Here is a 72,089-nt window from a genome sequence, read left to right on the forward strand (position 1 = left end):
TAATTACCTAAAGAGCAGTTAAGAGTCAGCAAAATTACTATGAGCCTGGAGTCACATGCAGGTCAGAAGCTTTCATTCCTGAAGGACATTAGTAAACCTGATAGGCTTTTCCCTAATATTTGGCAATGGTTTGATGGCCATCAGTAGACTTCCAACTACTGTGTTGGGATTTGAGCCAAGATCTCCAGGTTATTACTTTGGTCCCTGGATTAATAATCCATTGACAATGCCACAAGATCACCATTTTCCCTTGAAGGGATTGTATTCATTTTAGATCCATGTTGGATTCATTTTTTAAAATCATCATTATTAATTTTATTCTTAATTAAAAATTACTTGGGACCATAAGTTTTAATATTGTATACTGAAGGCTCCATTTCAGACAGATTTACAACTTGGCTAGTGCATGTAACTTAAATGTTATAAATTCACCTCCCACACTTTCTGAAAGATAAATTATTGTTATAGAGTCATAGAGATGAACAGTATGAAAACAGACCCTTCAGTCCAACACGTTCATGCCAACCAGATATCCTAAACTAATCTAGTCCCATTTGCCAGCACTTGGCACATATCCCTCCAAACCCTTCCTATTCATTTAGCCATCCAGATGCCTGTTAAATGTTGTATTTATATCAGCCTCCACAACTTCCTGTGATAGCTCATTCCATACATGTACCACCCTCTGCATGAAAATATTAACCCTTAGGTCCTTTTTTAAATCTTTTCCCTCTCACCCTAAATCTTCGCCCTCTAGTTATGGACTCCTGCAAAAACAATTCCTTTCTCCTTGCATGTACAGTTTTATGGAGGTGAACCTCACTGGAAATCAACAAAGTATCATTTTTGGTGAATATCATGGAGGGCTTCTCTCTGCAAAGCCCTAGGTAGTTTTCATATACTGACATCCGAAATTTGCCTCATAAACCATGTACCATTAACCGTGCCCTTGCAGTGCACTCGTATTCTTCCACTTGGCAGAAACAGAAGTTTTAAATGCTGCCAAGTCATCCCAGGATCCCTGACCCTGGTGCCATTCTTGTACCCGAGCTGTGTACCCAGCCAAGCTCTGGCAGTCAGGAGTTGTCCTTCACCCATGAACACAATTGGATAGCAAAGATAAAACTGTGCTACTCAGGGCACAAGTGTGACATGGCTTATACTTAAGTGCACATTTGCACGTCTGACGCTGTTTAAGCACCAATCACATAGCCTACCCAACTTTAGCCAGATCCCATCTTACAACCTTGTGAACACAACTGCTACCATTCCACCAATGCCCTGTGTACCCCAAAGTCTTATCATTATTCAGTTTGGGACCATCACATATAGGAAAGTCATCAAATACATCAAAGCTTCCATTTTAATCAGCAACAGGAAAAGTGAAGGAAAAAAGAACAAAAACAAATTGCGTTTGTTTCTGGGAACAGAAAAAGATTGTTTGCCTTTTGAGCACCAACAATTTTACAATCAAAGAATGATCACTTTCCTCAGCAGTCATCTGCTGGAACTGGGTGTCAGTTAAGTCCTGCTAGGTTTGTGGTGCCCTGCACGGCTGTGCTGTATCATGCAGGAGGTGATGTCCCTATTGTTGAATGACCACCCATCATCCTGCTTGGAAGACTGCTGCCGATCCCCAATGTTGTCAGCATCCATCACATCCCCACCTCGCCTTCTCCAGTTGTGCTGTTGTGGAATCCTGACTTTTGTGTTGAGAGTCCAGAGGCTGCATCCAGTGTGGAGAGGCCTAGGCCCTGTAAAATGACGCAGGGAGGACCTATCAAGGTACAGAATCTTAAGCAATGCCCGTCATTAGTCTCCTGGAGTCCTAACTGACCTAATTAGACCCCAATGTGGGGATTGCCACAGAGCCTGTGTCCCTTTGAAGGTCCCAATACAAATAAAAAAGTCAAAAGAGCTTCTAAAAAAAAATGCTGCATTACACTCCAGCTCTTACCATTTGTCCAAATTGGTGGTGCAAGAAGAGAATGATATCAATGTCGATGTGAACATTCTAGATGCAAATCCTGCTTTGAAGACTGATGTCAATCCCCCAGGTTGTCACCATCCATCATATCCCCCCCTAGCCTGTTCCAATTGTGTTGCTGATGCAAATAAATCTGATCATCAAGCAACTGTTTAGCACATGGTCATTGTAAATTATGTGCAGTTGCTGGAAAAGCAGAAACAGGTAATTGTGCAACAGAAATTCTAGCAGCAGGTGCTGATGGTGATCGTGGGTATGGTTTAAGGGATCTGAACAGTTTGCTGGGACCTCCTCCAGTAGATGGAAATCATGCTGAAGTAAAAACAATGACTGCAGATGCTGGAAACCAGATTCTAGATTAGAGTGGTGCTGGAAAAGCACAGCAGTTCAGGCAGCATCCAAAGAGCAGCAAAATTGATGTTTTGGGCAAAAAACCTTCATCAGGAATACAGGCAGAGTGCCTAAAGGCTCTCTGTATTCCTGATGAAGGGTTTTTGCCCGAAACGGCGATTTTGCTGCTCCTCGGATGCTGCCTGAACTGCTGTGCTTTTCCAACACCACTCTAATCATGCTGGAGGGCATCTGGAACAGTCAGATGGACTCTCGTTGAAAGAAGAAATGTTGTCTTTGAGAGCTGATGAGAATGAGCAGCACAGAGACAGGATTCCTCCACTAACTATAATCAACAGACTTTGTTCCATGTGTCTTCAATGAATACTCCTGGGCAGCACGATGGCTCAGTGGTTAGCACTACTGCCTTACAGTACCATAGACCTGGGTTCAATTCCCACCTCGGGCAACTGTCTGAGTGGCATTTGCACATTCTCCCTGTGTCAGTGTCGGTTTCTTCCGGGTGCTCTGGTTTCCTCCCACAGTCCAAAAAATGTGCAGGTTAGATGAATTGGCCATGCTAAATTGCCTGTAGTGTTAGGGGAATGGGTCTGGGTGGGTTGCTTTTCAGAGGGTTGGTGTGGACTTGTTGGGCTGAAGGGCCTGTTTCCACACTGTAAGTAATCTAATCTAATCCTTGTTTATCCTTAAATTCTCTTGCTGTTTATAACGATCAGATGCCATTAGAATAAAGAATCCCTACTTCATTATCTTTGGGCTGTTCACGTATTACAATCTGATATTATATCAGCAATAGCCCTTTTGTCTGCAGAAGTTGTCAGAAACAAAAGATGCCCTCCAAAATCGACTATGCTAATGGGTGATGAAGATTCCATCTCCCCCATCCGATAACTATTATGTTCTGCTCTGCATGCTTGTGTGTGTGTGTGTGTGTGTGTGTGTGTGTGTGTGTGTGTGTGTGTGTGTGTGTGTGTGTGTGTGTGTGTGTGTGTGTGTAATGTTTTTTTTAAATTCACTTGTGAGATATGGGATGTGGGCATCATTGGCTGCAGCAGCATTTATTGCCCATCCCTAGTTACTCTTGTGACAGTGCTGGTGAGCTGCCTTCTTGAACTGCTGCAGACCATGTTCTGTAGGTAGACCTATAATGCCACAAGGGAGGGAAGACCAGGATTTTCACCCTGTGACAGTGAATGAACGATAATGTATTTACAAGTCAGGATGATGAATGGCTTGGAAGGCAAATTGCAAATGGTGATATTCCCATATATCTGCTGCTTTGCCTTTCTAAATGGAGTGGTTGTGGTTTTCAAAGACTCTGTCTCAGGATCTTTGGTGAATTTTTGTAGTGCATCTTGTAAATAGTCACACTGCTGCTACTGAACATTGATGGCAGATATTTGTCGATGTAGTGACAATTAAGCTGGCTGCTTTTTCCTGGTTGGTGTCAATGTTGTCAGAGCTGCAATCATCCAGGCAGTTGGGGAGTATTCCGTCTCATTCCTGACTTGTGCCTTTGGATGGTGAACAGGCTTTGGTGAAGGAGGAGGTGAGTTACTTGCTGAAGTAGTCTTATCCTCAGACCTATTCTTGTAGACACTTTTTGTATAGTGAATCTGGTCAATGGTAACTCCCATGATGTTGATGGTCAGAGATTCAGTGATGGTAAGACACTGTATGTCAGGGGGAGTGGTTAGATTGTCTCTGTCTCTGATTGGAAATGGCCATTGCCGAATGTGTGGTGCAAATGTTACATGTCACCTCTCAGTCCTTATTGAATATTGACCAGCTTTTGCTGCATTTGAACAAGTCTGCTTCAGTATTTAAGGAGTCGTGAATGGTGTACTCATCAGTGAACACTCCCACTTCTGACATTATGGAGGGAAAGTCATTGGTGAAGCAGCTGTAGATAGCTGAGATGACCGGCTCCAACAACCACAACTACATACCTTTGCGACAGGTATGAATCCAACCAGTGTTGAGTTTCTCTGATTTCCATTAACTCCAGTTGTCAAGAACTACTTGATGCTACGCTCATCAAACAGAACCTTAATGTCAAGGGTTGTCACTGTAACCTCATCTCTGGAATTGAGTTCTTTTGCCCATGTTTGAACCATGTTTTTAATGAGCTTAGGAGCTACAACCCTGGTGAATCCAAACTGGGCATTACTGAGCAGCTTATTGCTGAGCTGGTGCTGCTTGAAAGCACTATTGATGACACTTCTAACATTACTGATGATCAAGACTGATGGGGCGGTAATTAGCTGGGTTCAATTAGTCCTGCTTTTTGTGTACAAAACATACTTGGGACATTTCCACATATATCATGATATATAGCATAATCCTCATCAGCCATCCTTGTTACTCATTGAAAAACCCACTGTTAGTTAAACAATGAACCCAATGGCCTCCTCTGTGCACCAAACATGACTTCCTGGATGAATTATATATGACAGGTTGCCTACATCAGTCATCTGGTACTAAGACTATCCCTGTCATATCCTGAGTGTTGAGAGTGTGGTGCTGGAAAAGCACAGCTGGTCAGGCAGCATCTGAAGAGCAGGAGGATCGACGTTTCGGGCAAGAGCACTTCATCAGGAATTCAACTCTGATCTCCAGCATCTGCAGTTCTCACTTTTTCCTTTTTGTGCTGAATGTTCCTGAGCTTGATGAGGGATGAGATCGGATAGGTGTCCTAATATTCATTACTATCTGTGGTCTGTTCTGGAAGGTCTCTGCATGTGGACTTGAGAGAGAAGGACTTGGTAATTGTGTCTTAGGAAGGATATTATTAAATGGGGAAAAATTATCAGGATGTTGCCAGTAATGAAGGGTTTGAGATACAAAAATAGATCAGAAAGTTGGGACTTTTTTCACTGGAGAATAGGAGGTTGAGGGATGACATTATTGAGGTTTACGAAGTCATGAGGGGCATGAATAAGGTGAATGACAAATGTTTTTTTTTGCTTCCTTGTATTTTTGGAAGTCACCCTTGAGTGGGGGAGTTCAAAACCAGGGGGTATATTTTTAAGGTGCAAGGAGAAATATTTAAAAAAGACAAGACGGTCAACATTTTTTACACAGAGTGGTTCGTGTATGGAATGAACTACAAGAGGAAGTGGTGGATGCAACTACAGTTACAATGTTTAAAAGACATTTGAATAAGATAATGAATAGGTATGTTTTAGAGGGAAATGAGCCAAATGCATGTAGGTGGAACATAGTTGATGTGGACTAGTTGGACTGAAATGTCTATTTCCATGCTGTCTGGGTCTATGACACTATTTCAGATAGATGCGCATGGTGGCTCAGTGGTTAGCACTGCTACCTCACAGCGCCAGGGACCTGGGTTCGATTCCAGCCTTGGGTGACTGTGTGGAGTTTGCACATTCTACCCGTGTCTGCATCGGTTTCCTCCGGGTGATCCGGTTTCCTCCCACAGTCACAAAGATGTGCTGGTTAGGTGAATTGGCCATGCTAAATTGCCCGTAGAGTTAGGTGCGTTAGTTAGGGGGAATGGGCCTGGTGGGTTACTCTTCGGAGGGGTGGTGTGGACTAGTTGGGTTGAAGGGCCTGTTTCCACACTGTAGGGAATCTAATCTAAATGTAGTTGTTGTGGAACAGCTTGGTTGCAGGTGTGGTAAGTTCTAAAGCACAGCTCTTCAATACTTTGACTGAAATATTGTCAGGGCCTATAATCTTGAAGTATCCAGTGCATCCAATCATTTCTTGACATCACATGGAGTGAATCAAACTGGCTGAAAACTGATATCCATAATCTGCAATCAGCTACCTTCTTGACCTGCTGCAGACCATCTGGTGTAGATACGTCCACAAATGGGGAAAAAAAACTGTGGATGTTGGAAATCTCAAACAATAACAGAAATTACTGAAGAAACTCAGCAGGTTTGACAGAATCTGTAGGGAAAGCCGTGTCAGCATCTCAAGTCCAGTGACCTTTCTTCAGAATGAATCCAGTTTGAGGTCCAGTTCTGAAGAAGGATCACTGAATCTGAAACATTGACTCTGCTTTCTCTCAGAGATGCTGCATACCCAGAATGCTGTTGAAGAGGGAGTTCCAGGATTTTGACTCAGCACCAGTGAAAGAACAAGGAATTTTTTTCCAAGAGAGGATGATGTACAACATGGAGGGGAACTTGCAGGTGGTGGTCATGAGTTTCATAGGTATTGTCTTGGGACCCTTGGAGAATTTCTTCAGTGGATCTTGTAGATGGTACACACTGCTGTGGCTGAACATTGGTGATAGAGGGAGTGATTGTCTGTGATTGCTGTGCCAATAAAATGGCTGCTTTGGCCTAATCTGCATTAATTTCCTTTTTCTCATTATGCAAAAGATCTAGGGTCTCTGTATAGCTGAATACCCAATCAGAAAATCAGAATGTAGAGGACAAACTCACTGCAACAGCATTAAACAATCTTCATTCTTAAAGGTATGTACTGTGTTAATAATGTGAAAAAATATGCAAGGGGGAATAATCTACTTGAAAACAAAGTGTACAGAATGATCACTGACTAACATACAACATAAACAAAACTAATATAACCTGAGTTATTTAAAAACACCAAATGCTCTTGAATCTTTCTTATATTATTACAAACTTGATAAAGATCTATAATTTTCAAAATTAAATTTTAACTGTTATTAACCATTAAGAGCCAAAATAATTGTCACAAGATTTCTTGTTTTCAACAAACATTTTACTGTCCAACCATTAAATGAAGTGCTACTAACATCACACTATATTTTGTCAATATTTATATTTTAAAACCCAAAATCTCAACAGCACACACTCAATGCTATCATTATTCCCATGTAAGAGTTCCCTGCTACTTCAGTCCCCTGAGACATCACCAGGTGTGCCATAGCTCTTGGGAATTCACTTGAGTTTTCTCAGTGGCCCCATCACTTTCTGAAGTATGGAACCTCTTTGGTTGAGGTTGGGGTGGAGGGAGCGGGTGACTTTCTTGAAGCTGGACAACCCCTTTAATTTACCTTCAACATCTTATGGTTATACACTCCCAGCTCAAGCAACTTGGTTTCATGGCTGCTTTACAGATTCTCACTCTGCCTGGCTTAAAACTACCACCAAGATTGGCTGCTTGTTTCTTTGAAAGATCACCCCCCAACTCCAAAGCAAAAAGAAATCTCATTGCAATGTGCTGTTTCCTGGGTTGTCCCAGATAGATTTTACAATTATTTTGTACCCAATTTCCAAACCTATATATTCTGGGAAATCATATGAAGAAAACTGTAGACAATCCATTTCCACTGAAGAAGTTCAGAGAGATAGCCCATTACCTAGTTTTCAAAACTTTGCATTATGACGTTATAAATTAAACATAAGCCACAGTTTAATTTGCAATTTCTTTACATCTGTTTACAGCTTCTGAAACCAGATGTTTTCATTTTCAAATGAAAGTATGCACCTTAAGCTTTATGATGTTTGGAATTAGATATGCATAATAATATCCTGACAAAGAGGTTTGCTGCACGCATACTGGTTAAAGTGATTATTACTTTATATTTCACTAGATTCTTGATGTAATAATGTATCTTACGTAAGTGTTACAATTTCTGTTTCTATGTATTGTATGCCCCTTCTTTTGGTTACTCATGTATTAATTCAGCAACTTTCTTTGACCTCATGTCTGGGAGAGCTGTTGCATAAATTGTTACTACCAACACTTTGATTATTAAACCATTCTTCTAGACACTTATCTGGATTCTCTCTCCTTTAGTCTTAGACACATAGTGTGGGATAGGCTTTGATATCAATAGTTTATGTAAGAATATAAGTATTTGGCACAATGCTTAATAAATACAAGTTGTAAATGTTTGGGTATTTTGTTATATCTCTCATAGATGTGTTTTATCATTGAATGCAGTGTAACTGGATTGATGCGTTTGTACATATGATACTTAGTTAGAGCATACATTGAAACATAAGAATGAAGGAAAATGAAAATATCATTCAGTCATCCAGCTAACATTTTCTTTTATAGATGGTCCGGTGACCATTTTCAAATCTCTTCTATATTCCTTAGCTGAATCAAGAGCCTGTCCAATTTTCTTTAAACTACATTTACTGTCAAAGACTATTCTTAAAGTAACAGGTCAAAATATGATGATGTTGCTCCACAATATGATTAGTTTATAACTTCTTTGATCTCTTGCCATGACTTTAGGTTCTGCAATCATTTTATTGATTATTTTCAGTATGTTAAAAGCCTCCTCTGTTTTTGTTTTAACTAGATCAGGCCTTATTTCTTCTAAACCATTTCCATGTTTAAAAAATAAACACTTGGGGATCTTCTTGGCTGGCGTTCCTTGCATACTGCATATAAACATGGTGAATGCTTCTATAATCACTAGATCACTAGAAACACCTCCTGTTGCAGGTATTTCTACATTCTCTTCAAATTTACTATGTACTACGTGATACTCTATGATGACACCCTCAATTTGGACAACTTTCATGGGTGAGCCCATATATGTGACAAATCTGTAGTGAAATGGGCGCTTTGATACATAAATGCATCTGGTTTTAATGTATTTGGATAGATGTAAGCCAGGAATCCAATTTAATACCAACTGGATTTGATTTCAAGCATTTTCCATGACATATTTTTGCCACTAAGCAGAACAGATTTCATCACATTGATGTCCAATGCATGTTCTGCGCTGTGGAATTGAGAATAAACTTGCAGGCAATTCAAGCAGGATGTTTATATGAACCTAATTCTAATCACTGTGATACGCAGCTGCATGGAAACTGACAGCATGGGTGTTTGTACTTCACAGTAAGAACAGTCAACAAATGTGCAGTGTTTGCATGGTGCATTTTAATGTGGAACAGCTGAAATCTGGTACAACACTGAATTAGCAGCTGTCATGTGAATGGAGCCATAGATAACTTATTAGGCTGTTTGCTTGATACACAAAGGTGGCTATGTAAGCATTGAGATGTATCATTATATGTTAACATGGTTTGTCTGCATGCCGTGTACTTACACTAATAGTAAAGTAGGTTCCAGGCAATGATCTGCATATGTTCCTATGTGACTTGCATTAAGCATTTTTGTTGGTCATATTGCACGGTAATGTTTTGTGTTTGTGATTAAAGAATTAGAAACCCAAAATAAATTATTTACAAATCTAAATGTGAATTGTACAGTGTGTCCTATAAATAATTATTTGTTTAAGTGAGAAGAAAGGGTGACAAAAACATTCGGAGGAATGCATGATTTTCTGACTGATTCCATATAGTCCCATGCAGAAGGATTTGTGAAATGTTACACAATAATGAAAACACCAACTTTCAGAACCGTATACTGATGACTAGTCTGCTGTACTTGCCCTCTGAAGATACAATTTATTTTGGTGCCATTTCTCTGATTTTTCCCTGCAGCCTTCTTTTATACTTTTTCAGATAATGATTCAGTTACAATTTGGAAGTGTGAATTAATCCTAACTCTGTGACGGCAAGCAGTCCAGTCCAAATCCTCACATTCAGAAATACAAGGTTTTCTTTATGTTTCCTTTGATCCTTTTACCTATTGTTTCTAATATGTACCCCATGGATCTCAATCATTTCACCAATGAGAACAGTTTATCTCTGCCTACTGTCCAAACCCTTCACAATCTCAAAGACCCCGATAAAATTTTGTTTCAACTTTCACTTCTCCAGGATAACAGTAGCAACATTTTTAATCTTCCCATGTAACTGATGTCCCTCAAGCCTGGAATAGATTGCAGCCATATTTTCTGCTCTTTCCATAATACCTGCATATCCTTCTGTTATAATCCCAGTTGATGGTCCTACTGAACAAGAATTAAATCTGGCCTGATAGTTTTTTTTGTTTACTACATTTGGTAGACATTCATAGAAACATAGTCACAAGGCTGTGCAGTTTCTTTAACAACAGAAAGTTACTACACAAGAAGAAATAGACAAATCCAAGATTTCTAAATATTGAGAATATTTTAGGAAAAATTATTAAGACACATATCAGAACAAAATTTTCAACCTCACTACACCATCACTTTACAGAAATTCAAATCCAGAGAGATCCTTCGTCTATGTCACATCTTAAAGTTTGACTCAACTGATTCTTAGGAGAAAGTGAGGACTGCAGATACTGGAGACCAGAGTTGAAAAATGTGGTGTTGGAAAAATACAGCAGGCCAGGCAGCATCCGAGGAGCAGGAGAATCGATGTTTCAGGCATAAGCCCTTCTTCAGGAATGAGGCTGGTGTGCCAAGCGGGCTGAGATAAAAGGTAGGGGGGAAGGGAATTTGAGGGAGAGATGCTGGGAATATGATAGGTGGAACGAAGTGAGGGTGAGGGTGATAGGCCGGAGAGGGGGTGGAGGCGGAGAGGTCATGAAGAAGATTGCAGGTCAAGGGGGCGGTGCTGAATCCGGGGGTTGGTACTGAGATAAGGTGGGGGGAGAAGAAATGAGGAAGCTGGAGAAATCTACATTCATTCCGTGTGGTTGGAGGGTTCCTAGGTAAAAGATGAGGTGCTCTTCCTCCAGGCATCGTGTGGTCAGGGTCTGGCGATGGAGGAGGCCAAGGACCTGCATGGCCTTGGTGGAGTGGGAGGGGGAGTTAAAGTGTTCAGCCACGGGGAGGTTGGATTAGTTGGTGCAGGTGTCCCAGAGGTGTTCCATGAAACTTTCCACAAGTAGGCAGCCTGTCTCCCCAACGTAGAGGAGACAACTTTTACTAACACCTCCCATCCCAACCTCAAATTTACCTGTACCATCTCAGACTCTTCCCTCCCCTTCCTAGACATCTCCATTTCTATTTCGGGCGACCAACTCAACACAGACACTTACTACAAACCGGCCGACCCCCACAGCTACCTAGATTACACCTCCCCCCACCCTGCCTCCTGTAAAAATGCCATCCCATATTCCCAATTCCTTTGCCTCCACTGCATCTGCTCCCAGGAGGACCAATTCCACTACCGAACAACCCAAATGGCATTCTTCTTCCAAGCCCGCAATTTCCCCTCCAACGTGGTCGACAATGCTCTCCACTGCATCTCCTCCACTTCCTGCACCTCCGCCCTTGAACCCTGCCCCTCCAATCACCACCAGGGCAGAACCCCACTGATCCTCACCTTCCACCCCACCAACCTCCGGATACATCGTATCATCCTCCGCCATTTCTGCCACCTCCAAACAGACCCCACCACCAGGGCTTTATTTCCCTCCCCACCCCTATCAGTGTTCCGGAGAGACCACTCCCTCCGCGACTCCCTTGTCAGGTCCACACCCCCCAACAACCCAACCTCCACTCCCAGCACCTTCCCCTGCAACCGCAAGAAATGCAAAACTTGCGCCCAAACCTCCCTCCTCACCTCCCTCCAAGGCCCCAATGGATCCTTCCATATCCGTCGTAAATTCACCTGCACCTCCACACACACACCATTTCCTGTATCCGTTGCACCCGATGTGGTCTCCTCTACATTGGGGAGACAGGCTGCCTACTTGTGGAACATTTCAGGGAACACCTCTGGGACACCCGCACCAACTAATCCAACTGCCCCTTGGATGAACACTTTAACTCCCCCTCCCACTCCACCAAGGACATGCAGGTCCTTGGCCTCCTCCATCGCCAGACCCTGACCACACCTGGAGGAAGAGCGCCTCATCTTCTGCCTAGGAACCTTCCAACCACAAGGGATGAATGTAGATTTCTCCAGCTTCCTCATTTCCCCTCCCCCCACCTTATCTCAGTCCCAACCCCCGGATTCAGCACCGCCCTCTTGATCTGCAATCTTTTTCCCGACCTCTCTGCCCCCACCCCCTCTCTGGCCTATCACCCTCACCTTCACCTCCTTCCACCTATCGTATTCCCAGCACCCCTCCCCCAAATTCCCTCCCCCCCACTTTTTAGCCCGCTTGGCACACCAGCCTCATTCCTGAAGAAGGGCTTATGCCTGAAACATCGATTCTCCTGCTCCTCGGATGCTGCCTGGCCTGCTGTGTTTTTCAGCACCACATTTTTCAACTGATTCTTCCCAATTCTTTCTTGTGAACTCTTATTACATGAATATTCACAAAACTGAGAGCTTAGGTTTTCTCAGTGGTTTAATAATCTGCAAATTTCTGATCAAACTCTTCTGACTTGGACGTTGCACAAACCAATCTTTATACTGAGGTAACTTAGTCCCTGAAATATTCTATTATCCTTTCTAGAAGCGATACTATATTGTGATTCGGACCTTGTCAGGTCTCCTTCAACTCTGCTCAAACACATTCACGCTTTAGGTTTGCTGAGCAATAGTCCATTCTTGATTATCCTGAAGCAAATAAAAACACACTGTTGACTCTCAATTTTTACACTCTCTATCATAAACCCAACATAGCACTAACTATCTTCTATTAACACTCCAGGTGTCCTTGCTCTCCAACATATATTGGATTTGGTGGATGTTCATCTAGTTTGCTTTCCAGACCCTTCCTAAATACATCAGACACCCACATGCCATTAGTTTGAAATCCAAACTCTAAAAATTACGTGTATATATTACATCCATATATAAATTACACACCTCTCATCACACTTCCTAGAGTGTAATGCCCAGAACTGGACAGAATATTGCAGTTGAGTGTTTTGTACATGTTTAACATAATTTCGTTTTGTACTTTGCATCCTATGCTAACCAGTAGGTAATGTAACTCTCAAATTGTCCTGCCATCATCTCTGATTCTTGCTCATGTGCACTCAGGTCCCTCTGCTGCTACAACCCGTTTAGAATTGTACCCTTTAACTTGTGTTGTTTTTCCCTGTTGTTCTTACCAAAATGAAACATTTCCCAGTTTCTTGCATTAATTTTCAGCTACCACAGCACGGTGGCTCGGTGCCTCACGAACGCCCCGGACCCGGGTTCAATTCCCCTCTCGGGCAACTGTCTGTGTGGAGTCTGCACATTCTCTCAGTGTCTGCGTGGGTTTCCTCCGGGTGCTCCGGTTTCCTCCCACGGTCCAAAGATGTGCAGGTCAGGTGAATTGGCCATGTTAAATTGCCCGTAGTGTTAGGTGTATTAGTCAGGGGTAAATGTAGGGGAATGGGTCTGGGTGGGTTGCTCTTCTGAGGGTCGGTGTGGACTTGTTTCCACACTGCAGGGAATCTAATCTAATTTATCCTCTGTCCTTTTCAAATTCTATATGATCCTGCTCATGAATTACCATACTTCCAAGTTTCATATAATCCTCAAATTTTGAAATTACATATACGTTCCTAATAATCTTTTTCAGAGATGCGATGACACACGCTGGAGCGGATAGAACTTGAACCGGACGAAAGTGAGGTTTGCAGATGCCGGAGATTAGAGTCGAGAGTGTGGTGCTGAAAAGGCACAGCAGGTCAGGCAGCAGCTGAGGAGCAGGAGAATCGACGTTTCGGGCATAATCCCTTCATCCCTCCTCGACTCTCCTGCTCCGCGGATGCTGCCTGACCCTGCTGTGCTTTTCCAGCACCACATTCAGGACTTGAACTGGACCCAGAGATAGGGCCACTACCACTGCACGAGCAGAGACCCTCGCCAAGGTCTGGGTTAATGAAGGGCAGACATCCCAACACTGATCCTCCATTCCAACCCTTCCTCCAGCCCTTTACCCGTCGTTCCGTGTCATTCCGTTAATTTCGAATCCACGATGTTCTACTTCCCTTTACTGGATAATTTAGCGTGAAAACCACACCGATATTTACTGTCATTCCCGAACATGTTCGTGCACTCTTTTCACACCGCAGATTATTTTAAAAAGAGCTGTCGAAACTGAACATGCACAGGAAATGACCGCAGACACAAGTATGATGGTTCTGAATAAAAATCTATTTGTGCCTTATTTTGGGTGAAAGCGGCACCGTTCGTAGTGAGAATGGTGCTCGCAGAGAATATGTGAGAGTCGCTGTCAATCTGAGGTGACCAGGGGCATAATGAGTTAATCCGCAGCCACACATAAGCATGGGACGTTTTCAGATGAGAGCAAACCTCAGCCACTCAATGCAAACAGCTGAAATGTCTTACTGTTTACAAATACTATTAGACCTGGAAAGGGCATGACGCTGAATAGCGCCTCGCCTCCCAGTACCAATAGCTTGACACCCGAGTGTTGGTTCTTGTACTTTGGTACTTATTATTTTGTAACAACAATACTGCCCCTACCTAGCATCTCCGATCAAACCAACAGCAAGACAAAAGGAGTCCGAGCAATATTACTGTAGTAGCGATTTGCGACTTACTTTCACCTCAGGTCTCATCCGACCCAAGGTGTTGTGAGAGAAATAAAACATTTGACCTACCCCAAGGCTGGTCATCCTTTAAATAAATGTTCCGTTTTGCAACATCGTATTCCGCAAAACAAAAACGATTTAAGTCATAATTGTGCAGCATTTTGAAATATGTTAGGGTAAAATAACTTCTCCGAAGTTAGCACAAGGATCGTTAGCTTCGAATTAAGTGCAACGCGAATTCTTTCGGCGTGTAAGAAGCAATGCTTAATATTTAACGTATGGATTCACACAAGGTACAATAACAAAGAAATGGAACGAGTCCACTCATTTGGTTAGAATACTTATCGAACATAACAGCATTTAATTGCGATGTTAGTGTGTGCACTAAGTATAGTGCTTTTACTGATTAATAAAATTTCTGACTGATAGTTATTTACACCGTAATTCACTTTTAAACTATATTGTCATTCCCGGTCCATTTGTAACTTCACAGAGTATTCGTTGAAAACAAACTCTGAAGCATTAATTAGTAAAAAGAAAATTCGTTAATAAACCGATTTGTTTGCAAAAACGAAATGCCCCGATACGAACACCCGTTGAAATATTGCTGAAAACTGAAATTAAGAAAGTTCAGTTCCTTCGACAGAAACTTGCCAATGGCATTACTGTTATTGAGAGATCTCATTGTTGATATGAGGATGACAGGTACAGACGTGAAATAAACGTAGAGGATAACTCCGTTGTGCATATCAAAACATTTATTATATATATACATATAACTGTACAGTACATTTAATACAGGTAATTTAATTATCACAATCGGTAACAAAACAAGTCATTCGTCAGTAACGGTTCAGTTGCCAAGAGCATTTTGTTTTAAAAAAAGATGTATTGATGAGATCAAGTAGCGGTGTTGCTAATGCTTTGATAATAAATAGCCGTTCAATTGTTAAGAAGAGCTCGAAGTTTTATAAAGAGGTGGTTATTCGGCGATTAGAATGAAACAATTTTCTTTTTATTATTATACAAACGAAAGAAATAGTTGACTTGGCTGTTTGAGTCTCTCCAGCCTGACATCCACAGATTAATGTAATCTAATACCTACATTGGGAAGGCTCTGTGATGAGTTCGCGCTGGGAGATAGTCAGACTTGAAAACTATCCGGATAATCCTAAAGCAGTCAGTAGCTTTGGCCATAACATCAATGAGATCCTAATCCACTTACTAACCCTAAGCATTAGTGTCAACAGTGAAATTCGGCAAGTGTTTATGGTGTAGAGAAAATATTCTAGCCCAGATCCGTACACATCTATCTCTTTTCAAAACAATTCGCACGCTATTTTTTTTTTTTACACACAGTAAACAGTTTGAGTAATGTCCTAGTGTGGAGTTCCTTCGGTGACTTCCAGCATCACTTGGGAAACCTGGCCTGGTGACTGGGTGCACTGAGGCTGGAGGGAAGGCAGTGAAATCTGCAGGCCGCGCAGGCACAGGGAGAGCCGGCCCACTGCTGGAAGCAAGGCTGATCGTCCGGAGTCAGAGGGCACTTGATGCCGGGGGATGAGTGGCGGGGGCTGCCGAGGGTCAAGAGCGAAGGGGCGGCCCCGAGCAGCAGCGAGCCCCCGGCGGCGGTCAGCACGGGCAGCTGGCCCAGGCGCGTCGCCGAGCCGCTCCGGCCGTACATCTCGCCCAGCAGCCGCTTCATCTCCTCCAGGGAGCTGGTCAGCATCAGGATGTAGTTCCTGGCCAGCAGCAGCGTGGCGATTTTGGAGAGTTTCCGCACCGAGGGGCCGTGGGCGTACGGCATGACCTCCCGGAGCGCGTCCATGGCGACGTTCAGGTCGTGCATCCTCTTGCGCTCCCGGCTGTTGATCTTCTTCCTCAGCAGGAACTGCTCGTCCTCGGACAGATCCTTCTTACTCCTCGACTTGGCCGACGGGGTGGGGCTGGGCGACTCGTCCGGGGAGCGAGAGCGCTCGGCCGGATCGACCTTGTGAGGGATGTTATACAGGGTGGAGGTGACCAGCAGCACTTCGTTCGGGGGCGACTTCAGCAACTCGCTCATGGTCTGAAGCCCCGAATCCTTTTCGGGAAAGAATGAGGAAGTTGGAGGGGAGGCGTGGAGGCAGAGTGGGGAAAATAGACCAATGGAATAGGTCAAACAAACAAGTCTGCAATCGTTTCTCTCTCTCTCTCTCTGGTGTGCACGAAGCTGGAATTCGAACGGACTGAGAGTTTCAACCGCTGAGGATTACAAGCTGTGTTTTTTTCCCCCCACCCCCGTTGGAGATAACTTCAGCTCCGGCCGCTCCCAACATGAACCTGGAGACAAGCGACAAGAGTGAAGGTATTTATCAGGGAATAGAGCAGCTTCAGCCAATTGCGAGTGCGGAGCCAGCAGCCACTCAACGCTATTGGTGCGTGGTTCTCTCAATGGGAAGTCTCACCCTGTCTCCCTCTGTCCCCGCCCTCCCCCTTGTCTATCGATATCTTAATCAAACTCTCCAACTTGGTCAAAACCCTTTTTAACTGTTTGCTCCGTGTATATTGCGAACTCCCTTCAGCCTCGTGGCTGTGTGCCTTTTAAAATGCGCGTCCTTTTCACTGCCCTGTTACTTCTGCATCCCTTTGAATGTAATTATCTATTTCACAGAGAATGGGCGGCCATTCGGGCCATCGGCTAAGCACTGGCTGTCTGCGTTCCACTTCCTTTCCAAAGCTGTTGATTAAAAAAAAAGCCCCGAATTCACGATCTTCGTCGCCCGCGACCTGGATCATTAGATATTAAATTTTGTTATAAAATCAAATACATCGATGATAATCATATTTCTTGTCATTTGTATAAATGTCAGAATTCCAAGACGACGGCTTTTCTGCCTTCATGCCTTCAATTTAATTGACACGTTAGAAAGTAAGATAGTATTAAACAAATGAGTGTTAATAGTTGTTAGTTCTTGTCAGGCTACTTTGCAGTTGAATATGAGAATGTCAATGTTTATGGAGATTACCTGATCATCTTTGGAGAGCCCCAGGCAGTTCATTGGGAGCAACTGGGAATGAATGTATTAAAACAAAAGCTGAAGTACTGCGGATGCTGGTGATCTGAAATAAAACAAAAACAGTAGGCGCTGGAGAAATTCAGCCGGTCTGACGACTTCTGTGGAGATAGATACAGAGTTAATGCTTCCAGTCAAATATAACACCTTCCAAACCACGCGCTGCCGTTGTCTCATCCTTATGGAAATGCAGAGAGATACAAAACGAAAGGGAAAATTTGCATTCCAGGGGCACTGTCACATGTGAAAATATACCGAAAGAAAGGACAAAACTGACATAATTCATTGAGTCATACAACACGGAAACAGACCGTCCGGTTCAACTCGTCCATGCCAACCAAGTTTCCCAGACCAAACTAATCCCACTTGCCTGCTTTTGGCCCATATGTGTTTTAAATGTTGTAACTGTACCCGCATCCACCGCCTCCTCTGGCAGTTTATTCTACATATGAACCACCCCTTGTGTAAAAAATTTGCCCTCCGGTGCCTTTTAAATCTTTCTCCTCTCACCTTAAAAAATATTCTCCCTGGTTTTGAATTTCCCCATCCTAGGGAAAAAGACCTTTGTTATTGAGCTTATTCAAGTTCCTCATGATTTTATCAACCTCAACATCCAGGTAAATCTTGTCGGAACACTCTCCAATTTAATAATATCCTTCCCATATCAGGGCGACCAGAAGTGGAAATAATTCTTTATCAGTGTCACAAAATAATAAACTGGTCATCTTTTTTTAAATGTGGATTATAGCCGAGTACAGTACTTCATGAAAAGATTTCCCATGTGGCATTCTCTATGGACCAGAACATACTACATTTAAAATGCAACCCCTAATTATATATGGTAAGAAACATACTGAGTTCTTGTTTAACTAATAACGTAAAAGCAAAGTGTTACTAAAAACCTAAAATAAAATAGAAATGCTGGGAAAACTCTGCAGGTTAAGCAGTATTTGTAGTCAAAGAAAGGATTTTCGGATCATGGACCTTCATTGGAACTGATAATTACAGTATTGAAAACGCCCCCCAAAAAAACCCTGTCTGAGCTGCGGTCCTCAGCAGCATCACAAAAAGACTGACTGACCTGACTGAGCATAACTCACTGTTCACACAGTGCATTCACACAGCGCCAAATCTCAGGGACGTGCTAGCAAACTGAACACCAGTCTCACACACACACACACACAAACAGACGCTTGAGGTGATTCCACAGGGTTTCTTCATCTCAACCCTCGTTTTACAAAATACCTGTAAAAATTAAAACATATTTAGTCATAACAAGTGAGATGGAAGTTACCCATAGTGCCTTATTGTGACAGTCACGATAGTAATTTCACCAATTTGCTTTTAAAAAACAGAAACATTAAAGGGATAAAATTGTAGATTTATATTTTAAATAAAATTCCTTCAACTATTTAGTGCTGCGTCTCTGTGTTAGTGGTGTGTGCGTGTGGATGGATGGATGGGTGTAACAGCCTGTGGCAAAATGAAGAGAGGCCCCAGCGATAAACCACGGGGCGACCTACCAACGGGACCACGAACAAATGCCGAGTGAAATATTGAACTAAAATATTAGCGCGATTAGTGACCCGTGCTGAGGGTAGTTGAAAATAATCCTATCAAACGCATAACAGAGAATAGAATTATTCTGATGTCTGTGTGAGGATTTATCTTAGATAGGGTGCAGAGAACTGGCTAAGCAAACAGCCGAACTTATTATCTAAATAAAATGTTGCATCTATACCATAGAAATGTGCCTCAATTAATCTGTGGACAACGGCTAGCGTTAGAACAGGCGTCCGGTTTTCTAAACCATCGACTGCGAGTCTCAATTCCAAAGAAGCCGACCCAGAGCGAGCATGGTTATTAATTGCATCTCCAGCCGCAGTTTATTTCTGAGGAAACGGAGCAACTGGCAGGCGGACAAGCTCCTTGAAAAGATTCCCGTTTCCTCATTTCGAGAGAAGCCGTCTCTAATGTTGGGCGCATTTAACCTGAAAGAGAGAGAGAGAGAGGAGAGAGAGAGAAGCAAGCTTTTGAAAGGCACAGAAGAGTGAGTGTACTGAGCGTGAAAACAAAGGTGCTAGTGAAGTCACTTCCCTGCATTGGGTCCAGCCATCCGCTTTCTCCTTGTCCCCATTGAAGGGACAGAATGCCACAGGAAGATGGAGAATTAAAGAGAACAAATCATCAATGCACTGTCAGAGAAGAGAGGGGACCACATGAGCGGATTTCTGCTGCACTTTCACTCCCCGTCTCCTTCACAAAGAGGTTTCTGATGAATTATGGAATACTTCAGGCGCCAGTAAATGTAACTTCGGAAGATGCCAAATGTACATGAGGGGAAGCAAAAAAAAATGTTTGAAAAGCTATGTCTGAGATTAAAATCGGGGATGAAAGCCCGGAAAGCAGCTCATAGCCAAAGTAAATAATAAAAGTATGTAAATAAATAAACGTATTTAGATAGCCACCACCGTGGGTGGTTAATCCGTATTTCAATTACTATTCAGTCGTTTTAATACCACAAACGGGAACATTGAAATGTACAAATAAAATGTCACGACTTGCCGATGCTGTCCTTCAGCAATTAAAAGGTTTTAGATTTTATTTTTCAAATTTATTATTGTTTTCCTGAGGTCATTGAGGAGAAAAATAAGAGAAGTCAGAAGCTGACCGTAAGTGGGGCTGTGCCCACGCTGTGTGAAAGAAAACATGTTGTTAATCTGTCAGTCATCCGACAATGTGTTGAACGTTTGAAACTTCTGTCTGTCTTTGGACAATAACGTGTTTACTAGAGAGCTGGTGCTTTTGTCGCTAGCCGCGGCTGCTGCTTTACACTTGGCGTATTGAGATATTGTCAATACAGGGAATAGGTGCCATTGCCTTATGTCAAGAACGTTCTGGGGTTTTTTTTACACAACTTTGCCCTAAATATACAATTCCCATTAATTTTATTATGTTTAATGTTTGTTGGCAGCACATCTTGGCGCCCAGGTTTGAAATGCATTCAGCTGCCAGAAATCTTGTTAAGAACTGACCTTTCCAAACCTGTAATATTCAAACAAAACAGACCGACGATTAACAAGTGGGGTTAGTTTAGTCTGTGAACTGGGTCGTCGTGGACTAGTTGGAGAGAAGGCTCTGTTTCCATGCTGTATAACTCTGTCTAGACTTGCAGGGTCAAGTTTCAGAAAGTACACGTCGCTTTGCTCCATGGATTGGATACCCCATGGCATTGAGTGGACATACCTGTGACACCCTTGATGCGTGCCTCCATTGGCTGTACCTGTCCCCACCAAAAAATGCATCCAAAACTCTTTGAGTTCCCAACCATCAAATGTAATAACTGCATTCAAGAAATGCAAACAACGCAACATGAGCAATGCCACTGCACACTCACTAGTTCTCATTTAAATGCAGAGCACCTCCATCCATTCATTTCGAACAGTTTACCCTGCACTTCTTTCTGTTCGTAATGCCTTTTCCACTTTAGCACGGAGTATGGGGCCATCAATTAAGGTTGCCTGCTGAGAATTCACAAGTGAACATTGAAAGCTTTGCTTTGCAGGCAGAATAAACTGTATAGCACATTGTTGTTTGATATTCTAATGGTGGAGGTGCGCGGATAATGAAATCCAAACGCTATTTCCTGCTAATTGTTTTTACATCGAGCTATTATACAGTAGGCATTTTGGAAACACACATAAAGACTCGTGTGAATCTTATTTGTAACACTACAATACCGGTAGCCACCACGTGCACACCATGGCACTAGTGTGTATTATCTATAGAATATATTACTCTCACAGATTGTGGTGACATGTCCTTTCCCCAGTTGTCTATTATCGCAAAGGACAAAATTAGCAATATTATGGGAATGCCAACACATGCAAGTTTAATACTGACCTGATGTCTACATACAACACTGCTCTTCTAAACTGCTGGACAACAATCCTATATTTTATGACCCAACAATATAAAGATTATATACCACTTCCTTCTCAAGGTTGAAAAAGCGATAAGCGATGGTCTTGTGATATTGCCGATATCCTATGAACAAAAATAAATTAGGCAGAGTATTATATTTACTTATTAACATTAACCACCACTGAATCTTATCAATGAGTCAAAATGAAACAACTTGAAGCACCTTTTACATTCCACAACAAAATCCAAAGCAAACGACAGTCTACAGCCAATTAATTATTTTCGAGCCACAGTTATTAGGCATTCGGGCAAACACAACAGCCAATTTGTACAAAACATAAATCAAAGAACTGTGGGTGCTGGAAGTCTGAAACCAAAACAAACATTAGCAGGTCTGGCAGCATCCAGTGACCCTTCTTCAGAACTGATAGCATCTGGGGGAAAAAACTGGTATTTATCATGAAGACTGAAATGAGGGAGGGAGGGAGGAAGTGGGGTGGGGGAAGGTGGCGAACAAAAAGGAAGTGAGCTGATAGGGGGAGAAGGAGCCCAGAGACAGAGAGAAAAACAAAGGTATTGATGCTACCAAGCCAGGGAAGAAGAGAAATAATGGGAACTATGAGTTGTTGAAAATGAGGTAGCTATGCTGAAAATAGCCCATGTCATGACAGGACCTGGGTGTGGTTTTGGGTAAAGGCAAGGAAAAAAGTGTTCAGGCCCTAAAATTATTGAACTCAGTATTGAGCCCTGAGAATGCGGGGTCTTCAAGTGGAAGGTGAGATGCTTCACGCATTGATGAACCTCACTGGAGCACTGCAGAGACAGAATTTGATAACCAATTCATACAGTAATGCTCCGCAAACAGCACTGAGATGAATGACTAGGTAGTTTGGAATATTTTCTTTAATGCTGAAGGACCCTGGATATACTCTGGGATCTTCTCAATCTATCTCAGTCGATTGGTGAAGCTTTGGGTTAATATTTCATCCTTGACAGAAATCTTCTCTCAGAGTTCTGATTGAAAGAACCAGGGGAGTCTATAAGTACATGTTGACTGACTTGATGGATTAAGAGGGGCTTTGCAATGTATTCCCAAACGTGTATTTTCACTTTTGTCACTCGTTGAACTTTATCATGGATATTTCTGCATTGTTGAATTTACTGCTGAGTAGCTACATGTTGCCTACATACCAATGCATGATACTATGTGAGAGAAGGTCAGATTCTATGAGCTGCTGAGACCATAATTATGTATAATTAGTATTAATGACTTGAATGAAGAAAGTGAATTTAGAATCCTCACAGTGTGGAAACAGGCCCTTCCACCCAACAAGTCCACACTGACCCTCTGAGGAGTATCCCACCCAGACCCATTACCCTACAATTTCCCCTGACTAATGCACCTCACCTATACATCCCTAAATACTATGGACAATTTAGCATGGCCAATTCACCTAACCTGCACATGTTTGGACAGTGGGAGGAAACCAGAGCACCCAGAGGAAACCCACATAGATACAGGGAGAATGTGCAAACTCCAGATGGGCAGTCACCCAAGGCCGGAATTGAATCTGGGTTCCTGGCGCTGTGAGGCAGCAGTGCTAACCACTGAGCCACCGTGCCACCCTGAATGTACTGTAATGAATAGCTGTGTCCAAAAACATGTAATGAATCATTAACCACATAACACCATGACAGCTGAATTGTGAAGATGCACCATAAGCAGCCAATGTATTACCTTAACTACTTACTTTAGATCATTGAACATTTACCTGCAGGCAAGGGGTTAGAGACAGTGCTAATTCTCCCTCCGTCTTTCATGTATCAGTGAGGACAATATTTCTTTCCCATGGGTACTGGGCAGTTTGTCTCTTCTCTGCTGCATTCGGTCAAGGAATACCTGAAGACTGATTATCTGAAATGTTGTGCTCATTTCTCCTGTATCTTTAAAACTCACAATTCCCTTCTTTTACTTCAAGACCTGCTTTAAAACTACCACATCTGTCATCCATTCCACACAACGGTTATCTGTGCAAAGTTTTTGAGAACCGGGGTCTTTATTTTGCAATATGTTCTAGCTGCATTGTGTTAAAAGATATTTTGCCAGCATATCAACAACAACTTTTATGACAACCCTAATGTAATAAGACAGACAATATACAGAGGTGTAAGATAACCTATGCTTCTGACTTTATATCTTCTCCATGGCCAAGATTGTTAAGATATGATGCCAAATTTTCAAACGGTCATTTTCAGCCTATGATGTTGGCTGGTAAAGGGATAGCTCAGCAACAGACCTTTGTAGTGAGGACCATATTCTACTATTGTGATGCATATGGTTTTACTTACACTCTAAGATATGCTCTAAAACTAATGGCATTGATGGATATTTTAGACAGGCTTGATTAATTTGTACAAAAAAGTGTTCACCAGACAGTCCATGAGGAACAAAGTTGTAATTAAGATATATTTAGCATTTAAATTGAAAGTTTATTACAAATAAATTTCCTTAGAGGTCCATTTGGTTTTCCAGTGTTACATATTTCAGTTAATTATCATAATTTTTAAATCTATTTTAAAAGTAAAAAAAATTGTTTGTCATTTTTATCCAGGTACCAAAAACAATGTCACATGCTGAAGGAAAATTATTAGGAATTTATTTTTATGGTTTCCACAATTTACAAATGGAAATTATCCTTGCAACAAATTAGTCTGGATGTTTATACACAATGCAGCATATTAAGAAAAATAAATAAATTAAACATTAGCTATTTAATTTACAACATGGTGGCTTTGCTTCTTGTTGTTTGTATGTGTAATCTCTAAATATTTATTCCTTACAATGTTGTAAATGTATGATATATTTCTAACTTAGATCTCCATGGTTATAATGTGTGTTAGAAAAGGCAGGTGCAAGCATTGGGAATGCAGACAGCCGCCTGCTATCCCATCCCCAATATCCCCTTGGAGATAATGAGAAGTTTACAAGCTGTTAATAGAGTGGAACCAATGCTGTAAGAATACCCCTTATAAAACATATGCAGTCAGGGGGCTGCAGGTCTTTGGGAGAACCTCCATTTGGCCAGTTTTCATGACAATACTGAAAATGGAATTGAGTCAATAAGGCTGTCACCCTGTCAGAGACACCTGATTATCACCATATTACTATTCTGTTTGTCACACAGATGTCTCCATATATTATTACTAATTATGTTATCATACAGATCTGATTAATGTCAGAGCCCCTAGAGTGATACCACAGGCAATGGCAGAACCTTTCTACGTGCTGCTCTTTACATAGATCCTGGGAAGTTAAAAGCACATTGATTTCTCTTTCTTGGTTTCTTCTAACACAGTTAAAATTTATTCTGCACAGCAGTGTTTTCCTTAATTTGTGTGTGTTTAGAAGTTAGCTCTTAGCTTTATGAGTTGTAAGATGACATCAGCCCACAAACGATCAGATCAATGGACCCCTGTTGTGCTGTAATTTCTGTATTCAGGAGGGGAAGGCAACATTGCTGACAAAAATGACAACTTCTGGCACAAATTAAATTCAACATGGACTAATAGATTCAACTAATTCACAAGGCTGTAGCCCACTCAAAGGCTTTAGAAACTTGATTGTTTTATAAAACTGCCTACTCTAAGATTAGACCACAAAGTTGGAAGTGCTGTCTGTTACATTGTCTCTTATGAATTTGTTTATATACCATTAGTGTTTTGAATATGTTTTTTAACAGTTCAAGATTGCAACTTATCATGCTCAACAATATTTGAAAAGCTGGCACCATCTCATTTCCTTGTCCTGTGATATTCAGAAAAGAGTATTCATGCATTAGAAATACTATGAGGGACTTCCCAGCCCTTCTGCCACTGTGACTGTAGGTTAATGCTTTATGATTGGTGTGACTCCAGAGTAAAAACTGAGAGATGGTGGGGAAAGTGGAGTTGCTGAGCAAGTTGTTTAGAACTTGACTGCAGCAATTCAAGAAGAAAGTTCACCTCTAACTTCTTAAGGGCATCTGAGGGCAGGCATTAAGTTCTGGCCTGGCTAGTGTTGCCCATGCCCTGTGAGTGAATTAAAAAAAAGAGGGCCAAGCAAGTTGAAGTAGCAATGCTGTAGGACATCTGGCTCAGACACCAATCATTTTGTGGGATTAGTTTTTGGCAGCAGTCAGGCCTTACTGGTTATTCTCTCAGATTGTGCCCATGAAGACCATACATAAATCTACAGCATTGTTCCTTCCACAAAAAAGCTTAGTTAAACAGTAGCAGAGTGCATTTTAAAATGTCAACAATGTCAAATTATCTAGATTAGCCAGACCAGAACTCAGACACACAAAATACCTACAGAGTATATATTCAAGCAGGGAGTTCAGTCGTGTTAAGATTCCAGCTGATGTTATTGCTAGACACGTCAGATCCTAGACTGGATCCAAGCTTGATAGTTCATGTGTATTATTAGTTTAATTGCTACGGATATGAACAATGATCAAGAATTCAAAAACATCAACCAGACTACGTAATAAGTTTTGTCCTTGGTTCGATCATTTAAGATGGGTCTCCACGTGAGGGAGTTCCACTAGGGTTGGAATTTTAACATAATGTGTTCTCAACAGCAGAACAGGAAGTGGGCCATACTTCCACACTTTTTTGATTCCTACAGGATTTTATTTAATTTAAACTCTGGTGATGATTCTTGGAAGAAAATTGCCATCATGTGAATAGCCAGGGTTCTTTATCCTAGGCTGGAGGAACGCAAAACTAGAGGGCATAAGTTTAAGGTGAAAGGGGAGAGATTTAAAAAGAACCTGGGGGTCACATTATCATGCAGAGGGCCGTGCGTATATGGAACAAGCTGCCAGAGGAATGGTGGAGGCTAGTACAATTACAACATTTAAAAGCCATCTGAATGGGCACATGAATAGAAATAATCAAAGGTTTAGAGGGATAGGGACCAAATACTGGCAAATTGGGTTGGTCAGATTGGGATGTCTGGTTAGCACAATTGAGTTGGACTGAAGGGTCTGTTTCTGTGCTATATAAATCTATAATTCTATAACTTTGTTCGTTTTATTTAGGTTTTAATAAAGTGGTCTTTAACAGGAACATGTAATGTTGTAGATTTTGTTTTAACAATGAAACAGAAGTTTATTAAACAAAATAAATGAAGCTGTATTGAAATAAATCAGTCTATTTACTTATAACACAAATTCCAAGAGCAAAACGCACAGTGTATATGTGATCCCTTCATCCCAAAACACTCCTTTACAAGTTTTAAAAAAACACTTCTCCAGTAGCCAATAACAACTCTTGCATAGTATTTACACCAGAATCTCTTTCTTTAACACTTTAGTAGGTTGAAGGTACTTTATTCCTGAAACTATTATTCACTTGAGTTTAAACAAACTGAGCTTCAAGACCTCTTTGTTGTTTTTATGGCAACCATTCCATTCTGGGATGACCATTGACTTCTTATTATAAGGTAATGTAGTTTACCCTATTCTCCCTTTCTCAAGAGAACTACTCTATACATGCAACACTATGCAACACAGAAAGACTGAAACAAAGAAAATAGAAACAGGTGTAGACAACTCAGCCCATTGAACCTGTTCCACCATTCAATATGGTCATTGCTAATCATCCAACTCAAAATCCTGTTCCAGCTTTTACCCTTTTGGCCCTAAGAGCTATACCTAACTTCTTCTTTCAGTGCTTTGGCATCAATTGGTTTCTGCGGCAGAAAATTCCACAGGTTCACCACTCTCTGGGTATAAAATCTCTCCTTGGCTTAGATCTAAATGGCATCCCCCATATCCTTAGATCTGGCCGACCCCATAACATTAGACAGTCACAGGACTTCACAGAGTTGCTCAAACAAAGTAAAACTGAAACACAAACTATTCCTTCTGAGCTAAATGTGTATCCCCTCAGCTTAAAAAAACAACTCAGGCATACATTTTCTAACAAATTTTAGAACAAACTTTCTACCTTGCTAGGTTATAGAACATCCTAAAGTAAAGAAGAACCAATCAGCTGTCAAAGGAACCCTTGCAAACTGTTTCTAAAGAAATCACCATGAGCACAGAAATATTTACAAATTGATTATTAACTCCAAATGCACAGACATATGTTGCTAATGATTAATTAAAAACCTATTAAATCCAACCTTAATATAAATGTTTGAAAAATACATAACTCAAATAGTTTGTATCAGTTTATATCACATGAGTTTGCGTTCAGTAAGCAAAGCTTGTATGTGAGATTGTAATTTTAGTATTCAGTTGTTTGTCCAATTTGGTTGCTACATACCATTAGTTATAATCCGGTTGGAGATGTGGTATTACATTATGAAGCAGAGGACCTTCTTCGTCTCCACTTCAATGAAAAAAAGATGAAACAAAATCTATTATTTGAGTTAAACAGAAAGCATGAGCTAGAATATTTTAATGTGTTTGATGCATCGTGCTATGTTTTACAGTACAGCTGATAAAACAAACAAAACTGTTGTTCAACAAACACCTGCCAGCTGACTTTGGCTCATTTGATTCATTAAAATTCCTGTAGTCTTCTTGGAAGAAGGGCATGTGGAGTAGGCCGAGGCTATGCTACATTCTGGTAGTTATAAAAGGCAAGTTTCATTTCATTCTTCATTTCAGTCTTTGTGACACATGCAGCTGCCCACTGGCTGAATCTTGCCAGCATTTGGCCTTTTATTTGAGCATGCTACCAAAACCTATTTGTGATTTCTTTTCTAGAAGGGTAGGACATTTAACTGGCAAAAACATTTACTCATTATCCTGCTGGAACAGCGTGCTCAGTTAAAGCAATAAAATTACAATCATGCCACTGATAGCAAGCAAGACTCCCTTGTATTTTTTTTCCAGCGCTGCATCCCAACTTTCTGCAAGTAAAGTCTGTTTGTACACTTTAAGAATTTGCAGGAAACAATATAAATAACATGGGTTGGAGCTGGTCCATCATTTGCCTTCAAAATCTGAATCCTGCTTACTCTTTCTTTCCTTTCAGTTTTTACTTCCCCCACTTCTATTTCTATTGAGACAGCTCTGAGGAGCATTGAACTGCAGAGATGACAAAGATCATCATAGTATATCTGATTTACTCAGAATTTATAAAACAAAGGACCACATTATACATTTACACGTGCTTAAACAATATTTATGTCTTTCTTATTATTGTTTGATCTTTCTTGTTATGTCCATTTCCACCCTGACTTCCCCTGTAAAGATAGACTTTGGATCAGTCATTCAATGTTAATCTTTTGTTTTGTCCTACCATCTTTATTATCATCTGTCCTTTGCCTTTTGTGCATTGAAATATTTTGTCACTTAACCTGTCCTGCTCTCCACCCTACCATTGACATTCCTGAATATTCCTTTTCCTTCTTCCACAGCCCTGTACAAGTTCAAAATTTATTACATTTATAAGTTTACTCAGTTTTGATTTCTGAAAGCTTTGTGGACATTTGATAAAAATAATGATGTGAAATGTTAATTCTATTTTTCTCTTCAAAAATGCTGCCTCATCTGCTGAGCACTTCCAACATTTTCTATTTTTATTTCAGATTTCTAGCAACCATTGTTTGCAACTTTTGGATGTCTAAAACCTTGTCTGGGCTTTATTTGCCATCTGGGAAGGCACTCTCCTGGAGAGTCAATATAGTTTCAGAGCAAACAGAGGCCACACAGGCTTGGCACTTGTAATATTGAAACATAGAAAATTGGAGAAGCAGTAGGACATTCAGCCCTTTGAGCCTGTTGGCCATTCCACATGATCATGGCTGATTGTCCAACTCAATACTCTATTCACACTTCCTCCCTTTATCCCTAAGTCCTAAAGCTGTTTCCTTCTTGAAATCATACAATGATTTGGCCTCAACCACTTTCTGTGGCAGAGAATTCTGTAGGCTCATCACTCCCTGGATGAAGAAATTTCTCTTCATCTCTGTCCTGAATAGTCTACCCCATATCTTAGATGGTGACAACTGTTCTGGACTCCCCAGTCATAGGGAGCTCTTGTACTCAGACAGGTACAAGAAAAATGTAGTAAACAAAATAAAGGCCTATGTGTCACTTTCACAGATTTGACCAAGCAATTCCACATTGAGATCAGAGATGCAAATTGCAAAATCCATGAAACACTTGGATACTCCATGCATTGTTCGTAGCGCTGATGAAATAATTTCATAAACTTCAATAAGTCAAACACAATAGTAATCTTTTTTGAATCTCCAATGGCGAGGAGCTGCATGCTGGCCCTGGCCTTATTCACCACCTCCTTTAGCATAAGGTTGCAGAAGGATATGGAAAACCTTGACATCAAGGTTTATATATTTTCCAGACTTTTGGAGGTCATTTCACTCTCAGGTTTCTTATGTCTCACATAGTGACACAAGAGAAAACTCATCAGTGAACTTCTTTTCTCTGTTGATCATGTTGTTCTGATCCACAGTCAGTCAGACCTCCAATGTACAATAGCATATTTTCCAAGATGCTGCAACTCTTTGGACTAAAAATCAGTTTAAAGAAAGCTGAATTCCCACATTGACCTGTACCCCAAGCAGAAAATAGACCACCAAGCATTGTCATTGAGGGAACTAAACTGGATGCCATCAAGCAATTGTCCTACTCTTTTTTGAACATCTCCTTTGAGACACATCTCTTTTGTTGTGTCATAAGCAAGAAAGTGGACAATATGCTTTCAAAAGCAAACAGAGCATTCAACAATCTCTCCCAATTAGTGTGAAGGAACCACAGCCTCAGGACATTGTTCAAACACAAGGTATACCAGCCATTCTGTATGGCACCAAGTCAATGGCCCTGTACTGCAGACATATATGGCTTCTGAGCATCTCCATTAGTGCTTCATTAGCTGTATCCTCAAGATCCACTGGCAGTACCAAATCAGAAACATTCAAGTTTTGAGGAAACAGCCAACATCACCAGCTTCAATCCATGTTCCTGCAGTCCAGATGGGCAGCAGATGCATGTCCAAGTTGATGATCTGACCATTGGTAAATGGAATAAGAGGCCTCAGGCAAGCACTTCTTTCCTGAAGGAGTCATTTTCTGTGTCCAATCTAGACGCCTCACCAGGGAAAAGAGCAGGCCATGGATTGTGCCTCTGGCGATGCTATATCGCTAGTTCTACAGTTACCTTTGAGACTGAGCGAAGTAACAGCACAAAAGAGAAAAGCCCACAAAAGGTGGATGGACCCAAACAGCCCCTAGTACAAATTGACCAGCTTTGGGAGAATTGGTAGGACAAATAAGCATGCAATGATGAATGCAGCCTTTATATCATATTCGTGGGCGAAAAATGTCAACAAAAAGACCCTTAAAACAATTAAAATGTTTTCCTTTATTTTCAACCCAAATCAATATTTCAGCTGTATTTAATATTATCTTTTTGAAATATAATGCACATTTTTTAACGTCCAAAGGCTCTAACCCTGTGGGCTACACGGACAGAAGGATGTCCGGCTGAGAGATACCTTCCTGAAAATGTAAGGCACCGTCCGGCGAGATTTCTTCATATCAAAGTTCTGAGCACCGTCTCCGTCTTTAAATTCTCCTCCAAAAAACGACAGACGGGAATATACACAAATAAAATCCACATGATGTCCTTATTAATACATGTTGTCACACTTGCCAAGTAGATTAGCGAATAATCCAAACTCTGCAATGGACTGGAACATATGGATTGATGAAACGCAGGGTTGTCACAAACTAATCTTTCAATTAAATTACTGCAAACACACACGTACAAAGATATATGTTTTGAAAATAATTATAAATGTACATCATTGTCACGCTCAAATTGCCAGTCTAACCGATTGGTTTTCCTATTATTGTCACATTTTCTTGAATAAAATCCGCCTTAAAAGTTTTAAAACCGACTCAATCCAGTCACTTCATTTTTTTTAACTGAACGTACTTCTGAAGGACATTTAACCCGTGTTGAAAGGAAATTAGCATTTTTCACACTCTGTAAACGTGAATAAGTTGTTTGCAAACCGGTCCTTTGTATTGGAAGTAATATGCGATATAGTACACCTTGGAAATGTTCGATTGGCTGGCAGAGATTTCTGTTGTTAATACATTGCTCGTTCTCTCCGAGCATCTGAATTAAGATCTGACCGTACATGAGCAAACGAGGGGATCCCTCTCTCTTCGGAACAATTATCTTAATTTTGGAACGTGTAACTTCAGTGCAACTGGGTTGTTCTGATATCAGACAGGACTGTCCTTATACATTTGTTGAAGTTGACAGCCCCGCGCCGTTCACAGTTTGGGGTAGGTTTCAACACAGATTCTTATGTGTAAGGCAAGAAGGTTTACACAAACTGACCATCTCCATTTAAGTGATTATAACTAAAGTTGGTATAGAAAATGAACATTCATTTCAAAAAAAGGGGGGAAAAAAACTCCGATACGTCCACTATGGTTAATAGAAAGCTTCTAAAGTTATTAGTGATCCCAAGGATCGGAAATCCACTCAGTTAATTGGCTAGGCCTGTTTTCTTTAATAATTCCACAGGGACGTCTTGTATCATTTCCTAGGATAGCTCATAATCCTACACGGAAACTTTGGGCGTTTACTTTCTGTAATCTTAACCGAGAGTCTTAAAGGAAGTTTTATTTTCTGCTGTCCAGCTGTCTAACTTTACTATTAATATCAATGATTGTGTATGATTCAGGAATCCGTATTCAATAAGTAATTCAAGTGCACTACCAAGCAGTGTAAGAGTTACTCATTTCAACAAAATTGTCCGAGTGGGTTTCACGCCATTCCACTCCCAAACTGATAATGATAGTCTTGTGCTGACATTTCAAATGCATAAAATATTGTTGTATATTCTCTGACATTAAGTGTCACCTTTTTGGGGAAGCGATAAAAGTGCAGATCCATAAAGAAACAAATATCTCCTAGAAAAACTACATTGGTAAATTTGCTGTGGTGAGATATTTTATATTTTAGAAAGTGGGCACACAGAAAACTTTTTGGAAGGTTCAATAACGTGACAGATGAGCAAACTGATATCGAAAACATTCCTTTCACTTCTTCTTAAAAACATCACAAAACAGCTCAGAGACTATGGTCAGTTTGTCTTCTAACTTAAAAAAAACTGACATTGATGGATTTTCTTCTACATGGGACAAACTAAGGAATATTCAAAGCTAGGGACACACTTCTGGTTAAAGAGGCAAAGCCATGCAATCAGCCCTAAACAATTGTATTGACTTTGGCAGGACTAGAAAATGATGGATGATGCGACAGACTTCAGATTTGGCAAACAGGAGAGTTTAATCCCCCTTTAGGCTTGCCATGTGCATAACACTGAGTCCCCTGGTGGGACGGGGCACTAGAACAAAGTGTCAGGGTGGCCCAGATAATAATCACATGATGCATTGAGGATTAAACTCTAAGGCTGACCCAATATTCATGAGTTGGGGCTAATACTGATGTGAAAATGATTCTGAGGAGTTTGTCAAGACATCTCCAACAAGTGAAGACAAATGACAGAAAAAAATTCTAAAGTTAAACATTAGAATGAGTGTGAATGGACAGGACTAGAGATCAGTCTGAATTTGTTGACATCCATCATGGTGGCCTCCTTACATCTTCGACTCCCATGTTACATCTTCACCCTATTTCACAACTTTGTCTCTACAAAGTTCAAAGAAAAGTATATGTAATTTTTATTATTGTTCAATAGCTTTAAGAAATAATTGTTCAAATATGTAACTGTATATTTGTCATCATACCTTTAATAGTTTCTAAGTTTGCATTATTCCAGGACTGACAAAAAACATTTATTTCACAGACGTAGGGAAAAGCAACAGGGTTAATATGTCAGTGATTTTTGTCATTCTTCCCATATTGATAAATGATTTATGAATTATAAATCACATATTTTTTAGTGACAGCATAATTCAATTTGAATAATAATACTACCACACAGAGACAAAATTATTTGTATTTGCAAGTATTCTTATTTTATGATTTGTACATTAAAATTATTAAACAGCTTGTCTATCATTACCAAGTAAAAAGTACAAAGTTAAAAATCACACAACACCACATTATAGTCCAACAGGTTCATTTGGAAACATTAGCTTTCGGAACACCGCTCCTTCATCAGGTGGTTGTGGAGTATACGATCATAGGACACAGAATTTCTAGCCAAGGTTTACAGTGTGATGCAACTGAAATTATATATTGAAAAAGACCTGGATTGTTTGTTAAGTCTCTCATCTTTTAGAATGGGCAAGTTGGTTTCAGTTCTTTCATATATAAATTCCAGAACTTTCTTAAAGTTACATCTCAAGTGAACTTTAACAATAGATGCTATGTTGGCCCAGGTAATGCATTGAAGGTGTGAGGTGCCCTGTGTGAGGCTGGCTGTGCCCCAATATTCAGACTGATTTGAATCTAAAGAAGGGATTACAGAATCTTACATGGATTCATGCAGTTTGTGAGCAAAATAAAATGTAATTCTGCAAGTACAAATTCACCCAACAAACATATGTGTGTGTGCGTGTGCCCACGTGGGTGTGTATGTGCAAGGGTTATGAATGTCTGTGAGAGTGTGTGAGTGTGAATGTAAAGGGGTATATGTCTCCGAGAGGGTGCATGTGTGAGTATGGGAGTGTATGTATGAGCAAGGACATGCTCGCGTGCTTGCGTGTGGTGCAGTGGGATCACCTGTAGTGTGACATGAACCCAAGGTCCCAGTTGAGGCCATCTCCATGGGTACCAAACTTGGCTATCAGCCTCTGCTTGGTCATTTTGTGTTGTTGCATGTCTCGAAGTCTGCCTTGGAGGATGGTCCCCTGAAGGTCCAAGGTCGAATGTCCTGGACCACTGAAGTGTTCTCCAACTGGGAAGGAACACTCCTGTCTGTTCATTGCTGTGCGGTGTCCATTCATCCATTGCCATAATCTCTGCTTGGTCTCACCAATGTACCATGCCTCAGGGCATCCTTGCCTGTAGTGTATGAGATAGACAACATTGGCCGAATCACATGAGTACCTGCCGTGTACATGGTGCGAGGTGTCCCCACATGTAACGGTGGTATCCCTGTCCACACTCTGACACGTCTTGCAGCATCTACCATGACAATTTTGTATTGTGTTGTCCTGAAAGCCAGGCAGTTTGCTGTGAGCAATGATTTGTTTGAGGTTTGGTGGTTGTTTAAAGGCGATAAGCGCAGGTGTGGCAAGGTCTTGGTGAGGAGCTCATCCTCATTGAGAATGAGCTGCAGGCTGTGAAGAACATGGTGTAGTTTTTTGGCTCCTGTGAAGTACTGGACAACGAGGGGTACCCTGACGGTTGCAGCTCTTGTCTGTCTCCTGAGGAGATCATTACGGTTTCTCATTGTGGCACATCGGAATTGGTGGTCAATGAATTGAGCATCGTACCCTGTTCTTATGAGGGCATCCTAGAGTACATCCAAGTGCCCATCACAGTACATCTAAGTTCCTCCTCATCTGAACAGATTCTGTGTAAGCAGTAGAAGTCCCCTATGCAAGAAGGACATGGGATGAGGTCACATAGGGAACACTGAAGGACTGGATCCAAAGACCTGATCAATGTGTTTAGTTCACGGGAGTGCTCTTTGGTTGGATCAGCCGGTAGTTGCCTGTAGTGTTCCTGGTTGTTCAGTTGTCAGTACACTTCCTTGCAGTAATCTGTTCTATTTTGAATGATGAGGGCTCCTTCTTTATCTGCTGCTTTGATGACAATGTTGTGAATGGTTTTTAGAGCACGGATGGCATTGTGTTGTGATCAGGTAAAGTTTTGCTCTACCTTGTGGGTGCAGCTGATGAATCTGGCACTTATATATTTCCTGACAGTTTGAGCATACATGTCAAGCCCAGGGCAGTGGCCCTCCAGTGGTGTCAAGTTGAATCAATGGGTCCAACGAGGAACCGGAACAGTTATCACAGGGATTGGTAGAAGGGTGACCAAAGAAGGAGTCAACTTGCAAAGAGCACACGCGTGAACTAAACACATTGATCAGGACTATGGATCCAGTCCTTCAGAGCTCCCTACGTGCCTTCATCTCACATACTTCTCACGTAGAGGACGCCTACTGCCTTCCAAAGATACACAAAGCCAACACACCAGGACATCCCATTGTATAAGGCCTTGGGACCCTGTGTGAGAACCCCTCCTGGCTATGTTGAAGGCATCTTGAAACCCATTGTATAGTGACCCTGGTTCTGTCGTAATACTAGAGATTTCTTACAGAAACCCAGCACCCATGGACCAGTCGAACTGGGAACATTCCTTGTTACAATGGATGTTTCAGCATTCTACACCAGCATATCCATGATGATGGCATTGCAGCAACAGCCTCAACACCAACAACTGCCAATCTCTGAGCACTGTCCTACAACTCATCTTTGACCATGACATTTTCACCTTTTTCAACCAGTTCTTCATCCAGACACACGGAACAGTCATGGGGACCAAATTTGCACCCCAATATTCCAACACTTTCGTGCACAGGTTTGAACAAGAATTATTTTCTACACAGGATCTCCAACCAACACTATACACCAGGTACATTGACGACATTTTCTTCCTCTGGACCCATGGCTAGGAACCACTGAAACAACTACACAGTGATATCAACAAGTTTCATCCCAACATCAAACTCACCATGGACTACTTTTTAGTATCTGTCTCAGCACTTCACTCTATTGCAAACCCACAGATATCCTCATGATGCTACACTTCCACCCAATACATCAATACATATAACAACCATCCTCTACAGACAAGCCTTACACATTGACAAGATCTGTTCAGATGAGGAGGAACATGACGGGCACTTGGAAGTACTTAAGGATGCCCTCATAAGAACAGGGTATAATGCTCAACTCATCGACCGCCAGTTCCGATGTGTCATAGCGAGGAACCGTAATGATCTCCTCAGGAGACAGACACGAGCTGCAACCGACAGGGTACCCCTCGTTGTCCAGTACTTCTCAGGAACTGAAAAACTATGCCATGTTCTTTGCAGCCTGCAACACATTATCAATGAGGATGAGCACCTCGCCAAGAATTTTCCCACACCTACACTTCTTGCCTTTAAACAACCACCAAACCGCAGATCATTGTTCATAGCCAACTGCCCAGCTCTCAGGTCAACACCATACAACCTCGTCACGGTAGACATTGCAAAACGTGTCAGAGTGTTGACACGGATATCACCATTACACGTGGTGACACCTCCCACCAGGTACAGGGCAGGTACTCATGTGACTTGGCTAACGTTGCCTATCTCATACGCTGCAGACAAGGATGCCCTGAGGCATGGTACATTGATGAGACCGAGCAGAGGCTATGGCAAAGAATGAATGATCACCACACAACAATCAACAGACAGGAGTGTTCCCTCCCAGTTGGAGAACACTTCAATGGCCCAGGATATTCAACTTTGGACCTTCAGGTGACCATCTTCTAAGTTGGATTTCAAGACATGCAAGAACGCAAAGGCTGATGGTCAAGTTTGGTACCCATGGGGATGGCCTCAACTGGGACCCTGGGTTCATGTCACACTACAGATAACTTTACTGCACTACACGCAGACATGCACACACGCACACAGATACAGAGACACAGACACACAGGCTCCTACAGACCCATACACTCACACAAGCCCTCTCTCATACACAAGTTCTCTCTCATACACTCACACATATACTCCCACACTCACACACACACCCTCTCACAGACTTGCACCCCTTTACACTCACACTTGCACACACACACTATCTCACAGACAGTCATACCCACCCACACTCCTCGTGTGCGCGCGCGTACACACACAGGTTTGTGGGGTGAATTTGTACTTGCAGAATTTTATTTTGCTCAAAAACTGCATGAATCCATGTAAGATTCTGCAAATCCCTTTTTTAGATTAGAATCAGTCTGAACAATGGGGCACAGGCAGCCTCACACAGGGCACCTCACACCTTCAATGCATTCTCTGGGCCAGCATGGCACCTATTATTAAAGTTCACTTGAGATGTAACTTTAAGAAAGTTCTGGAATTTACATATGAAAGAACTGAAACCAACTTGCCCATTCTAAAAGATGAGAGACTTAACCAGCAATCCAGGTCTTTTTCAATTTTTATTTTCATTTGCATCACACTGTAAACTTTTGCTATAAAGTATATTCTGTGTCCCATGCTCTTATACTCCACAACCACTTGATGAAGGAGCAGTGCTATGAAAGCTAGTGCTTCCAAATAAACCTGTTGGATCTGTTATAACCTAGTATTGTGTGATTTCTAAGTTTGTACACCCCACTCCAACAATGGCCCCTCCAAAAAATAAAAAGTAGCCAGTGTTTGCATATAAATGTGCTCACATTTGTTCATAGAAAGTCTTAGTTAATCATGACATTGGATATAGAGCTAAGTGGCGCTCATATTTTAATCTTTTTAACTTCTTTTGTTCCTGAAGTTACACGTTCAGCTTTCCTGAAAGCATCATATTATTTTCTGGGTACATTTTGACAGCTGTTGGTTCATTACCCCATACAAGGTGACAATTCTTCAATTCAGAGTCCACTAATAGTATAGGGGCATATTTATTGACTAGTCATTTAAATTGGGAACACAGTCACACCCAGTCATCCCTGTTTTTAACTGCAAATGGAGCAACATAAAACATTTTGGTAAAAACAAGGATTGCAGATGCTGGAAACCAGAGTCTAGATTAGAGTGGTGCTGGAAAAGCACAGCAGGTCAGGCAGCATCCGAGGAGCAGGAAAATGGACGTTTTGGGCAAAAGCCCTTCATCAGGAATAGAGGCAGAGATAAATGAGAGGGGGGTGGGCAGAAAGTAGCATAGAGTACAATGGGTGAATGGGGGTGGGGATGAAGGTGATAGGTCAGAGAGGAGGGTGGAGCGGATAGGTGAAAAGGAAGAAAGGCAGGTAGGACAGGTCATGAGGGCAGTGTTAAGCTAGAAGGTTGGAGCTGGGGTGAGGTGAAGGAAGGGGAAATGAGGAAACTGGTGAAATCCATGCTGATGCCATGGCGTTAAAGTGTTGCGAGACAGAAGATGAGGCATTCTTCCTCCGGGTGGCACCGGGTGGTGAGGGAGCAGCAGTGGAGGAGGCCCAGGACCTGCATGTCCTCGACAGAGTGGGACGGGGAGTTGAAATGTTGGGCCACAGGGTGGGACACCCGCACAAATCAACCCCACTGCTCTGTGGCTCAACATTTCAACTCCACCTCTCACTCTGTCGAGGACATGGAGGTCCTGGGCCTCCTTCACCGCTGCTCCCTCACCACCAGACGCCTGGAGGAAGAACGCCTCATCTTCTGCCTTGGAACACTTCAACCCCAGGGCATCAATGTGGACTTCACCAGTTTCCTCATTTCCCCTTCCCCCACCTCACCCCAGCTCCAACCTTCCAGCTCAGCACTGACCCCATGACTTGTCCTACCTGCCTATCTTCCTTTCCACCTATCCACTCCACCCTCCTCTCCGACCTATCACCTCCATCCCCACTCTATTCTACTTTCTCCCCACCCCCATCCCCCTCTCATTTATCTCTCCACTCTGCTGGCAACCGGCCTCAATTCCTGATGAAGGGCTTTTGCCCGAAACATCAATTTTCCTGCTCCTCGGATGCTGCCTGACCTGTTGTACTTTTCCAGCACCACTCTAATCTGGACCCATAAAATAGCATTTACCTGTTCCAGTCCTCACTGACTGCTGCCATTTTAATTGGGGCTTTCACATGGATGGCTTATGCACCTGACTTTTTCAAGCTGGAGTTTACTTATAACATACGAATTGGAGTGTTATGCTGGTTACAAAATCACAGTGCAATTTTGAGATGTTAAACCCTGAATGGCCTAATCAGTGGTGCTTAAGGATAGGCTATTTTGCGAATAACCATATTATGCTCTTTTTTATCTCAACCTGTTGCCAGCAAATTTGTGCTCCACTCTATAATTGCCTCCCTTGCACTTCTACTTTTCCAAACTCCAACCAACAATCTACCTGTGAAAGTTAGCTTAGATTTCTTAACTCACTCGAATTATACACATCAAACTGGTCATGCAAATAACTTGGAACACCTCAGTGAGGATAAGTGTTGAATACACTCCACCTTTCGCTGCGCAATGTTCAATCATAGGAACTTACATCTATATTGATCATTCATTTGCTCCTGATATCCCAAATACTTGGTAATTAACTAATGAAATAATTTGAAGTGTAGTCACATCGCAACCAATATAGACTGCATGCTCCCACAAACAGTGATATGATTATGGTCAGATAATCTGTTTTAGTGATGTTGATTGTGAGATAAGTAATAGCTAAGGCACTGAAGAGAAATTCCCTGCTCTTCGTAGAATCCCTACAGCATGAAAGCAGGCCATCTGACCATCCAAAGAGCATCCTACCCAAACCCACCTGTAACCCTGCATTTCCCATGGCTAATCCACCTAGCCCACACATTCCTAGACACGATGGGCAGTTTTGCATGCCCATCCACCTGACCTGCCCATCTTTGAACCATGTATGGAAGCCAGAGCACCTGGAAGAAACTCACGCAGACACGGGAAGAACGTGCAAACTCCATATAAGCAATCACCCAAGGGTAGAATTGAACTGTGCCCCTGACCCTGTGAGGCAGCAGTGCTAACCACTGAGCCACTGTGCCCCTCAATTCTTTTTTGACATGGTCCCATGGGATCTTTCATGTTTATTTGAGAAGGCAGATTTGTCATCAGTTTCAGTTCTGACCTAAAAGATGGAAACTGCAAAAGATCTCCCATTACTGAATGCAGTGTTAGCTGAGAGCTTTATGCTGAAGTCACTCGGGAAGCAACCTGAATACATGACCTTAATGGAACAGTGGTGAAGGAAGGTGTAGCAACACAACGCAAAGAGCAGCTGAGGTATTGGGGTTCTCCAAAAGTATGTAATTGGGCAATAGGACTACACATTTTGCTTTACTGTGAAGCAGTTTCAGTGCTTTAACATGTGCAGAATAACTAATTACTTGTTAGATTAGGACTTGGTATCAGATGAGACAGCCTCAAGGAAGCAATATTACGCTTTGCATTTGATGTAATTTAATAAAACAAGTGCAACATTTCCAAAGATTAAGACTAAAGTTTAAAAAGAAACCAGCTGGCCACTGAACCACTTGAATACGCATGATGGTAAAAAGTGTCACCAACAAATAGGTCAAGGTCTAGACAGTTATTTAATTGTATCTGTACAGACTGCTCTTCTCAATTGGAAACACCACAGTGGGCAGTATAGGATAAATTCTTACCTTTGGAAACACAGAAAGCAATTAAAACTAACAACACTATTGCTGCAGCAATGGAAGCCAGCTTATTCACATTTTGGAAATTGCAAAACTAAATAGTTTAACATTATTTAGTAAGTTGATTGATTTTTAGAAAGCTAGAAAGGTTGAAAATCTGAAGCAATAAACAAAAACGTTGGACAAGGTAGACATTCCCTATTTAAAACATTAATGGGCTTTTTCTCTTTAGATTCTGCCTGACCTGTACTTCGAGCATTTTGCATTTCTGGTGAAGCTGTATTGGAATTTAACATGACTCAGTACATTACTTAAAATCTCACCAACTTTTTAAAAAGGAAGTGATGTAAGTTAATTATGTTAGAGGTAAATTAACTTCCATATTTCTTAATTCCCACCCAGCTCAGTGTTTCACTCCACAATATCTTCATGTCTGAGGTTCAATTATGATTAAAGAGTAGGTATTTGTAAATCTCACTTGGATGAAGTATGAATACAAATTGGATGGCACTGCAGAATTGCATAGTTGTGCAATGTTTTGTGCCCTATGCTTTTTACCTACTTAATCTGGATGCAAGATTGTTCCAGGGCTAGGCTTGCTTTGAAATGTTTCTTCACTCAAGGTCGCTGTTACTTTAATTGTTGCTAAAATGCATATTTCTACCTTTTCTCTGACATTTCCATTTTGCTGAGCACTATGTTTTTCCAAGTCCTGTGAATTACTGCTGTAGTATATATATCAGTTAACAAGTGTGCCACAATGGTTACTCCCATAAGGAGGAGGATCAACCCTTGAAGGATATCTGGTCGGCTGATATTTCCGGCAATAGGTTCAAATGCAATTTTCTTTTCACTTCAGAGGTAGCTCGGTCACCTACTCCAGCAGGATTTACAAACCAGTTACAGCTCTTTCTAGAACTGTGAGGGTTATAATAGTATTAAATCATATACAATCTCAGTCTCTAGGTCACCGGAATGCATAAACTAGCCTGAACTTTACACCCATATAAAACATCTGATTGATTCCGTACTTACTAGAGCACCTCTAATGTCATTTTGCACTGGAAGAGAGGTATTACAAAAAAATTGTGAACTCCTACAATTTGGCAAATTTCCCAGGAGCCCAAGGCAATGTTTATGGAACTATTCAAGACACCGTGTGTGATGTGCTACACATGAACAGGCAAGGACACTGTTCTTCAAAATTTGAGGTGGTTTGAGACCATCTTCACATCAGTGCTCATATCAGATAATATCCACAATGCTTTTATTCTACAGAAGTTTAACCTGCGTTATTTGTAAAGCTCTGGTGAAATGAACATCTCTTTTAAGAAATCAGGTCTATAGTTTGCAATGGAAGCAGACAATGTCAATGAAGATGACAGCAGGAAGCATGTGAGGGTGACAATATGAGGTTAGGAGCTCAGTGCATGGTTGAAGCAGCTGCCAAGGTTGTGATCAATATGACCCAGTCTGAAACAATAGGATAAAAAGAAAAATTGATTAAGCAACGTAGGTCTAGACTTTCTGCCAGGGCTAAAGATAGTGGTTTTACTTTCCCAATAGTTAACTGAGAAAAGTGGGACTAACCCAAGAGTGTTGGGCAAGCACTTTAACAGCACAAACTCTCTTTATTTCCTACAATCCTGAGTTTGATCTTGATTGTTATATAATAATCCCATTGGAGTGAACATGAGTTAGGATGATCATTATGACTGATGACTATGTTGATGTTCATTCAGAATGAATATCTTAATGAACAGTTATTATTGAATTAAAAATCAGTTACACAAGAAATCAAGATAATCGTAAAATTATAGAATGATCATAATGCAGATGGAGGCCATTTGGTCCATTGCATCCATACTGGCTCTCTGCAAAGGCACTACCCTTAATCTTACTCCCATTCCTTATAACTGTGTAATTTTGTTCTTTTCGGATAACTTGATCTGCAAGGGAGTCAAAGATTATGGGGACAGACGGGAATTAGAACACTCAAATCATCCATGGTCATATTGAAGGCGAGAGCAGGTTGAAGGGTCAAATGCCAACTCCTGCTCTTATTTTTTATGTTTTAATTGTCCAGTTCTTTTTCAAAGATCTTAACTGAAGTTGCTTCTAACACATTCACAGGTGTGCATTCTAGATCTTAACACTCAGTGTGAGGATAAAATATGTCCTGACACTGCTGCTTTGTCTACAAATGAATGTTGCAAAGAATCACATAATTTTGACATGCTTTACTGAAATACTACTTAATTATAGTTTCAACTGCCATTTTCTAAAGACATGCAATTTTACATAAAATAACACATCTATTAAATAAATACGCTGTCTCTGTGAATTTTATCCTTATGGTGTTATAACTATTTCTTACATACTTATGAAAACTGTAAACTTAATCTATTAATCATATGAGGTAGAACACTTCCATGCTGTTAAATCTTTTCACTGAGTTATAGTTACTTTTGAAGAGCAACAATTTGCTACTTATTTCCACGCAAGGTCGAACCAATGAAAGTCACTCAATGCATCTAAAAATACTTGATAGACAATTAAGTGTTATTCACATGAAAAATGTTAGCTCTGCCTTTCTCCCCATAGATGGTGCCTGATATTTAATTTAGGTTTTCAGCATCTGCATTATTTTTCCCTTGCAGTTCTATTTTTATAGGACTGGATGAGGTGAGGAGGCAGTTGTTCATGAAGGACAGTAAAATGTGTAGCTTCACTGGAGCAGTTGCACAGTGTGTCTGAAGCTATTCTGCAGATTGCAGAAAATAACCATCTCATTGTGACATAAATTTACAGGAAAATAGTTTTCAAAAGAGAGAAGGGATTAGGAGGTGGAATAGTTTAGCATTCTAAAATATCTTATTAAATGAGAATATTTTGAAGTTACAGCACAGTAAAATCCTAGGAACACACATTTAATTTGCCACTGGATTTATATTCGAATTAGCATCATGTTTTCTGCAAAACGACAGTTATAAATGCTCAATTTTTGTCCCACAACACATCTGATCATTTATCTAGAAATTCAATCCAAAACAAACAACAGAAAGCATTCAATAAAAACAAACATTTCACAAATGGAGGATTTAAAAATGTGCAGCTGTATCTGTGGCATTTGCAAGTTCATTGGTTATCAAAGGCAGTCGGTGCTGTGTCAATTAATTCCATTAAGATGAAATTGGATGGTTCTCTGGCTGAGGACAAGGTTGAGTATTATAAAGAGAAATAGGTGCTAAATGCTCTGTTATGATTGTTGGTAACAGCAGGCTTGTGAGCTTTCTTTGAAACAATAGATGGGGAAGTATATCAATGCCTTAAACCAACTTTAAGCTCAGCCTTAAATTTAGTTCCTCCAATCCCATGTGGGATAATGGACAGCATAATGCTGACACCAGCATCAGTTCATTGCAATCTCCTTTTAAACTAGCATTATAACAGCGATATTTATTCTATGATGCTTCTACTTTGAGATCACAAAGTAATTAGTATTAAATAATGTTGCATTAAGTTAAGATTAGAGTTCTGTTCTCTTACCTTTTTGAAACCATGAAAAAAATATTCTGAGATTTATTCTTTAGTAAATGTTATCAATAGCTACTTACCTCTCTCAGAAGAAGCCAGCCACAAAGCAAACTGTGTCGGGTTGTAAGAAGCAGACACAATAGCTTAAGCAATATCTTTTTCTTTAAATCATGTTAGCTCACTGAACACTAAAATCAAAATAAATTGCTTATTTATCCAATGCCATCAGTTAAATGACACAAGAGCTTCTCTGATTAATTATTATATATTTTAGTTCACGTATCATTGGTTATACCTCACTGATTAGACATGTTGAATAATAGAAGAGGTAAAAACAATGACTCCAGATGCTGGAAACCAGATTCTGGATTAGTGGTGCTGGAAGAGCACAGCAGTTCAGGCAGCATCCAAGTAGCTTCGAAATCAACGTTTCGGGCAAAAGCCCTTCATCAGGAATAATAGAAGGCAACCTACCTGTTTGTAAATATAATCATACTGGTAACAGGATCACAACTTCCAGAACCTTAGTGATAAGGAATTGCCAAAGCAGCAATCCAGCTTCTCCATGATAACTCTGATTTTCCAGGCATCAAATTATTGAAACATCAAATACAAACTTATGAACTTGAATTTATACTTTTTAAAATCAAAATATAGGGAATGGAGAGTGGATCCAGGGCATTATTGATATTTAGAAGTGATATAACGTGAACACAAAAGAACCTTGGAAATCGCACATCAGCCTCATGGAGTGTTTGCCACCTCCTTTTCAGGGTACCAATTATGCTGATACGTTAAGATCGAGGTATGAATGTCCACTTGCTTTGTGGACCTATTGCATGTTGTTACACATGCTCAGACCGACTGTTAACAGTTCAGTCTCATTTTATTTGAGCCTGTTTTACATATATAAGCAACGATGAGAATTACTTTTTAGTTATTGTCCAACGTCAGTTCTGACTCCACTCACATACAATTCTAACCAACGCCACTCCATTAACACGAGATTGAGAGTGAGCAAAGCGGCTCTGCATATTCATTATTAATCAGATCGTTTCTCACGCATTCCATAATCACACACACGGATTTCCACTTCACTGGTGAATTAATTTCAACTATCTTTTTCTTGTCCTATGAGTCAGAAAAGGAGGAACAGTGTTTCGCTCTGGGTTCCGTAGGCATCTACAAACCCCATGCAAGCTCCGCACAGGCCCTCAGAGCATACATTAGCAGAGCTGAACACCAGGTCACTGTTACCATCCCGCTTCTTGGGTGAATTCAATAATATTTATTGTATTATATTTCTCCCTATAGTTTTGACGCTACCTCTCAATGGATACCAATACAGAACTGAATCCATTTCTTTTACAGGGACAACACCTGAAAATATATATTATGGACAACATAAAACCTGATGGGATTTAGAAAATATACTTTATATTTAAACGCCTCATCTAAAAATAATTAAATCCACGTGCCTTTCTCCTAAAGAGGACATTGCAGAGAGGGGTGCGATTAAACCTTTATGTAGACTTGGACTTCAGTTAAAAAAATAGGTATTTTCAGTGTTGAGAAGATTGTGCATTTTCATTTGATGATGCTGTGCGGTCGTCCATTCCCACTCGCCAAGTTCCCCTCTGAACTCCTCCCGCGAGGATTTCTCAACTCACTTGAGTGTCTTCTGAGAGGATTTCCTGCCCAACAGTTTCCTTCCTGTTGTGATACAGGTTTCGCTGGATTTATGTTTCTTCCCCTCGAGCAATAGCGAGGTGAACATATTTAAAGCAAAGTCTGGAACTGAAACACTTCCATTAGGACCCAGTTCATAAGAGGCAGTGACCAGCAACAGTTGGGAGAAATCTTTCAGTATTTCCATTTGTCCAAATAGCTATAATATTGTACTGCATTTAAAATAGTACAAATAAAACTACAACACGATGGTCATTCTCTAAAATTATCTGAGAATTCAGCAATGTGCTCATTTTAAACGTTCAAGATACTCTCTGCTTGCCAGACATAAACGTGTGAATTAAAAGGTTAAGTATTTAATTACAGAATTGATATGAGCTAACAGAATAAACTATGAATTACTTGTCAAATAGAGAAGAGGATGACATTTAAGGAATACACGTTAACGTATGGCAAAATTATGTTAACATGTGCTGGATTTCTCTAATTCACTTCAAATGACAAAACAAACGCAACGCGATTGTTATCGAAAGACTGCTGGCTGCATGTCAACATATGGAAATAATTCAAATCTTATACTGTCTCCATAAGTTAGAACAAAATTATAATGACGACCGATGTCAAATTGCATCTGAGGTCAAACTGAACTATGGCGATGTAATTGTGTCTGTCAGAGAGACGGAGAGCTAACAGCTGGGATGTGCGTGTCTTTTATCCTGTAAGGTGTAGTTTAGCCTGAGATCTCTCCACACACACACACACACACACACTTAAAATTCTTCCGACAACAGTATTAACTCGCAGCTGGCAGGACCATATTAAAATCTTCGCAACTTGAAACCGACACGTACCTTTTGAAAAAGAAACTGCCTCCCAATTTTAAAGCTTATCCGTCCCCGTAATGATTGGATTTCAAGGCGCTGCCAGCTTTAAAAAAAAAGCTCAAAATTCATGTGTAGTATTTTGCTACAGTTGACTCGTGTTATGGACAATGGTCACACATTCTACAATATTTCTATGACGAATTATTTTTTACCAACATAAAATTAAGTTAGAGTCACACGCAAATTGCTTCTTAAGCAGTTTCTGTCTAAAATAAGGTTCAATGTCACTGGCCAGGCCAGGATTTATTGCGGATTCCTAATTGGCCAGAGAGAAGTTCAGTGTCAACGACATTTCTGTGCGCCTGGAGTCATCTGTAGGCCAGACCAGGTAAGGAGAACAGATTCATTCTCTAAAGGGCATTAGTGAACCAATTCTTACAATCGGTGAAGAAGCATCTGCTTTCAGATGTTATTTTTGACACTGCAGACATGATTGTATTCACTGAAACTGTTGCTGAGTTGGTCGAATCGGTGTCACTTGGAGTTGTTCAATCCTTCCATTTTAACAGGACATCCAAGTTTTGGATAAAATGCAATGTCCCAAGTAAATATTAAAGGGCAGCTAGTAAAAGTAACTCGAGTAAAAGTTGAAATTTGAAAATAAAATTAGACCAGATTACCTTGGTTTTATTAAATTTGCGATTAAACCAGCAAGTACAGTACATGGACAACACATCCGGCTGGGCTGGAGTTTTTGTGCTCACCTGGTAACGATAATCACAGATTGTGCAGGAGCAGCTAAACCTGCAATCAAACCATTTATAGAATCATCGCTGAGCATATTTGATCATTCATCCCGAAATCTTTTATTACTTTTTGTTATAAATGATCTAAACCACAAAGCTTGTTTTACCTATATCGTGGCGATCTTTGAGAACGGTTCCGTTTTCTCGGCGCCATTATACATATTCCTCAATCAACCAGTTCAGAGATGTTATTACACATCTCTAGAGCGGATAAGACGAGAACCCAGACCTCCTGACTCAGAGGTAGGGACATTACCACTGTCCCACAAGAACCCGTCCCCATTGTTATATAATGCACTGTTGGCTTGATATACAATAAAAACAAATAGTTGAGCTCAATTATATCAGGTCCGGCTGAGTGAGCGGTCTGTCAATTAAGGGCAGTTTGCTTTCTAAACCGTTTTGTTCGAAACGGAAAATTGGAAAGTATTTTTTTCAAAATTCAGTTCACAATTTTGCTTTTACGATCTGAAAATTGTCTCCCCTCACTTGCGTTTCTCGAAGTATTAGATGGTCAGTACTTTTCGAAAGCATTGCTTCGGTTTTAGTCTAATAAATCGGAAGTCAACTATGGCGAAGATGGGGAGCTTTGCAAGTTGTTTCAACATTTCAAACAATATTGGCTTACATCCTTCAAAATAATGCAATTTCCAAAAACAGTCCGGAGCAAACCTTTTACCGTTTTAATTTAAAGCACTTAATTTCTTCAATGAGAATTGACATATTTAAATATATAATTCGTATCGGACAGTAATAATACTTTCCAGATAAATAATGTTATGATGAATAACCCGAAATAACAGAAAATAAATTTTAGCACAATTTTCAATAAACTTTAATTGAGAATCGAAGTTTAGGATATAGCGTTCAGTTGTCGACTCTCTCTGAGAGCAAACCTGAATCCATTGATTACATGTATGCATGACAAGTTAGCAAAGAAAATTATTTTGGCTCATATAAAATTGAGCACAGTAGCTATAAAATGGGGACTTATATTCTTTATATCCGCAAAGTTATTCTAGCTATTGTTTATATAATATATGCATGCATATGCAGTTTGCATTGTGTGACTACCTCTATTCCAATATATAGAAACTGAAATACAAAACATATCCTCTAATCGTCTCCTGACGTTTCATCAATGTGACTCTTTGTTTATTGAATGAGAAATCAGCATTCTGCCAAAAAAAAGTCCTTCCTCCCTGGAGATCAGTCTAAACAGTAGTCACATCTGTCACTTGCTACTCATGCAAAATCACACTTTCATCTTGTAGGCTCTAAGAACAATCTTCACTAACTTATACAGTGCTACTATTTATGCCACAGATACAGATCATCCACCAACTGATTACACTTTTCTGTCATCTGAACAACATGACTGTGGAGTGTTCATGTTTTGGTGCATTTAAAACAATAATAATGATGGTAATTAACAGAGTCTACCTAAAATGCTCAAAACATCTTTACTTCCTCACTGTTGCAGTAATCATTAGTCTTCCTGCTGTTCTGGAAAAGTACCTAATTAAACGGGATTAAAACTTAATGTTAATTAATTCTATATTTAATCCTTTGGTACTGTGTAATTTCCATTAATTCTTAAAGATTAACTAACATCTTTCATGTGAAATGATGTAACTCGGAAGAATTTATCTGCCAAAGTAACCTATAAAGCACAATAGGATGTTTATACTGCACATCTCAAAACCATTGATAATATTCTGGTGAGGCAAATCAATTGATATACCTAGCAGTAGAATCTCAGTTGAAGATACAAAAAGTCTTGCTGAAGAACAGAAGTAAATGTTGTAAGCAGATTAATTTCAGAGGATATTTGAAATAAAAACAAAATTAATTAATTTGTTATTAAGAATGGGAACAGGTTTTTTTGCAACCCTTAGATTCTGGTGGCAAACAGTGAAACATTTTTGACTTGTGACTAAATTAGTTTATCTCATTAACCATGTTTACAATTCATAACACAGATGTGTATCTCAGTACTAGGGACTATATGAAGTAGGGCAATTATTAAATGATATTAGCAGGGTGGTGATGGGCACAGGGTGAAGTGGCTCAACATCACTTTCCAAGGTATGATTTTATGGCCATCATATAGTTGTCAGAGAGCTTTACTTCCTCAGATATTGAAAATAATGTTGGATGAGAATTTCTTTGTCATTCTTCATTGTTGAATTGATCATAGATTTGCTTATATAGTATTTGAAATTTGTACTAATGAGAAAGGATCAGCCTAACCCGTTATTCTGAAATCAGAGGTATTGTGTCTCAATTGAATGTAGAACATCGAACAATACACCAAAGGACAGGCCCCTCAGCCCTCGATGTTGTGCTGACCTGTGAACTAATCAAAGCCCATTCTCCTGATGTTATCCCATCACCATCAGTATGCTTATCCAAGAACTGTTTAAATGCACCTAAAGTGGCTCAGTTGACTACATTGGCAGGCAGGGCATTCCATGCCCTTATTACTCTCTGAGTAAAGAATCTGCCTCTGACATCTATCTTAAATCTATCACCCCTCAATGTGCAACTATGCCCCCACGCACAAGCTGACATCATCATCTGGGGAAATGGACTTTCACTGTCCACCCTACCTAATCCTCTGATCATCTTGTATGTCTCTATTAAATCGCCTCTTAGCCTCTTCTCTCCAATGAGAACAGATCCAAGTCCTTCAGCCTTTCCTCATAAGACCTATGCTCCGTATCAGCCAACATCCTGGTAAATCTCCTCTGCACCTTTTCCAGCGCTTCCACATCCTTCCCGTAATGAGGTGACCAGAACTGTCCACAATATTCCAAGTGAGGCCGCACTAGCATTTTGTACATTTGCAGCATGACATCATGGCTCCCGAATGCAATCCGTCCACCAGTAAAACCTAACACACAATATACCTTCTTAACAGCGGTATCAACCTGGGTGGCAACTTTCAGGGATCTATGTACATGGATACCAAGATCCCTCTGCACATCCACACTACCAAGAATCTTTCCATTGACCCCGTATTCTGCCTTCCTGTTATTCTTCCAAAAGTGAATCACCTCACATTTATTTGCATTGAACTCCATTTGTCATCTCTCAGCCCAATTTTGCAGTTTATCCAAAAACTGCTGCAGTCTGCAGCATTTTCCCACGCTGTCCACCACTCCACGGACTTTAGTGTCATCTACAAACTTACTAACACATCTACCTATGCCTGTGTCCAAGTCGTTTATAAAAATGGCAAATGGCAATGGTCCCAAAACAGAACCTTGTGGTACATCACTAGTAACTGAACTCCAGGCTGAATATTTTCCATCAAACACCACCCCCTGCCTTCTTACAGAAAGCCAGTTTCTAATCCAAACTGCGAAATCACCCTCAATCTCATACCTCCACATTTTCTCCAAAAGCCTACCATGTGGAACGTTATCAAAGGCTTTACTGAAATCCACGTACACCATGTCAATTGCCCTACCCTTATCCACATGCTTGGTCACCTTCTCAAAAAATGCTCAATGAGGTTCGTGAGACACGATAAGCCCTTGATGAAACCATGTTGACTATCTCCAATCAAGCTGTTGCTTGCTAGGTGATTATAAATCCTATCTCGTATAATCCTTTCCAAAACTTTTCCTACAACAGATGTAAGGCTCAGTGGTCTGTAATTACCTAGGTCATCTCTACTGCCCTTCTTGAACAAAGGCACAATATTTGCAATCCTCCAGTTGGGGAAGTTAAAGTCCCCCATAATGACCACCCTGTTCCTTTCACACCTACCCAGAACTATTTTGCTAATCAGAAGTCCCCAGTGTGCAGAGCTAATGACTATTATGATCCATGGTCTACAAACAGCTATAAACATCTCTCTCTGTTCACTGCAATTCTGCTCACCACTATTATTTACCCCTCATCCAGTTTCAATGTTGTCCAATCATCTCAGTCCAGCTTGCATTTTCTGCTGATTCATGTTCTACTGTAACCAACTCTTTTTCATTGATCTTACTTGCTCAATCTTCCTATCTTCACTTCACCTGAAGTCCCATGATATGCTTATCCTTTGATTTTCCTACAGACACATTCAATGGTTCTTGGCTCTGTCCAGTTTGTAAGGACTCTTTGCCAGAGACACTTTCCCAAAGCAGTTATCTCCTTTGTCTTAGCCTTCTTTAGGCTCCCACCTATTTTTTGTGACATTCGCAAACAGGCTATAGTATGTTCCTTGTCCAAGTTACGAATATAAATAACTGTAGTCTCAGCAATCATCCCTGTGGTGCGCCACTTGAAATGCCATCCTGAAATGCCTCCCTTATCCCAATTCTGTTTTCTATTAGTCAGCCTATCATTTATCCATACTGTTAGCTCCAATCTGATGGGCTTTTATCTTATTAAGGAGACTATAATGCATTATCTTATTAAATTCTTATTAAATGTCTTCTGAAAAGCCAAACATATTACATCTACTGCTTCCCTTTTATCCATCCTGTTTGTTATCTCTTGAAAGAATTCTAACGAATGCATGCAGTAAAGTATCTATTCATATATTAGTTATTTTTCATCTGGGCACACATTTACTTTGAACTCTTGCCAACTTTTCCATTTCTTGTTGGATTGCTGTGGCATTTAACCAATTAACAAAACTTAGTGAACCAGCACACAACATTATTAATTAGCTTGATATCTGTGAGAATCATGTTGAGCATTGAAATGTAGAGATATCCAGAATTGAGGGAGCTTGTCCTAGCTCAGAGTGACAGGCTCTTTAATGGATGCTTTTTTATCAATCATCAGCATTACTTGAGCACCATGGATGTGCTTAGGTCAGGTGGTGAGTTACCAACTCCACCACAGGAAATTTATTTAGTCCAAAACTTCCAAGTCAACTTACAATTGTCAGGATGTTGGCACTTCACTGTTAGCACATCAGTCGTATGTGCATTATACTGGTTAGATTTAAAATTGTTTCAGAATGCTTTAAGCAAAAGCAGTACTCAATGAGTCATAAAACAGATCACAGCTAATAGCTGTAAAGTCATTGTTCTTGAGAATAAGGCACAACAGTAAAAAACCCTCAACCCCTCTTTTTCTGCTTATTTCAAAAATCTCATCAAACACTATTCAGTCTCAATTGTGAGCTCATCACTAGAGCTTCTAATAAATATAATAGTAGGAATTTCCAGATGTTGCTACTTCTAGAAATTTCATTATTAAAATTGAGAAGAACAATTTGTGTTTTGGTTTATGACCTGTGCCTTTGGGCCCTTTACCATCTAACTTTGTATTGTCAACAAAATAGATACATTACATTTAAGTTACTAATAATTTTGTAAATCCTCAGCCCCTGAGCAAGTGACAAGACATAGGAACAGACATAGACTGTTTGGTCACTTGAGCCTACTCTGCCATTCAATGGGATCATGGCTAATTCAACACTCCTCATGTCCAGTTTCCTGCCCTTTCCCTATAAACTTTGATTCCCCTACTGATCGTGAATCTATATCAGCCTAAATTATACAGTGTATCCATGCTCTCAGCTGACATTGAAGAAAAATATCCACAAAGATTTAGCAATCTCTGTGATGTGAGTCTTGCTTTTCTCAATGCTAATTTCATTCCAACAACAGCTATAGGGAATATCCAGCATCGAACAACAGGAATGCCAGTAAGTAAGTTGAACATAATGAAGAATTCTCTTAAACAGCAAGCTGTTTAATAAGGAACAGTAAGGAGAAAACATCACTGGTGATCCTTTTCTTAATTAATGGACAGGGAATACAATTTGAGTCATGCATTTGGGATTATGATAGAAGATAAATTATCACAAACAAATAATTGTTTAAAAACTTTATTTTAAAAAGCTATGGATTTATTTATCTTATTGGAGAAATTTGACTCTGCAAGTTTAGGTGATCAGGACCATAGAGGTTGTTCATCAATAATTCTTTAATTTTACTTGATTTATTATTGTCACATACATGAAGATACAGTGAAAGGTATTGTATTGTGTGCTAATCAGACAAATCATACCTTATGTAAGTACATCAGGGTAATAGAACAGAATGCAGAGTATAGATTTCCAGCTACAGAGAAGTTGCAGACAAATATCAACTCTATTAATGAGAAGGCCATTCATAACAGCAGAGAAGAAGCTGTTCTTAAATCTGCTGGGACATGTTTTCAAACTTTTGTATCTTCTGCCTGATGGAAGAGGGTGGAAGAGAATATAACCAGGGTGGAAGGGGTCTTTGATTATGTTGGATGCTTTCCTAAGGCAGTAGGAAGTGTAGATGGAGTCAACAGAATAAAGATTAGTTTTCCTGATGAACTGGTCTGTGTTTACAACTGTCTGTAATTTCTTGCAGTCTTCGGCAAAGCAGTTACCATTATAAAACTGTGATGCATCTGGATAAGATGCTTTCTCTGGTGCACCTATAAGAATTGGTAAGAGTCATGTGGACTTGCTGAATTTCCTTAGCCTTCAGAGGAGGTAGAGGTTTTGGTGTGCTTTCTTGATGGTAGCATTGATATGGTGACAACTTGAAGCTATTGATCATCTCCACCTTTGCACCGCTGATACAAACACTGGTATGTCTTCCACTCTGTTTTCTCAAGTTGATGACAAGCTTCTTCATTTTACTTACATTGAATAAAGATTGATACCTTAAACCTTTAAGCCATTAAGCCATCTATCTCTTTCCTCTATTCTGTCTTGTTGTTGTTTGACATCAGATCCACTACAATGGTGTCATCAGCAAATTTGTAAATGGAGATAGAGCTGAATTTGGCCATGCAATGGTGAGTGAATAAGGTATATAGTAAGAGACTGAGTACGCAGACTTGCAGGACACCAACCTTGAGAATAACCATCTCGCTGTTATTGCCTATCCTTACTGATTGTGGTTCGTGGGTCAGGAAGTTAGGGATCAAGTTACAGAGTTGGGAGCATTTCAGATTTAATCCTTCAGATTTAGTCCATGCTTAAATCTTAATATGACACATTCAAAATAGCCTTTTCAAGAACTTTTAACCAAACATAACAGCACAAAAAGTGGAAATCCATGTCTGATCAAATTATTTAAAAGTCCCCTTGTGCAAGAACTTTAACAGTGTACCATGTGGAGGAGTAGGGTATCACTAATAGCAATTACTAGATTTGATGTTTAACTGCACATTTGCAGACATCAGAAGTGCTGATTTTCCTGCTCCTTGGATGCTGTCTGAACTGCTGTGCTTTTTCAGCACCACTCTAATCCAGACTCTGTTATTTTTACTGTTGCAATGATGATGAATGTTGCTGGTTTCACTACCATTATAGGTCAGCACATTGGACTGTTCTGATGCAAACCTGAAATCAAAGACCAGCCAAAACACCAGATTTGAAATACAGTCACCCCTCCCAAGCCCCCTTCCCTGCCCCCACCTCACCCACCTCAACCACCTCAACCCTACACAAGCAAGCTGTGCAAAATAACATAAACAAGATTCAGTGTTGAACAGCTCAATATTACCTTTAGTTAACTACTTGAAACTTCAGGATGTCAGCTTTCTTGTGTCAAGCCAAATCGTATTTAAAAACCTTACCGTATCCCAAGGGTGCATGCTCAAATGCGAACAAAAGCAGTCAGCTACCTTCATTGCATTATCCCAGTGCTAGCCACAGGATGTGGAGTATTAGAAATTATCATACAATCTGTGAAGCCTGACCCTTTTTTCTGTCATCAGCACCTGTCACTATGTAATGTTACGGCAGACACATATGCTCGTGCAGGTAATAGGTGATTAGCAAATTTGCTTGAGCTAATGTTTCATTTGAATGCTGGTGCATATGTTCCTAAATCTGGCACTTAGTTGTCACTAAGCCTCCAACATTGATTCCCTTAAATTTTGTGCTTTTGAAGGAATGAGTAAGAATATATTTTCTGGAAAATATTATCAGCGAGAATGGCAAAATTGGCAGCTTTCCTGGCACAATATGTTCTCCACAAAGGACATGTCTTGCCAATGCTAACCAGATAGAATTTTATAAGTGACAACAAAGGGACAATCACCTGCATTTATAAACTGGGCAGTTCCCAGGAACATTAACAACTTTGGCACCAAGCAGAAGAAAGAGCTTTAGGACTGATGACAGAGATCTTGGTTGAATGGGAAGCTTTTAATGACGACTTCAAAAAAGATCAGAAACATGGAAAGATGAAGAGTTGTAGAAGAGAATTCCAAGGCTTACAGTCTACTTAGCTGAAGATATAATCACCAGTGGTACAGAGAAGGAAGTCTAAGATGCAGAAGAGGCGAGAATTAAGAAATGCAGAGTTTTTGCAAGTTTGCAGCTCAGGAGGTGTTCAGAGAGCTGAAAAGGGCAAGGTGATGAACAGATAATCATTTTAATTGCAAAGCATTGGTTGGCTGGGAGCCGTCATGTTTCGGCAAGTCAAGGATGGTATGAGTTGGAATACAGGATCACAGATTTTTAAAGAATATTTTTATGGGATGCAAACATTGTTGGATAACCAACATTCTTTTCCCTTGGGAAGTGATTGTTAGCCTCCTTGTCAAGCAGTTACAGTTCTTCTGGTACAGGTACACATAAAATGCTATCAGGAAGGGACTTCCAGGACCTTGATCTAGCAATAGCAATGTATTTTCATGTATGTTTGGAGGGAAACTTGCAGGTGGTAGTGTCCTCATGTATATGCAATCCTTGTCCTTCTAGGTGGTAGAGGTCATGTCATTAGAAGGTATTGTTAAAATAGTCTTTGTGAATTGCTGCAGTCCACTTTGTAGATGGTACATACTGCTGCTACTGAGCATCAGTAGTGCAGAAACTGAACGTTGAAGGGTAGATGGTGGTAGTTAAGTGGGCAACTTTGTCTCAGATGATGTCAAGCTTCTTTAGTATTGTTGGAATTATATTCATCTTGGCCAGTGGAATGTATTCCATCACATTCCTCACTTTTGCCTTGGAAATGGTAGAAAAGCATTTGGGGAGACAGTAGGTGAATTACTTGTCCCAGACTTTCTGACTTGCTCTTGTAAGCATAGTATGTGTATGACTGATTTAGTTCAATTTCTGGTCAATTATAACCCCCCAGATTAATAGTCATGTGGGATTCAGTGATGATATTCGATGGCATTATGAAGGAAAGGTGGCTAGGTTCTGTTTTGTTGGAGATGATTATTGCCTCTTGCATGTCTTGAATGTTTTTTACCACTATTTAATCTCAGCCTGTATGTTAACCCAGCTTTGTTGCATATGGACACAGATTGTTTCTGTAAATGAGACATTGTAAATGGTGTTGAATATTCTACAATTACCGATGCTTGTTCAACTGTTGCCTTGATTTCAATACTGAATGTGCCCATCTTGTTGTCAGCAGCAAGCTTGATTTAGACAGCAGAGTTTCAGCATAAGTTTGGGCAGCACAGCAGCACACTGATTAGCACTGCTACCTCACAGCACTAGGGACCTGGGTTTGATTCCATCCGTGGGCAACTGTCTGTGTGGAGTTTGCACATTCTCCCACTGTCATTGTGGATTTATTCTAGGTGCTCCAGTTTCCTCCCATACTCCAGAGGTATGCAGCTTAGGTGGATTGGCCATGCTAAATTGCCCATAGCATCCAGGGATGTGTAGATTAGGTGCATCGGTTATGGGAAATGCAGGAATAAGGTGGGTCTGTGCAGGATGTTGTTTGGAATGGGCTGAATGGCTTGTTTCCGTATAGTAACGATTCTAGAAACTGTACCCTAGAAACTGATCTAATTGTTTAGGGAATCAATGTGAAGTCAGTTGTTCTTTTTTTTAAGGTTGGAAATAAACATCTGTTGGATCATTGTGAGAAAACAAAACATGGTTCATTGATGTTTATTTTCTGAAAGGAAACATATAAGTCCTATTGACTGTTGTCTTGCTTCCTTGTAGTTGGAGAGAGAGATTAAAGGACATGGAATGTAATACATAGCTAATACTTGGTAAGGAAGAAATATAATCCAAGGCTATCATATTGACCTTTCTTAACCTCTGGTTAACCCAAACACTTTACTATACTTTTGAAATGTGGTCCCTGTTGTTTTGTGAAGAAATGTAGCAGCCAAATTGCATGCTTCAAGATCCCACAAACAGGAATGAAGTAGTGACTGTATCATCTGGTACTGGTTGAGGAATAAATATTGACAAAGGTACCAGGGAGGGCCTCCCAGCTCTTTGTCAATTATTTCTAGAGAGTGTTTACCTTTGCTGAGAGAGAGGAAATGGGGCCTCACTTTACATCATCCAAAATTTATCTTTTTGATCAAACTTTGGATATTTTCTGCAACTTCTTCTAATTTCTACATGGTATTTCTTCCTTTCTGTACCACTCCCCATCCCATCCCTTAGAAGATCCATTATGTTAAAGAAACTTTGTAAGTGCAAACTGGCGTATGAATTAAACACTATTATGGTTCTCACATGGAAGTGGGTAATCTTAATTGGTTGGATGGCTGGTTCACAATGCAGATCAATAATGCAGGTTCAATTCCTGCTAATGGCTGAGATTACCATGAAGGTGTCTTCTTCTCAACCTCACCCTGACCCGAGGCACAGCGACTCCCAAATTAAACCCAAAGGCAATTGTTTCTCTCTAATGGGAGAGCAGCCCTATCGCCCTCTGGGACTATGATGATTTTATTATGCAACCTTAAGTCATGTTTTGAATCTGTCGGTGTTTCTAAATTGGAATTCTCATCATCTAGTCTGGAGGAATGCATTCTAAGAATTTATAATGGAGATTGAACTGGAGGAAGGCAAACTGAAATCAGGAGATGAGTTTGTCTATTCAGGACAAATCATAACAGAAGATGTTAGATACAGCAATGAATACTGAAGAAGGATATAATTACCAGAAGTAATCTTGTGGAAGAAGAGGATATGTTAGCAACAAGAAAGCACGTGGCTTGTAACAAGGGAAAAAAATCAAAATAAGTGGCTTTCTATCCAGCTTCTTGTATGCCTTAGTAGCCCGGGCATTAAACAAAGATCTGTGGAAGAAAAATATGTGGATCTTATAATGTAATCTTAAAATTTTACCTACAGGCTATAGCACTTGAAATGTGAGAGCAAAATTGAAAGAGTGACATCCAAAAAATCGAATGTCCATTTAATCTAAGCTGCAAGCCTGAAGAGATCTCTGCTTGAGGGCAAAGTGGAAGTCAGCAGAAAAGGCACAGTTGTACAATGCACAGCCCTACAGTGGTTGCACAGGAGCCACCTTGGATATGTGAGGATACTGCAAGACAAATGAGCGTAACATACCACAAGCAGGAGTGGGGGTAGGGTTGGGTAACAGCTTCTCAATTGCCAGAAACTGTGCTGGGGTTATAGATCTGCAGCCCCTTGCAGAATACAGTTTCCTTGTCCTCCCACATTCCACTGATAATTCCCTAATCAGCCCCTAGGCTGATGTATAATTCTATTGTGCAGCTGCATGTCCGGTAGCTGGGGGCTCTCAAATGATCTATCACATCTGTCAGTGGCCTAATCATCCTCTCGAACAGCAACTAAAAAGCTACTCATGTGACTAGCCCACTATTGTCACCTCAGTCAGTTCTGTTGCTGTGTTACTTGACTAATTGGTAAAATGTTTAGCTTGTTTCTCCCACACATATGTGGGGAAAGAACTAAATAGTATTAACTGAAAACCTATTAGTTTCTGAGTCAAATACAGGGATTAGTAGATACTTGGCGAACTAACTCCATACCTGCTAAAAATAGATTAAGAAATGGAAGGGAGAATATAGTCACAATCTCCATCAAAGAACTCTGCATCCAATATATCTAAAAATAAGAACCTGCTGTGTCATTTTGTGCTAAAAATGAATGTTTCATTCGTAAGTGTTTAAATCTGCCATTAATGGCAATCGTTCATTGGGAGAATCCGCCTGTCTGAAACAATTTTGTATCTTGAAATTCTTTCTTATATTTTTAACTTGTACTTATCAGGATCCTTTCTCATTTAAAAATGTTGTTTTTCCTTTAGCCAATATATTTATGGCATCAGAAGGTCACTTCATTAATTTGTATGTTAAAGTTGTGAAGTGATTGTAGGATGATTCAAAACTTTCTTCAGATAAAATCCTTAAAATTAACAATAAAGAAGAATTACCAAATAAGTAAGAAATTGGGATTCAAAATGATGAGTAACCTAATGTATAACAGTAAGAGTGCCTATTGGGATAGAATGATTCTTTAAGAACAATGATCGATAATTATTTGTAAACCTTTTGATCATTCAAGGTGTAGAGGGCTTACTTTCTGATGAGTTGCTCATTTAACATCCCTGTTACTAAAGGATGAAATCCTATCTGCTCCCTCTCAGGTGCAGGCAAAGGTTGCATGATGTTATTTTGAAGAAGTGCAAAGGAGTGTTGACCAATATTTACTCTCAATCAACATCATTAAGACAAAATATTTGGCCATATCTCTCATTGTTGTCTGTGGGACAACGCTTTTGATTGGCATGCCTAAAGTAGGTTGTCGACTACAAAATGCTTTGTGATGTCTGAAAATGTGTAAAGTGCTCTAACTATGCATGCAGTTTAAAAAAAAATTTCATTTCTTTCATATTGTGTTCTGCTGCCTTTTGCTCATTTCTGATTCTCCCTCATAGAATAGATAATAGGGTGGCACAGTGGCTCAGTGGTTAGCACTGCTGCCTCACAGCACCATGGTCCCAGGTTCAATTCCAGCCTTGGGCAACTGTCTGTGTAAAGTTTGCACATTCTCCGTGTGTCTACGTGGGTTTCCTCCATGTGCTCTGGTTTCTTCCCACACTCCAAGGATGTGCAGGTCAGGTAAATTGGCCATAGTGTTAGTTGCATCAGTCAGAAGGAGGTGGGTCTAGGTGGTTTGCTCTTTGGAGGGTTGGTGTGGACTTGTTGGGCCAAAGGGCCTGTTTCCACACTGTAGGGAATCTAATCTAATCACACCATGGTCTGGATCTTACCAAAATCCTGTAACATGTATGTTTCATGAAGGTTTTCTCTCTGTGAGATCCAGCAAATTTTCTCATGCAGTTATCTCAAATGCACATCATTAACTTTGTACCACACCCATTGATGCCCCTCTTGTCTGATGAGAGCCTAATTCTCGCATTCGCCTTAAACGATAGTACTCACCACTGCCAGAATATCTCTGTTTCCCTGGCATCAGAACCAACTTGAAAAGGCTGTTGCACACTGTGTCAACTGCAAACAGTCCAGAACTGCCCTGCATGGTTGCAGACAGTTGCACCCGACACAGGAGACAAGAAGAAATTGCTTCCCTGCTTTATGGACAGGGACCTGGAAGTCCCCCCCCACCCCCACCCAACCCCAGGACTTCCAGAGAGGAGCAGAACACCAGTCCTTGCCAAGCTGGTCAGTGGTTACCATCCAGATCAGTGGAGGAATACACAGTAATGCCATAAGAAGGTCAGTGACCTCCTCAACTCTGCCAAGTAAGTACCATCATCTTCTGTCTGCTACGACACACTCACTTATCTCACTCACCTTCCATCAAAGCTTGTGTTCTGCCATTCTCAGGATTGCCCTCACTAGCTCTCGTTTCCTTTCAATCTTGAGTAATCTTTGGCAAGACATTCCAATGACTTGGTGGGAATATTGAATTTTTTTTTCACAGAGCCTTTAAGCGTATCCTACATTTCCTCCATTCTCCTGCGAGCCACTTGCTGTGATGAAACGTAGAGTAGAGAACTTATTTTGGAAATCTTGTGACACACATGCTGATGGTGTGGTCTCCCCAATGTAACCAATTAACAACAAATTCACTTCAGGAGAGGGCAACATTATTGTCAGGACTTCACAGCTTCACCGCAGCAAGAAAGGTAACAAACATAACACATTTCTCATCTTCCTTGTCCAACCTGGACACTACTACATTCTTAATTCCTTTTAAGCAACCCTTGACAGTCTGTCCTGGCAACTTTAAACTGAATCTTCTACAATGACTCCTCAGCTTCCCTTGACATTAATAGCTGGTCCATAGAACCCAAAAATCTTTCTACCAGTCTGTAAGTTTCACATTCCAAACTCTCTGTGTCTACTTGTCCCATGGCACTTGACACATTTCCCCTCATTCATTCATTTTCCTAATGGATTAATTTGCACAACTTTCCTCAACTATGTACACATTTGTAAGCGTGACAGCACCCTTAAACAACATGCTTTGAGAAGAAGCCATTAGAATTTATGAAGAGGCTGTCAGCTCTTAGCGTGGGGAATAACAAAATCAACTAAGTATTGCTGGTGCAAGGAAAGTTCCTGAACAACTACATTTTCAGTCCTCTGTAGGCTGTGAAAATTGCAGTTTATTAAATTTGACATCTAATTTGGGGCGGCACGGTGGCACAGTGGTTAGCACTGCTGCCTCACAGCACCAGAGACCCGGGTTCAATTCCCGCCTCAGGCGACTGACTGTGTGGAGTTTGCACATTCTCCCTGTGTCTGCGTGGGTTTCCTCCGGGTGCTCCGGTTTCCTCCCACAGTCCAAAGATGTGCAGGGCAGGTGAATTGGCCATGCTAAATTGTCCGTAGTGTTAGGTAAGGGGTAGATGTAGGGGTATGGGTATGGGTGGGTTGCGATTCGGCGGGGCGGTGTGGACTTGTTGGGCCGAAGGGCCTGTTTCCACACTGTAAGTAATCTAATCTAATCTAATTTATTTCACTGTATGCTACCATTCAATTTACTATGAACATTGATTTCAGCTATTATTGTTCCTCTTTTCATTTTGTATTTCTAAAATCATGTGCTGTTCTTTTATATTGCCTAATATTTCATATGAAATAATGAAAAAAAAGTTTTACAGTAGCATAAAGAGTAGTGCACATAATGATGCTTAGAAATCTATTGCTAATAAACATGTAAGTTAGCTTGCTGAGCTGGAAGGTTTGTTTTCAGATGTTTTGTCACCATTATCAGGTAACATCATCAGTGAGAGTCTCCAGTGAAGTGCTGGCGGTATATCCTGCCTCTCTATTTATAGGTCTTGGTTTCTTAAGATGGGTGATGTCATTTCCGGTTCTTTTTTTCAAGGTAAGGATAGATAGGGTCTAAATCGATATGTTTATTGATGGAGTTCTGGTTAGAATGCCATGCATCTAGGAATTCTCTTGCATGTCTTGGTTTCACCTGTTCTACGATGTGTGTGTTGTCCCTGTCAAAGTGGTGTCCTTCTTTGACTGTATGTAGAGAGCCTTCTCAAAAATCAATTGCTAATATACAGATACATGTAGATTGTCTGATTTCTCTAGATTGGATCCATCCAATGACACAACTTAATATTGACACAGATAATAAGACTATTAGAAATAGGAGCAGAATTGGGCTATTCAGTCCATCAAATCTTCTCCACCATTAGATCATGGTTGATATGTTTCTCAAACTCATTATCTTGCCACCTTTTCATAACCTTTGATCGCCTCACTAATCATGAATGTATCTGCCACTGTCTCTAATACACTCAATGATCTGGCCTCCACATACAGTCATAAGTCATAGAGATGTACAGCATGAAAACAGATCCTTTGATCCAACTCGTCCATGCCGACCAGATATCCCAACTCAATCTAGTCCCACCTGCCAGCACCCGACCCATATCCCTCCAAACCCTTCCTATTCATATACCCATCCAGATGCCTTTTAAATGTTGCAATTGTACCAGCCTCCACCACTTCCTCTGGCCAGTGATACATGAATTCAAACAGCAAAGGCAGTACTGTACAAGTGCACTCTGGTGTCAGTTTCTTTCTTTGTCTCTCTCTCCTGCACTGACCTCACCATGTGCTTCCTTTGTCTGTTCTTCTCCCTTTTAAAATTGCTGTTGTTTTGACTTTTTTTTTTCCCTAAAGTTCCAAAACAATGCAACGGCATATAAAACAGTAATCGCTGCTCCTGGAATTTGAGGAAATCACCTCCAGCACCTAATATACCTCAAAAAAGGAGCAGCTGTTACAGCCAGATATTTTTCCCGTCCTCCATCTTGGATTACCCAGAATCCTTACCAGCCTTCTATGGCAATAAGTTTCACGAATTCACCATCCTGTGGCTGAAGAAATTTCTCATTTCAGGCCTAAATTCTGAGGCTGCCCCCTCCAATCCCAGTCACTTCTATTAGTGGAAACATCTTTTCTATATCCACTCTATCCACACCTCTCAGCGTTCAGTAATTTTCAATGAGATCTCAGCTTATCTTTCTTACCTCCAGACTCAGATCAAAAACAGCTCCTCGTATGATAAGCCCTTCATTTCTGAATTATTCTTTTAAACCTGTCTAGACTCTCTCCAAAGCCAATGCATATTTCCTTAGAAAAGGGGCCCAAAACTGCTCACAATTTTCCAAATGTCATCTAATCAGAGCCTTATACAGCTTAAGCAGTACATCCCCTGGCTTCTAATCTAGCCCTCTTGAAATGAAGAATAACATTGCATTTGCCTTTGTAACTGCCAATGAAGTCTCTATGTTAACCTGAAGAGAATCCTGAATTAGGATGGCCAAGTCTTTTTGTGCTACAGATTTCTGAAGCCATACCTTATTTAGAAAATAGTTAATACTCCAATCTTTCTACAAAGGTGCATCAGCTCCCACTTCATGGGATCAAAATCTCTCTATTCCCACACTGATGGTCATACTTCCAATGACTAAGGCTCTCATTTCTGGAATTTCCTTCCCAACTTTGCTAATTGCTTATCAAGCTACCTCTTCAATTAAACTTTGAATACATTGGGCAGAATCAGGAGGAGAGGAGATGGTGGACTGCCTGTTGCACTGGAAGGAAAGTCGCCTGACAGCCTATTGTCAATAACAAGCCCAGTCACAGCCATAACACATTGACAATCTTGGCAGCACTGAAAGGCTGGCCATGGCTGCTGCCTGGACCAAGGAAGAAGTATGTAGAAGGAAAAGAGAATTTGGCTAGCTTCTGGGAGATGGGTTTTGGAAAGCCAGTGTGCAGAAAGGGAAGGCTACCAGCTTTGGTGGTGAGACGTGACGGGGGAGTAGTGGAGAGATGTTACCTGTCTGTATGAACAGCACTTTCCCCAAGGATAGTCAGTAATTTTCCTTCCCTTTTAAAAACATTTGTTAAATAGTTGCACACTACTACCTGCCTGCCCACACCGACAATATAATGGTATGCAGTTTATTAACAGGGTCATCTGACCTGGTAATAAGTTCTAGTGACCCTTAATTATTAATTCAAATCTTGCTGATAGGTTGTTGATTCAGTTTCTTCCCACACACTGTGGGTGATTTTGTGGGTGGGTGGGAAGTGCCAGACTAACTACCCACCAAGTTTTATGTACTTGCTCCCATTGAAAATATACCCACATTATGGACCAGACCAACCCCTCTAAAAATGTATCCAGGAGATAGCCTGGATCCTAACTTTTTCTTATTTTGAAGGGAAGTGCCAAGCATTGCCTTCAGATGCAAGTTGTTTGGCCAAAGTACCCGTCTTGAAGTAGAACACACTTTATACATGCACTATAGTTAAAATACAACAAAAAAGAAGAAATTGGAATAATTAACTCAATTAGAAAACTTAACAGAAAAATAGATTATTTAATTACTAAATATTAACCCTTCCAATATAGTAACATCCCATACTCACATCCTTGGCAAAAGGTGAATTCAGTGAAATGTATTGTCTCACAGGCAATTCTCCAGTCAAGGAGGAAAAGCATCAAGAGAAAACTCTGAGAGTGTGTGAGAGCAAGACAGAGAATAGCAAGGAGAGATATACTGCAGCTTCCAAACCCAGCTATGAGACCCCAGCAACTGCTATTGAAAAACTAAAGCTAAAAATCCTGGTTCAGTGGGAGCTTGACCCCACCCACTCAGGCTGCTTCTATTGTTCCAACTTCTAAAAACACCCAAGGCCTCACAAGCTGTTTATTTGATTGGATTCAAATAGATGCCTTGTCACCTCTGTCTTAAAAGCTCTCTTCAAAAAAAAAGGGACAAAATATGCCTCTGAAAGTCATAGTATCATCACATCAGTTGGGGGCATGTAAAACCCGTATGCTGTTATGTGGTTCTGTGGCAATAAAGTCTGATAAAATTCCTGTGAAGTGCAGTGGGCTGTTTTATCTTGTCCAAGGTATTATCTGAAAACACATTTTGTTGTGACACAAGAACTATCCACAAATTGTGAATGTGTTTCACAATTGTTACCAGATGCTGATAATTTACAAAAAAAGGAGAGACCAATCATTTGTGTGTTTGACTCAGAGAAAGAATGATTGTGAAATGTAATTATGCAAATATGGGCTGTGCCTTTGTCTCTCTGTGATATATCTTGCAGTGACAAAGTACCATGTAATGTAGTAAGCCCTTAAATAGTCATAGCTAAACAAATCACTAATTCAGAAAACTCAGGGGATCTGGCAGAGCTCCTGGCATCCTCTAAATCCAAACCTCTTCCATCATGCACAGAAGTCATTGCAAGCTTGCAGCTGGCATCATGTTTTTCTTAGAAGACCAAGACTGAGGTCAATTGTATTCCTTAAATTTGCTGCAAGTAAAGAGACTAATTGATTACTGCAGGGAGTTACAACTTGAGAAGCAGAGACAGAAGAATATTACAGACACTTTTCCAGCTGGGGTGTATTAGAATGCTTTAAAAGAGGGCCTTAGTCTAGTTGTACTGTTCTGTATTTAAATGGACAGGATGCGCTGAACTGTTTCATGAAAACAAACTTTGAAGTGTTTCTCTAAACATTCCTTGTTTGCCTTGCATCTGCAATGAGAAGCATGCAGATTTTAAGGAAGAATAGCTCAATAATCAGAATTAAATATCATTCTGACAATGTCTATATAATTGGTTAGTTTGTGTCTGCTAGAAATGTGACACTGTAAGCTCTATTTTGTAAATAGATTTTAAAATAACTAATTCAAGTTTACTGCTTGCGTGACAGAAACAAGAAGCTTAAAAATATATTTTCACTAAGACTTGCATTTAATGTCCTTGGAGTCCTAAGGCTGGATGTTGCAGGCCACCCAAACAAGGGAAAGAGGCTGGGTGGACCCATAAGTAAGGTACTGTGTCATCATGCCAGCTGACTTGCTCCTTATCTAAGGCAAGTTAAAAGATTATGCTAAGCCCTTTCATTCTTTCCACTGTCACTTGATGTAGCAACCTGTGATACAAGATATTTGGACCAGACATTCTAAACAAATGCAGCCTTTATCTACTTCCTTCATATCAAATATCACCCTCTATCAAATTTTCTCCCAAAATTTCTTCAATATCCTCTTTCTTACTAATACAAAGTAATCATTAAATATTCTAGACTTGCCCTGCACTTCTCAGCATTTATTAGCTTCTTTAAGCTGAATAGGACCAGCCCAAATCTTACTACATGCTTACTATTTGCATGCCATTAGAAGACTTATGTTTTCCTTTCAATGTTAATTTTCACACTATTTTTGTATTTTCTCTTTGCTAGTTTAATTTCATTCCTCACTTCTCTTATTTGGTCTGGATATCACTTGAAGAATTCAATTGGTAGAAGTCATGTATCCTCTTTTTTTTGTTTCATCACATTCTTTAATTCCTTTGCCATTTATGGAGTCCTGGTTTTGGTTCCCTTACTTTTGCCATTGTCAGAATTATTTCGTTTCTTAGGTAACAAGCTCTAGTTGCTGGAATACAACTGAGCGGATTGTTTTGGATTTGTTTATGTAGATTGTTTGTTGGAAAGACACAGGAAGAAAACTGGAAATCATGGAGAATGTTTTGGACAATATGAGTTCCGAATGAACTAATGTAGAAAATAAGGGGAAACGCTTAGAGATAAATCAAAAGAGGAAACATAAAATTCACATAATAAATTTGAAAATGATATTTCACAGTGATAATTGATATGCACAGTATAAATCACAGAGTTGTGGCATACGATAAGCACAAAAGATGTAGAGATTTTATGCAACTCAGACACATTACAAATAGTTTGTTTGCATTTCTGGTGCATATGTCCTTTTGGCAACATTGATCCCTCACAACACAATCCTTTCTACTGCCAACTTTGTACTGTTGGCATCATGCAAACTTAGAAGAAGAACCACTCTGCTTACCTTATCGAAGCATATATGGTTTAATGCTTTGTTTTATTTGTCTGGTAACCAGAGAGATATGTGGTCATAGAGTCATAGAGTCATAGAGATGTACAGCACGGAAACAGACCCTTCAGTCCAACTCATCCATGTCGACCAGATATCCCAACCTAATCTAGTCCCATTTGCCAGCACTTGTCCCATATCCCCCCAAACCCTTCCTATTCATATACCCATCCAGATGCCTTTTAAATGTTGCAATTGTACCAGCATCCATCACTTCCCCTGGCAGCTCATTCTGCACACGCACCACCCTCCCCGTGAAATAGTTGCCCCTTAGGTCCCTTTTATATCTTTCCCCTCTCGCCCTAAACCTATGCCCTCTCATTCTGGACTCCCCCACCCCAGGGGAAAAGACTTTGTCTATTTATCCTATTCATGCCCCTCATGCTTTTATACACATCTATGAGGTCACCCCTCAGCCTCCAACTCTCCAGGGAAAACAGGCCCAGCTTATTCAACCTCTTCCTTTAGCTCAAATCTTCCAACCCTGGCAACATCCTTGTGAATCTTTTCTGAACTCTTTCAAGTTTCACAACATCCTTCCGATAGGAAGAAGACCAGAATTGCATGCAATATTCCAAAGGTGGCCTAATGAACATCTGTACAGCTACAACATGACCTCCCAACTCCTGTACTCAATGCTCTGATTAATAAACGAAAGCATACCAAATGCTGCCTTCGTTATCCTAAACTTGACTTTTAAGGAGCTATAAGAAGGAGAAAGATATGTCTCACAATTATGATTGAGGCATGATAAACATGGTCTCAAGTGAGACCAATTAGTTGACTCATGGATGATCATGTCCCAAATGATCTACAATTAATCTAAAAAGCAATGATATTTATCAGACTAAATAGTATTTCTGATAGCTTGTAGTTTTGAATGCATCTCTCCAACTAAAAGTTGCATTTTACTGTTCTTTTATATCATGAGGAAAAATTATCTCTATGTTAGTTTGCAACTGAAATGTCATACTTGTGTCAAAGTGACTTATTTCTCCTATTGGTTCATTTAAATGCTATGTTTGTTTGGTTATCACACATTCTCCTCTTTGGGAATGGTGGGGATATATTATAAAAATTAGCAGCTTGATAGTCAAATTATTGAATCACACAATGGCAGCTTCTTCTGTGGCTAAAAAAGACCTTAAGTGACACTTGAACTAGAGATTTTTGCTCAGATATAGGGTCACTATCTACTCAGCCACATGACATCCTACATAAATGATACAATCATTAAGATATCACATACAAGATTTTGCCTCTGTGGGAGACTGTATGACTCTGTATCAATCACAGCTCTGGCAATTGCTGAAAGGAGAGTCATGCTCTTCAAGATCTTTTGTCTTGTACTCATCAGGACAGGTACAAGAATGCTAAATGTCAATGGGAGCAACAATTTATACTGCAGGTGAAAAGGCTACTGAATAGTTAGTATGTTGACTTTGATCAATGAACTACATGGAAAATTTGTAAGGAATCTATTGACTCTCCTGTTTTTGTGGAATTCCAAATAGATGCAATACCTGGACACATTCCTTTTGCATGCACAATATAGCTCCTAGCAATAAAGGTTTTTAGACTCCAGCAAGGGTAAGTGAGCCATATTGCAAATCCAAATGATCATTTTATGATGCCAGGTACATAGGCCATATGTCCTAATTCCTGGTGGATCATATCAAATAGTATATCCTGCTGTTGTTTTCAATTGCCAGAGTACTGACAATAGTCAATGACCTCGTGCTTGCAGAAAACAAAATATGTCTTCTGTTAGATGTGATTCAGCAATTGGACAGCACCCATAGAACAATTCTGAGAGTAGTGAGTATGACACTAACAACCAGTATGAGATTATCAACTAGATTCACAACATAGCTCACTTACACTTGGAATCCTAGAGTCATACAGCTCAGAAACAGAGCCTTCGGTCTAACTTGCCTGCATCTACCAGATATCCCAATCTGACCTTGTCCCATTTGCCAATATTTGGCCCATATCCCTCTAAATACTTCTGATTCATTTACTCAACCTGACACGTTTAAATGTTGTAATGGTACCTACCTCCACTACTTCCTCTGGCAGGTCATTCCATACATGCCCCACCTTCTGCATTAAAAGGTTACCCATCAGGTCCTTTTAAAATCTTTCCTTTCTCACCTTAAACCTATGCCCTTTAGTTTTAGCCTCGTCCATCCGAGGAAAAAGACCTTGGCTATTCATCGTCTCCATGCCCCCCATGATTTTATAAATCTGTGTATGGTCATCACTCAGCTTCTGTTGCTCTAGGGAAAAAAGCCCCAGCCTATTAAACCTCTCTATATAGCTTAAACCCTCCATTACCAGCAACATACTTGTAAATCTTTTCTGCACCCTCTCAAGTTTAACAAAATCCTTTTTATCAAAGGGCAACAAGAATTGGACACAGTATTCCAAAAGCTGTGTACAGCCGCAACACGGTGTCCCAAAACCTGCACTCAATTTTTGGACCAATGATGGCAAGCATTCCAAATGTTTTCTTCACCATCCTGTCTACCTGATAATTCCACTTTCAAGGAACTATACTAATCGTTATAGATATTCGAATGTAGGGAACAGTCCTCTGTAGGAAAAAAGGAGCACATCCAGGCATTGCACCTTTGTAGATTTAACCAAATGCATACATGACAATAATTCCTTGGATCACTCTTCATGGCAACACCTTGACCATTTAGAGTTGACTTCCAACCAATGAATACCCTTCTTGAATGCAAAATAAATTGTAGATTTATTTGAAATTTGACATTCTTGCATCTGTCCTGATGAGTGCATGATGAAAATCTTTGACAGCATGTTTACTTTTGCAGCTGTACTCAAGTTCTGTACCACAAAGTGACTATCTCTAGCTGTTTATTTAATGTATCAAAATCAAAGTTTCAACACAATGAGAATTGCATGATTAGTACAGAATCTTCACTAGATATTTTCTATTCCCTTAGATGTTACAGTTTCACTTAATATGATATTGAATTGTACATTTGATATATGTCCAACATTTAGTTAGTTAATCTTACCAAGAATACAGAAGGGGTATTACACTGATGGTATAACCCTTGGATTAGGAAGAAGATAAATTGACTCAAAATCTTCTTGAGAACTTGAATAGTTTTACTAGAATGTGCATGTATGGATGTTGAAAGAGGACAAATATGTTTTCTCTATGACGTGCATTTTGTCAAAAGACTTGCCAAGAAAATAGCAGAAAATAGAAGGATCAAAACTATTTAAAAATGTTAAACTAAACATTAATTATGAACACAACAATAATACAGGATATTGAACATATTACAGATGTTTATTTAATGAGCGTTGTTTTAATTTATCCAGACAATATCATTTGTACATTGGTTTATCATCTTAAGTTTTTTGTTAATTCACTAGTAGGGATCCACTCATAATTATTTTAAACTTTTATGTGCAAAATTATTTTACTGAAGTATATTTTTAGCTCAGAGTCTAGCACTCTTGTTACTAAAAGGAAGGCTGTAGGTTCAAGTTCCACTCCAGAAGCTGAGCACATGACTATAGGCAACACTTCAGTGCAATAGTACTACATTATCAGCTCTTCATAGTGTCACCTCTGAGTCAGAAGGTCATGTATTCAAGCCCCACTCTAGGACTTGCAAACATAATCAAGGTTAACACTTCATTGAGGACTGAGGAAGTTCTACATTGTTAAAGATACCATCTCTCTGTTAGACAGTAAAAAGAGGCTTTGTCTGCCTCACTAGGTAAAATACTTATTTGCAAATTGGCCACCATATTGCATAATAACAATGGTTATGTTTCAAAAACCGTCCATTAATTATGAAGTGATTTGGGCAGTTGAAGACATGTAAAGCAACATAGACAGTTTGCTAATACTGGATCTCTGTTTCCTAGGATAACAAACAGGAATTTAGATACAGTAATTTAGATGACAATTTAAAAATGTCCCTGAACTATTCAAAGAAGAGAGCTTTTCCAGTGATTTAATTTTAAATCAGACAGGTTGACTCTAGTTGGTGAAAGCCTGGTGGTTATCTGATTATCATTATTAATTGGTATGTTCTCCATGTAACATTGTTAGAGGTAATGTCTCTACTAATCAAAGTCAACTTGCCAAACAATCAGCACTC

The 72,089-nt window shown here is 40.3% G+C and overlaps 1 protein-coding gene across 2 annotated transcripts; it reads right to left on the bottom strand.

Annotated features, from left to right (window-relative positions):
• Positions 1-15,357: 15,357 nt before the first annotated feature.
• On the bottom strand, positions 15,358-19,830 carry LOC140486416 (oligodendrocyte transcription factor 3-like). 2 transcript variants are annotated; one of them, XM_072585515.1, is made up of 3 exons: positions 19,407-19,830; positions 17,618-17,711; positions 15,358-16,931 (listed from the first exon to the last, which is right to left on the bottom strand). In XM_072585515.1, exon 3 carries the CDS (start codon positions 16,672-16,674, stop codon positions 16,021-16,023), a length of 654 nt encoding a protein of 217 aa, XP_072441616.1. In that variant the 5' UTR covers positions 16,675-16,931; positions 17,618-17,711; positions 19,407-19,830; the 3' UTR covers positions 15,358-16,020. The 2 variants fall into 2 exon arrangements, with proteins under 2 accessions (XP_072441616.1, XP_072441615.1); XM_072585514.1 differs by lacking the exon at positions 19,407-19,830 and having other exon boundaries at positions 17,618-18,030.
• Positions 19,831-72,089: the final 52,259 nt, after the last annotated feature.

Source organism: Chiloscyllium punctatum, chromosome 15 (genome assembly GCF_047496795.1).
Source record: "Chiloscyllium punctatum isolate Juve2018m chromosome 15, sChiPun1.3, whole genome shotgun sequence".
Classification (NCBI taxonomy): Eukaryota; Metazoa; Chordata; class Chondrichthyes; order Orectolobiformes; family Hemiscylliidae; genus Chiloscyllium; species Chiloscyllium punctatum.

Coding starts and splice junctions, on each gene's coding strand:
- LOC140486416 (XM_072585515.1), bottom strand. CDS start 16,674: ATGAGCGAGTTGCTGAAGTCGCCCCCGAACGAAGTGCTGCTGGTCACC.